This window comes from Pseudorasbora parva, chromosome 8 (assembly GCF_024679245.1).
Source record: "Pseudorasbora parva isolate DD20220531a chromosome 8, ASM2467924v1, whole genome shotgun sequence".
Lineage (NCBI taxonomy): Eukaryota > Metazoa > Chordata > Actinopteri > Cypriniformes > Gobionidae > Pseudorasbora > Pseudorasbora parva.
Window position 1 is genome coordinate 18,965,936 of NC_090179.1, and position 72,089 is coordinate 19,038,024.

A 72,089-nucleotide genomic window follows, 5' to 3' on the forward strand; every position below is an offset into this window, starting at 1 on the left:
TAAATATTAATACCCACAATTCCCTGTTGGGTTAATTTAATTTATTTTTATCTGTAAGGTAATTGTTACACAGTGCTGGGAAAGACAATCAAACTTCCTCATGAACATCAATATAAAATATGTGAAATCATTGACATAACCACTGAGAAACACGTGAGGCCATTGTTTCATTTCATCACACTTCTGAGAAAGGGAATGAAAATATGTCTGCTTGGAAATAGTAAAATTGCTTTTAAAGCATTCATTATTATCTTCTCTCTGTGAACCGTGAAAAAAAAAAAACTACACAAAAAACAAAAGCAAGATAATCCGGCTCATCTTGTTCCAAAACATTTTCTTATCCTGCGCTTGATTTGTGGCTAATGTAATCTCCCTTTTATAAAGTTTATGAGTTACCAGAAGTGCCAGGCAAGGTTTTTTTTTTTTTACTTTGTATTTATGTAAAAGTTTATAGTACATGTTAATAATCTGTATAATCAATGTACATGCATAGTCTAATTGTGTATTAACCCTTTCGCACGTACGTTCTTAAAAATAAGACTGGCAGCCTGGCGTGAGTTTTTTTATTGCGACCGTTATTATGCAATGACATGCGTTCTAATTTCCATGGTAACACACATCAACCTTGACACGTGAGTTTTTGCAGTGACGCAGTCACAATGGCGCTTGTGGTGGATGACCGCGTGCAGGTGAGCGCTCTATGAATGTTTTGCTTTATTTTTTTAATTCAAAACCTTTCACATTATTTGTTAGCGTGTACACACTATGGTTGACATGTTTATGTTGCTATTTTTTCCCCACTGCTTTGAATTTCGCTTGCACACGGCATTTTGCATCTCCCTCACAACATCCGCATGTCAAATGGTGAGTATATTTTAGTTTTTTTCCTCCTATTTTGGAGCACATATAATTATTTACAAACATGCAATAAATATGAATAAAGATATTTAAAAAATTCTCTTGTAAAACGAACAGTACTCAAAAATGTGGACGTTCAAATGTCATGTTTGTCGTTTTGCACCTTGCAAATATGCTCCGTGCATTCGGTAAAGTTATTAGGGTTCAGTTGACTTGATACGTAACATGAATATATTATTTGTTTTAGTGTTTATATTGTTACTGAGTTTCATATTTCACTAGCAAAGCAGAGAAAAGCTATATGGTCACGCCTCACTGACTATTAGCTTGCATATAGTTTAAGTTACATGATGTCAAATGCATACATGATGACCTTTTCTCTGCTTTGCTAGTTAGAATGTGTTGTATTAGTTTAGCATACTTCAAACGTATGTCATTTCTTAAAAAGAAATTGCAAAATGTACACATTTCATTCATGTTTTATTAAATCTCCTCAATTTAAGCTAAATGTTTTTTTGTTTAGACTATTATACATATATACACTTTCTAATAAAATTACAAAACAAATTATAAATATAATTGCAATGAACAACAATCAAAATAGTATTATAAACAAAACAATAAATATACTGTTCTCCAGCAGCCCTCTCATCAGGTTCGTCTTGAATTGAAGGGAGGTGATTTCCTTTCCTACTCACAGTAGAACAAATCGATAGGGCGTAAGGAAGAGGATAGAATAGAATAGTATGTGACAGTGTGATCTGTTTATTATTGTACATTTGTTTATAGAGGGTATGCATGTGACCTCACCGTCAGCTGGAACACTTTATATCAAACACCTTATATCTTATACCTTAATCGCAATATTGCCTCTCTGACCAAAGTGCATGTGCGTGGACATATACGGATGCTGTGCGTTGTTCACACAACTTCATGAATGAACTCTGTGACATTATTCTGAAGTTTTCTCTTCTCCAAATCACTAAACACTGTCAACACAACCCGCTGTGCAGTCTCTGCTCCTTATCTTCATCCAGATGGAGAGAACGTGACGACAACGTAGGCCAACCCGGCATTGCGATGTTCATCAGGGTGCTGAATAATATCTTGTACAGCCATAAAGATGTATTTTGAATTGCTAGCAGATTTAAACAATGGCCAGTAACATGCATAATGTATGCCTATATGAGTGTGGTATAACTTATTAGCAAATAATAAAAACTATTAGAAGAGAGATTTAAAAAAAACTGTTATAATTGAATTAATGCTTTATTTGGTTATAATTGAATTAAAATATTTTAGTTATAATTAAATTAATTTATGGACTGACACAATCTGTTCAGTAAACCACTGTTTAAAAAAAAAACGATTTTATATTTAGTTTTCTCTCCCCTGCTGTACCGAACCGTGACTTCAGAACCGAGGTGCATACCAAACCGTCAGTTTTGTTTACCATTACACCCTTAGTATATTGTATTTATTTAAAGCATTCACAGGCAAATTTGATTTATGTATTTTACTGTTGTCAAAATCAGGCATATAAAAATGCCAGGAAATGTTCTTGTCAATATCCATGGATCACTGGATCTTTGGTAAGTTTTAAGCACCACTATATCAAGTCTAAGCTTTAGTTTAAACTGAAACTTGTTTACTCGTTGTTTACACCGGTTCCCCTATTAAATCCAGTCACGCAGCAGCTCTTTTGCCACTCACTCAGGAAAGTGACATCCATGCATACCCTTTATAACACTTTTGTTTACATTAATTGAAAATGTGATCAATTTTTTTGTCTTGTTTATATTCTTTGATTTATAGAAATATCTTACCAGTAATTTGCCGGTAGACAATGTGGCTGTTCAGTAAAACTGTGTCAAGTAGGTGAAAGAAGATATTTTTGTACCACTTGGTAGACTTATTGGTGCATTCAAGAAAACCAGTCATCATGTCCGCTTTGTCAACTGCTCCCATCTTTTTGTTGTACTCCAGCACACAGACTGGCTTCATCTTGGCTTGCCCAGTGATGTGATCCAGCTTCCCTGTGGCTGCCATACCAGTTGGGTGGACAATGGTAAGGACATGGACATCTCTCTTATCATGCTATTTGACTGCCAACTGTGATCCATTTTCCTTGAATTCCACATTACCCTTTGTCATTCTACAGGTGAATGTTGGCATCCCTTTGCGGTTTGCACACACAGTCCCACAAGCTCCAGTGCCAAGAGACAAGAGGTTCTGGAAAAGTGTGGGACTACTGTACCAGTTATCCACATAAAGGACATGACCCTTTCTGAGGTAAGGTCCTAGTAGTGTCATTACAACAGACCCAGAAATCCCAAGTCCTTGGTGGTGTTTTATGGCACTGGTAGATCTGGAGTAAATGATCATGTCCTGCACATAATCAGTGAGCACATCACACAAAACAAAAAACTTGACCCCAAATCTGTGCCATTTAGATGGAATGAACTGACGAAATGCCAGCCTGCCTTTCCACTTCATCAGAGATTCATCAAAACACAGATCCCGGTATGGCACAAAAATGCGATGAAAGGAGGAGGTGAGAGCAGTAAAAATATTTCTGATTTTTTTCAGAGGGTCATTTAAAACTGCTGTTGCATTGTTTGAACAGTGAAGACGGCAGAGAAGCAGAAGGAATCGGTCCTGTGAAAACAAAGACCCGAAAAATGGTGTCAAGAGCATGGGGTCTGTGCTCCAGTAATCCTGAGCTTCAAGGTTCGGGGGAAGGTCTTCATCACTGTCACTCTCTGCCTCACTGTCAAAATTCTCCTCATCAGAATAAAAAAAAACTCCTCTATTTCCTCACTTGTCAGTTGTCTTCTTTTGAAAAAATTGTCTGCCATTTTCTCTGAAGTAGTTAAAAACTGGTAAATTGTATTAAAATTGTGTCTGCAGAGGGTACCAACTCGAGCGTGAGGTAACAGTGACATAATTTGTCAGCGGGAAAAAATGCTTGCAATGCATGTTTTACATTTACATTTATGCATTTGGCAGACGCTTTTATCCAAAGCGACTTACATTGCATTTTAAGGTACACATTTTACATTTTTTCAGTTTTTGCTTTCCCTGGGAATCGAACCCATGACCTTGGCGTTGCTAGCACTGTGCTCTACTGTTTGAGCTACAGGAAAGGTTTTATTTTATTATTTTTCATTAAAATATTTTCAAACTTGTTAACTAAATTTAAATGGATACAAGTTAACTCCTTATGGTTTATGTACTTATTAAAAATATATATGTTAGAATAGATGTTCTGTAATTTATCACTAGCTGTGGGTGTGGCGCCGTCATGTGTTTACAACAGTACCAGGGAGGCAGTCAGCTGGATTTGCGACACAAGATCACCCACTTCTCCTGATTATGCAACATTACATGAGGGAACAGCCCTAGACTGATCATACACATGAAATGGTAGTAAATGATTGTGTTAGTTGATATGTAATGTTATAGCGGGCTAACGTTATGGGCATTTGTGCCGCGATTATGTGTTTACAACAGTGCCAGGGGGGCACAAGATCACCCACTTCTCCTGATATATGTGACATTACATAAGGGAACAGCCTAGACTGATCGTTCACGTCAAAGGGTAGAAAACGTCTCAGGTTACGTATGTAACCCTAGTTCCCTGAGGGAACGAGACGCTGCGTCGAAACGCTGTGAGAACGCCTCTGCGTTAATGCGTCGTGAAGCGCCTGTAGAACCATTCCATTCTCGACAGGCTGTCTGCTTCCTGATTCAGGGCCCCCGGGATATATACTGCCCTGATTGACAGCAATTTCCCTTGGGCCCACAGGAGGATCCGATGTGCCAATTTGTCCAACGGACGAGACCTCAGACCCCCCTGGTGATTTATATAGGCAACCATGGACGTGTTGTCTGTTCTGACTAGTACGTGGTGGCCCCTGAGGTCGGGCAGGAACTGTTTCAATGCAAGAAACACTGCGAGCATCTCTAGCCGATTTATGTGCCAGTGCCGCTGATGTTCCTGCCATAGACCCTGGGATGAGCGACCACTCATGGTCGCCCCCCAGCCCGTGAGAGAGGCATCTGTCGTTAGCGTTACGCGACGAACATGAGCCCCCAACACGGGACCCTGAGATAAAAACCCCGGGTTTTTCCACATGACCAGAGCACGTAGGCATCGCCGCGTGACTTTGATCGTGCGGAGCGGATTTCCCCTCGGGGAGAACCCTTTTGTTTTGAGCCACCACTGCAGTGGCCTCATGTACAGTAGGCCAAAAGGTATCACGTTGGACGCTGCTGCCATGAGACCTAACAGTTTCTGGAACTGTTTCACAGTGACGGCTCGGCCTAGCTTCTGTTCTTTGGCGGCTGCCAGGATCGATGCTATGCGTGTTGGCGATAATTGCGCCCGCATAATTACCGAGTCCCAGTTCACACCCAGAAAAGTGGTTCTCTGAGCCGGAGAAAGCACACTCTTCTTGGCGTTCAGCCTCAACCCCAGCTTCGACATGTGGGCGAGAACAGCATCTCGATGCTGAACCGCCATCTGTTCTGTATTCGCTAGAATCAGCCAGTCGTCGATATAGTTCAGTATGCGGATGCCCTGTAGACGCAGCGGCGCCAGAGCTGCATCCACACACTTGGTGAACGTGCGGGGTGACAGTGCTAGACCGAAGGGAAGTACACGATATTGGTATGCCTCTCCCCCGAAGGCAAACCTCAGGAACTTCCTGTGATGTGGAAGGATGGAGACATGAAAATACGCATCTTTGAGGTCTATGGTGACAAACCAATCCTCCGATTTGACCTGCGCTACAATCTGTCTGAGTGTAAGCATCTTGAATTTGAGCTTGGCCACCGAGCGATTCAATAGCCGCAGATCTAATATCGGGCGTAAGCCCCCATCCTTCTTCGGCACGATGAAGTAACGGCTGTAAAAGCCTGACTCCCTGCTGGGAGGGGGAACCCTCTCTATAGCCCCTTTTTGCAGGAGTGTCTCTACTTCCTGTGCCATTACCAGAGCCTGCTCCGGGCCCACCTCTGTAGGTAGGACACCGCAGAAAGGAGGTGGCCGACTTCTGAATTGAATGGCGTACCCCCTTTCTACTATCTGCAGGACCCAACGAGATATATTTGATAGACGTTTCCACTCGTCTAGAAAATCTACTAAGGGAACCAGCCTCTCGAGGCTGGCCTCTGGTGTATTTTGAGCAACAAGCACAGTGCCCTGAAGCGGCGGACCGGCAGGGAACAACTGACTTGACTGCTCGGGGGCCCCCCGAAGGGGGTGCGGACCACCCTCGGGTGGCCCGCGGAGACCGACTGCGCCCCGGCATTGCGGCGGGGTTGGCAGCGCGACCCCCCGAGGGTGCCGCAGGGAAACGGGTACCGTAGGCAGGGGTAAGCACCGTTTCCCTACGGGGGGAACCACCCTCAGCGTCCTGACGCTTCTGGCGTCAGGAACGCTTTGACGAGGCCTTCTTGGCGATCAGGACTGTCCTCAGATCAGTCCTGCCCTTAGAAGACCTCGCCTGAGAGCGCCGCCCCTCGTCCCCACGCTGAGGGGGAGTTCGGGTGGCGACGCTCTGCTTCTGCTGCGCCCTGTGAGCGGAGCTCGTACTCGGCTTGGGCTGCCTGGTATCAGCGGCAGCCCCAGGGACCTGGACCCGGAGAGGGAGAAACTGCTTTAGCGCCGCAGCTTGTTTCTTTGACTCCTGGAACCTCTCGGTGACAGTGTGTACTGCGTCACCGAAGAGGCCGCCAGGAGACAGCGGCGCGTCGAGCAGGAAGCTTTTCTCCCTCTCCTTGATTTCAGTGGGGTTGAGCCACAGATGCCTCTCCGTAGCCACCAAGGCTGCCATAGAGCGGCCAACACATCTGGCCGTCTCCTTGGTGGCCCGGAGAGCAAGATCAGCTGATGTTCTAAGCTCATTGATTACATCACCCCCCACTTCATCACGTCCATCTAGGTCCCTAAGCAGGTCAGCCTGATAAGCCTGCATTATTGCCATTGTATGCAGGCATGCAGCTGCCTGACCTGCCGCCGAGTACGCCTTGCCCACCAGTGCCGACGTTGTTTTTAATGGTCTGGTGGGCAAAGTCGGGGCCTTCAGGGACGATGCCGAGGAAGGCGAGAGATGGCTCGCGAGCGTCTCTTCTACCTTTGGCATCGCCCCATAACCGTAGTGCTTCAGCCCCATGATGTTGCTATAGACCGAAGTCTGAGGGCTGAACACACGGTATGATGCCGGTCTCTTCCATGACTTTGCCACCTCGGTGTGCAAATCATGGAAGAATGGCAGGCCCTGCCGCTGAGGTTCTGAAGCGCGAGCGGGCAGGAATCTTTCATCTAATTTACTAGATCTTTTTCTTCCTGCCTCAGATATTTCTATGGGCCAGTCAATATTTAGTCTGGCCACAGCTCGCGTTAGAACCTCAACGAGCTCCTCACTCGCAGGGGACTGAAGTGGCGAATCTTCAGTCGCGATGCTCTCAACGTCCACCTCCTCGGAGCTGGATAGTTGGAGCACCGGCGACTCTCTCGGGGGGGAAGAAACCGCCATGCGTGCTTCCATGCCCCGAGAAGAGCCGCTGGATGGAGCAGGTGAGGACAGAGATAAGGCAGCGCCCGTCTCTAACCCCTCTGCAACATCCAATTGTGATCCCCACGACTGCAGCCTTCGCTCCGCCTCGGCGGAAGCGGGACCAGAGCCGCGGGGAACACGAGCCGAGGCACCCTCCTCGAAGAGTGCCCGGCGGGAGCGCAGCGTTCTCAGTGGCATACGCTCACAGTGCTCGCAAGCAGCCCCCTCGAGGGCTGCCTGGGCATGCTGCGCTCCCAAGCAGGCTACACAAAGAGAGTGTGTATCCCCGCTCGTGATGTAGCGTGGGCAGGGATGAACACACCTCTTAAAGCTGCTTTCACTCGCCATTTTATTCTATCTATTTTATTTTCTCTTTGTTTGTTAATATATACTGCAATATTTAACAAAAGGGTGGAAAATCTCTGGATATAGACAGACAAAACACCAAATAGACAGACAGGTTCACGCAGATCGCTTGCTGAAGGCTCAGAAGCTAGTTCCTGTTTGTTTTCACGGACGTTTTATAGCTTCCGGTCGATGACGTCATCACGCCGACGATCGATCTTTTTTCCGATGGAATGGTTCTACAGGCGCTTCACGACGCATTAACGCAGAGGCGTTCTCACAGCGTTTCGACGCAGCTCGAGTTCCCCGAAAGGGAATGATTGTTATTTGATCGGTAATGTTATCACGGGCCATTTATAACACTGATATCTTGCTGTTATATATATTAGCATGCAGTTACAAACTATATTTAGTGTTTGCTGATATTTTTGTGGTTGTGTAATATAATTTGAAGTGTATGAAACCTAAAATAAACATTAAAAGACACCGAGCTAAGTCAGTCTTTCATTCACTCAGTCTTTGGCTCAGCGCCAGTCAGCACGCTAAAACAGATTTTAAATTTTGAATTCGGCAGTTGATCACTGAGCGTTCTAATCGCACCGGTATGATCGTACGCACCAGGGACCAGCACAGAATGATCATACAGGTTTGATCGTACGTGTCAAAGGGTTAAATATTGTTTTCTATATGTGGATGATTTTGTATTCCTAATGCCTAATTTGACTTTATTAATTATTTATATGCTCTCAAGTTCAAATATTATTTTAAACTAAGATGTGCATCTCATTGCCTTCTCAGGGAACATTTTGGTAACTATTGTAAACTCTGTTCCCTGATGGAAGGAATGATATAGTGTTGATGTAGTGACGATGGTCGCACATAGAAAAATGAAAATTGGTGAGGGAAATTTGAATGGATTCCATATACCAGCCACCATAGTCACATGTGTACCGGGAGCCAGAACGCCTGACATCAAAGCAAATTTAAAAGTGCTGGCTAAAGCTAATCGTAAATTCTCTAAGATTATTATTCACGTTGGCGCTAATGATGTTCGACTTCGCCAGTCGGAGATCACCAAAAATAACATTAAAGAGGTGTGTAAACTCGCAAGTACGATGTCAAAGGCACTATTTTTCTCTGGTCCCCTCCCTGTTAAAAGGAGTGATGAAATAGTTAGCATATTATCATCACTCAATGGCTGGTTGTCTAAGTGGTGTCTGCAAAATAGCATAGGGTTCATAGACAATTGGAAAAGTTTTTGGGGCAGACCTGACCTGTTGAAGAAAGACTGCATGCATCCCTCCTGGGTTGGTGCTGCTCTTCTCTCTACTAATTTTGCACATAGTCTTAGAGCTAAACCTTGACTCACTGGGTCCCAAATCAGGAGGCAAACTGGCTAAACCAACCATCTGCTAGCTGTCTCACGTCACCAGAGTCAGCTAAATCCCAGCACATAGAGACTCTTTCACCTAGATATTATCACATAGAGACTGTAGCTCTGTCCCAATTCGCCTACTTATACTACGTCCTAAAAGTATGTACTCTCTTTGTGAAGAAAAAGTATATACTTTTGAGTGTGTAGCAGAAAAGTATGCAAGCTTCAGGACATACTACTTCGCCATCTTTAATGGACTCTGGCGCTTAGTTACGGGCATCCCGTCACCGTTTAACTGCCCTGTCAATCATCGTCAGATTCGTCAGAGTTCAAATCCTCCACATTCAGTTTAATCTCCTACCGTATCGGAGAGAAATGTAGCCGCTCGTTGATCTGCCATGTGTGGGTCTTTGTGGGTCAGAGACTCTCCTCATGTGTTTGCAGTTTAAATATAATGATGCATTTAAAAGTTAATGGCCAAACGTGTCATTAAAAAAGTTCACAATGCTGCTGCAGGTGAAATATAATGTGGACAACACTGAATAAATATATTTTTGTCAGGTTAAATATTGATTGTTGTTCACTCAAACCCCTTTATCTAAACTTCTCTACTTAACCGTCAAACTCGCACATCCGTCATGTTTGTAGATTTTTAACACTTTTTATCTGTATTAGCGGCATCCAATAGCCACATAGGGGCTAGATAGCGGGCTCGTGACTCGTTAGCACTTCGTCGTCTTGTTATTAAAGAAAGACGATTTGGTTTGCCTTCTTGGGTTTTATTTTCACATCTAAGACATATAGACTAGTACGATACGGTCAACAGAAAGTTGGCTCCCACTACTCGCCCCTTCCAACCAATAACAAACAATATGACAAAAGGAAGTAATAAAGGAAAACGGAAGTGATCACCTGTGCCCCCCGTGACTGTGAGTAACCAATTAGAAATAACAAGAATTAACGCACTTACATTCCGGCCCCATGATTATTACATTAAAAAAAAAGATAATAATCATCATCAATTAACAACCACAATAAATACATACATAAATTGTACAACATAAGTCATTTACAAATATAATTATACATGTAGGTGTATGTATGCATTTGTCCATAGAAAAGGAGTCTCTGTATTTCTTCTTAGCCCAATCCTTAAATTATGTCAGTCAAAAAAGGGGTCTCAAAAAAAGTCTGTCTATAAGTCAGTCATGTACCTGTCAGTATGTCCGTACGTCATTGCGCGCTCAAAATCAATTACAGTCTTCTTCAGATTCAAGAAGTAGACAAATCTTGGTGACTGGTCTGTCTAAGCAATTATACTTTGTTTTAATCCTTACTTGGCGAATCAATCCCCTTTTATCTGGTGTAGTATGAATAATTTTACCCATAATCCATGAGTTTCGAGGGGCAGCATCATTAACAACAAGTACAACATCTCCTACTTGAAAATTTCTTCTCTTTACAAGCCATTTCTGCCGTTCCTGTAGCTGAGGTAGGTATTCCTTTAGCCATCTCCTCCAAAACAGGTCGGCCATGTACTGTACTTGTCGCCATCTACGACGAACATATATGTCCTCCTTCCGAAATAAACCAGGAGGTAAAGAGGGTTGGGTTTTAAGAAGTAACAGGTGGTTGGGGGTTAGAGCCTCCAGATCGTTGGGATCCATGGATGATCTGGTTATAGGACGGCCGTTGATAATTGACTCCACTTCACACAAAAGCGTATGAAGACCCTCTTCATCTATACTCTGCCCTCTTAAGATAGAATTCATAGTCTTCTTCACTGATCGAATCATCCTCTCCCAGATGCCTCCATGATGCGATCCTGTAGGAGGATTGAACATCCATTTGATACTCTTCTGGATTAGAACGTCATTAATCTTATCATGGTTCCAGTTTTGTATGGCTTCTCTCAATTCTCGTTCAGCTCCAACGAAATTGGTTCCATTATCTGAACGCAACTCCAATACTTGACCACGTCGTGCTATGAACCTTCGCAAAGCGTGAATAAAAGAATCTGTGTCTAATGATGCAGCCACTTCAATATGTATGGCTCTTATAGCCAAACAAGTAAAGATGACTCCATATCGCTTCACATTACTTCTCCCACGTCTGATCTCAAATGGACCGAAACAATCAACTCCAACTCGAGTAAACGGTGGTTCATCTGGTGAGACTCTACTTGAAGGTAAATTTGCCATCTGCTGGCAACCTGTTGCTCCTTGAAGTCTTTTACAGATTACACATCTGGACAGAACTCTCCGTATGGCTGAACTTGCGCCTGGGATCCAATACCGTTGACGTAACCTGGCCAACATGTAATTTCGTCCACTGTGTCCAACCTCATTGTGAATATGTCTTAAAAGTAACTCAGAAATATGCAGATCCTTTGACAGTATTATTGGATGCTTTGATTCTTCGGGCATGACTGCATTATCCAGACGTCCATACATTCTTATTACACCCGCCTCAAGTACTGGATTGAGACAATACAGAGGACTGCTCCGCTTCACTTCTTCACCTCTCTGTAACGATATCAATTCCTCTGGAAACTTCATCCTTTGAGAAAAGCAGACAATCTCCATTTCACTTTTGTTTAACTCCTCTACCGATAGATAGCCTTCACACATACTAGATCGTAGTTTAAGCATGGTTTCATCGATGATAACCTTCAGGGGTTGATCAGTTTCAGTACAATCTAAAGTTTCGTTCAGTTGTTTTCTCTTCTTACTTAGAGCTAGGAGGATTCTCTTCAGCCTAAGAATCCAGGCCACACCCTTCCTCAGATGTGTCCATGATGAGTAATGATTGATAAGCCGTGCAACAGCATCCTCTTTCTCTTCGGTTTGAACCAATAGTGTGTTAACCCCAACTTCACGCTTGATTTCTGGATCTTGCACCAAACTCCTTTCCAAGTCAATTGGGTTGTTTGGCCACTCTTCCTGTGATCTAATAAGAAAGGGAGGGCCAAATAGCCACATCTGCTCCTTAAGTAAGAGATCCACCTTTAGCCCCCTTGAGGCAAAGTCAGCCGGATTGTTGGCAGAATCTATATATCTCCACTGAGCTGTGCAGGATGCTCTCAGGATCTCAGACACTCTGTTGGCAACAAAACACTTAAATCTAGAAGATTCATTTTGAATATATTTCAACACAGCAGTGCTGTCAGACCAAAACACTGACTCTTGCAGCTTCATCCTTAGATCCCTTTTCCATAGCCTATCCATTCGGCTGGCGAGAGTGGCAGCTGTAAGCTCCATACGGGGAATGGTAGTAGATTTCACTGGTACTACTCGAGCCTTACCCATCAAAAAGGCAGAATGTACAATGCTCTGAGTGTTATGTAGAAGCAGGTAGGACACAACACCATAGCCTTCTTCACTGGCGTCAGAGAAGTGATGTAACTGAGCCAACGTGACTTCTCCAAACCCTATAGGTTTCAAACATTTTTTTGTCTCAAATTTCTCCAAACCATGAAGCTCTTCAAGCCAATTTCTCCATCTTTGTGCATATTTAATGGGTATAACACTATCCCATCCAATCCTTTCCCTGCAAAGATCTTGAAGAATCTTCTTTGCAGAAAGGACTACTGGAGACAAAAATCCAAGAGGATCATACACTGCACTAATCACAGAAAGTATTCCTCTTCTAGTAAAAGGTCTGTCCTTAATTACCACTTTGAATCTGAAGGTGTCAGATTCAGCACACCAATGTACACCCAGTACTCTCTCCATCGGAAGTACATCATGGTTCAAATCAAGATCCTTCACTTCTTTCACCCGTTCTTCTTCTGGTACAGCATTCAACACACCACGACTGTTGCTCATCCATTTGGTCAGATGAAATCCACCTTTAGCACACATTGCATGGAGTTCTTTATATAGTTGGATCGCATCAGATTCTGTGGGGACTGAAGCGAGACAATCATCAACATAGAAGTGATTTCGAATTACCTCTGCTGTCCTGCGATTAAACCCATCTCCATGGTCCTCTGCACATCTCCTGAGTGCATAGTTAGAACAACTTGGGGATGAGGAAGCTCCGAACAGATGTACAACCATTCGAAATTCCTCCAACTCCTTACTCAAGTCACCCTTTGACCACCACAAAAACCTCAAAAGATCTGAGTCTTCTATAGGAACCTTTACCTGATAGAACATGGATTCAACATCAGCCATTAAGGCGACAGACTCTGTTCTGAATCCTGTAAGAACACTTATTAGAGTGCTTGTCAGATCTGGTCCCTGAAGTAGTTGTCCATTCAATGATACTCCTTGAAAGGAGGCACTGCAGTCAAAAACCACCCTAATTTTCTTCTTTTTTGAATGGTAAACCCCGTGATGAGGTATATACCAAACACGGCCATCATGCCTTTCAAGTTTCTCCACGGGTACTTTTTCCGCATATCCTTTGGAAATTACCTCTTCCATGAAAGCAGTATAATCTGCCTGAAATGTTGGATCTTTCCTGAATTTCCTTTGGAGGTTCAAAGCTCGCTGTTCTGCAACGATTTTGTTGTTTGGAAAGACCACATCCTTATTCTTGAGCGGTAAACCAATGCTGTAATGACCATCTATTAGTTTTATAGACTGAGACACAAGATCCATGAACTGATTATCTTCTTTAGACATCCCTACCATTTCATCCAGAGCATTTTCAGGGAAATCAGTCCTAAACTGTTGTTTCCAAAGCTCATCCAATTTTGAGACAGAGATCCTGTTTACAGTGACATTAGGTTGATCATTACAGGAAGTTCCATTCTCTTCCATACATTTAAGCGGTCCATTTACCGTCCATCCAAGTATGGTTCTTATCGCATATGGTCCATTCCTTTGGCTGCGAACAACCTGCCATGGCTCCATTGCCTCTGGCACATTTGCTCCGATCAAGAGTTCGACTCCTGCTTCAATTGAAGGTAAGGGAATGTGACTCAAATAAGGCCATCGAACCAGATCACTCTGCACAGGAATATTAGAATTGGATACTGGCATGCTTTTCTGAGTATATACTTCAGAAAGTGAACAATAGTGTGTCTGATCCAATCCTGCAACTTCTAGATCCTTAAGAAAATAACTGGAAACCAATTTATCCTGATTCATTGTTTTAAGCAAAATATTCACTCTTTTACCGGAAAGATTAAGTTTATTCATGAGACTTTCCGTACAGAAGGTTGCTGAGCTGTCAGGATCTAAAAAGGCATAAGTTTCCACAATTTTGTTTCCATTGTTAGATTTGACACATACTGGAAGAATGGACAAGGCACAAGCATCTTCACCGGCCCCAGTAAGACTACTGGACTGAACAGAGATCAGAGCACTACCTACTGCTTGCTTTGGTTCCTCTGATTTATCTCGCTGGAGGACATGAAGGATGCTGGGGTGTTTAAAGCCACACACCTTACATGTAATCCACTTCTTACAATCTCTGCTAATGTGGCCTATACCCAAACAGCCAAAACAGATTCCTTTCTTCTTCAGAAAGTCCATTTTCTCTTTATGGTTTTTTTTGGTAAGCACAGGACAGGAATTCAAGAAATGTTCTTCACCACAATAAAGACAAGACGAACTTTTGTTTGTTTTCCTAGGGTCTTCCAATCCTGCTACAGAGACCGTGGTAGCGAAACTACTTCCCTTAGGCTTAGAACGAATCAAGTTTCGACCTCCACCAGAAGGAGCCTCAACAATGTTCCCAAACACAGGATCAGTAACAATCTTGACTTGCTTTTCTATAAAATTCACGATGTCTTTAAATGTTGCTTGTTCATTACGGCTTTCCTGTAAATCACACGCCACAGCTCTCCATTTGTCTCTGAGCTTAAACGGCAACTTTGAAAGAATAATTTGCATGTTAGTAACCAAGTTTAACTCTTTCATGTAACGAACGTCGTCCATGGCATTACAGCAAGCTCTGAGAAAAAGATGATAATCTTGTAAGGCTTTAGTATCCTCAGGTCTTATGGACTTCCAAGAGAGCACTTTATCCATATATGCTGCAGATATTTTAACTTCGTTTCCAAAGTGTTCCTTAAGTAAGGCTTTAGCCTTCATATAGCCCTGTCTAGAAACCATATGTTGACAACTTCTTACAAGTTCTCTTGGTTGACCTCGGGTAAACTGCTCGAGAAAGTAGAAACAGTCACCGTAATCATTTACCCTTCTTTCAACAATTTCCTCAAATGATCGTATGAAGCTTTGGTATTGCAAAGGATCTCCATCAAAGGATACCATATCTCTGTGAGGGAGTAATGAAATGTTTCGTTGCTGAACCAACATGGCAGTGATGTCATTTTGTTTCTCCATAAGACGCAATATACTTTGTTGCTCTCCATCAACTGCTAAGAGTCCTGAAACAGGTACATCACTACTATGGTTAGAATGTAGCTGCCCATTCATTGATGTAGTTGACTGTACCGGTGCTATAGATCTTTGTTGTAGCACAGGGTAAGGAGAAGAATTGCTTTGCAGCACAAGAGGAGGCTGAGAGCTGCTTTGTGACACGTAAGGAGGTTGAGAGCTGCTTTGTGGCATGTAAGGAGGCTGAGAGCTGCTTTGTGGCATGTAAGGAGGCTGAGAGCTGCTTTGTGGCATGTAGGGAGGCTGAGAGCCGCTTTGTGGCATGTTGGGAGGCTGAGGGCTGCTTTGCGACACGTAGGGAGGCTGAGAGCCGCTTTGTGGCATGTTGGGAGGCTGAGGGCTGCTTTGCGACACGTAGGGAGGCTGAGAGCCACTTTGTAACATGTTGGGAGGCTGAGGGCTGCTTTGCGACACGTAGGGAGGCTGAGAGCCGCTTTGTGGCATGTTGGGAGGCTGAGGGCTGCTTTGCGGCACGTAAGGATGCTGAGAGCTGCTTTCCTTATTTCTTGCACCTGTTGTCGAATTATTAACAGGCAAAGACTGTGATTCAACATATGTTTCGACTTGAACTGATGCAACTGCCATCGAAATTGAAGAAATAATTTCATCATTTTCCTTTCTTTCTTTTCTTACTTCCGAATTAATACTTTGTCTTGATGTAACAGACCTGTACACATTAGCTCTAGCCATAGACACAGCAATTTTAGTTTGAAGATCAATTCTTTCCTTCTTCTTCCTTAAACGCTCTTCTTCTTCTTCCACAGCATGCTTCTGCTGCAGCATTTGCTGACTGGCTAATAAAGCAGCTACTTCAGCTTCTGCTTGAAGACGAGCAGATGAAGTAGATGATCTACTAGATCGTGAACCAGAGGAGGAGCTCCTTTTATGTGATTTTTTGCTGTATACATTTGAGATGCTATCAGTTGGTTTAATCTCATCCATGAAATGCTCACAGGTCAATGCATCACATTCCTCACCTTGCTCACATTGATTCAGAGTGTTTGAATTTGCATTCACATCAGAGGTTGCAACAGGCATTGGATCATTTAAAGCAGCCTGCACATCTATTGCCTTATGAGATGACAGAGCACATTCGTCACTCCGTTCTAAAATTACTGCTGTAGTAAGTGACGTTGTCTTACATTTAAGGTCACACAGCCATTGCTCCACATCTTCAATGAACCCCTTGTTGAACTGTACAATTGAGCCATACCATTCATTTTGCTTAATTTGTTCTTCAGCAGGAAATAAAGGAATCACATTCTCATGCAACAAATTGACATCATCTCTCAAAAGCTTCAGTGTTTCCAAGAGAGAACAAACCTTAGATGAATTCTCATCGTATTTTATAAGCTCTTTCATTGAAGCGATCACATTTTTTATTTTGTTCACTTTAGATTTACGGTCCCTTTGTAACGATTCAATCTTTAACTCCCAAGCCTTTGCTGTGAGTTTACGCTCCCTTTTGCTCTCCATAACCACGTCACCCTGTTCATCATCCATTTTCCTTCCTCAAAGAACTCAGCGGCGCTGGCTCCCAAAGCAATCCATATAATCGCACACGAGAATTATGCAAATCCCAACGCTGCATGCAACACGCATGACATAAACTACACGTTTCCAATCCACCGTAGTTTATCCAAACAAACCGATCCGCTCCACATCAAGCACAACCAGACATAACGTCTTCAATCGACCGGCAGCAAACAGCAAGCGGCATAATAATAAACTGATTCACATACCGGTTCAAATGCTGTGCATCTCGTGTCCGTTTCCACTTGCGGTCTACAACTGCTTTTCGGTCCAGCGCGTGAATGGAATCTCTTTGAACCGAAGCGCCGTTTTCTGTTGACTAATATTAGCGGCATCCAATAGCCACATAGGGGCTAGATAGCGGGCTCGTGACTCGTTAGCACTTCGTCGTCTTGTTATTAAAGAAAGACGATTTGGTTTGCCTTCTTGGGTTTTATTTTCACATCTAAGACATATAGACTAGTACGATACGGTCAACAGAAAGTTGGCTCCCACTACTCGCCCCTTCCAACCAATAACAAACAATATGACAAAAGGAAGTAATAAAGGAAAACGGAAGCGATCACCTGTGCCCCCCGTGACTGTGAGTAACCAATTATAAATAACAAGAATTAACGCACTTACAATCTGCGTTTGTAGTTCTAATCGAATCCTCGTCCAACTCGCAATGGGTTGTGGGGAATATCAGCAGTGAGAGTGGCCATCGATCCATACTACGAATTCGGACCGGAAATATTAAACCATCAGGGAATCTTTGGAATACTCTTTTCAACATACTATGATTTGGGACATACTAATTCTATTTTCGAATACTATTTAGGAAGGATAGTATGCGAATTGGGACGCAGGGTGTGTATGTTCCCTGAATTAGTAAATAAAACCATTCAACAGTAAAAATTTAATTGATGTCCAACAAACAAACAACTGATACAATACAGATGAACAATTGATAAAGCTCAGGTTGCTGAATATTCGATCAGTTTCGCCCAAAAGCGCTTATTGTTAATGATATGATTATAGTTCATAACCTAGATGTGCTGTGTTTGACAGAAACCTGGCTAAAACCTGACGACTACATTACTTTAAATAAGTGCACCCCCCAAGATTATTGTTATAAACACGAGCCACATCTGTAAGGTAAAGGGGGAGTTGTTGCTGTAATTTATAATAATATCTTTAGTATTACTCAGAAGACTAGTTTCAAATATAATTCCTTTGAAGTTTTGCTGCTTTATGTAACGTTGTTGTGTGTAAATGATAAATCCCGTTTGACATTTGTGTTGGCTACTGTATACAGGCCACCAGGGCACAATACAGACTTTATCAAAGAATTTCCTGGTATCCTATCAGAGTTAGTACTGGCTGCAGATAAAGTACTAACTGTTGGTGATTTTAATATCCATGTTGACAATGAAAAAGACGCATTAGTATTGGCATTTAGAGACATTCTAAACTCTATTGGAGTTAGACAACACGTATCAGGACCCACTCATCGCCATAATCATACTTTAGATCTAATAATGCCACATGGAATTAATGTTGATACTGTTGAAATTCTGCTGCAAGCGATGACATCTCAGATCATTACCTAATATCATGTATACTTAATTTACCTAAGACTGCAAAGCCATCTCCTCGCTTCAAATTTGGCAGGACTATAACCGCTGCGACTAAAGATTGCTTTGTCATAATCTTCCTCATCAGTAGTTTAATCTCCTCAGCATTTCAGATAGCCATCAGGAACTTGATGTTGCAACAGAAACTATTGACTCTCTATTTACTAGCACTTTAGGCATAGTTGCTCCCCGGCGCTTAAAGAAGATTAAAGCAAATAATCCAACGCCGTGGTACAACGAGCACACTCGGGCCCTTAAAACAGCAGCCAGAAAAATGGAGCACAGCTGGAAGAAAACAATACTGGATGTTTTTCGCAATTTGTGGAAAGAGAGCATGATTGCATATAGACAGGCCATAAAAACTGCCAGATCTGCTTATTTCTCAACTCTTTTAGAAGAAAACAAACACAACCCTAGGTATTTATTCGATACAGTGGCTAAATTATCAAAAAATAAAGCTTCAGCTTCTGACGTTTGTAAACAGCACAGCAGTAATGACTTTATGAACTTCTTTACTAATTGGCCTGGATCTTGTGCTATGCCCCTGTAGATACTGTCAAAATATAAATTAGTACTGAAAACATTTTGACATGTATTTATAAAATTATGGGTGCATCTCAATCAGCTAATTAGTTTGGAAGGAAAGGCACTGATCAGGGAATTAGTCATGTAACAACAATGACTATGAGTTTAATATCTCGGGGAACAATTAACTCAAAAGGGATTTAATATTCAATATTCATGAATGTATGAATATAATTTGCCAGTTGTTCATTACGTTTTAAGATTTTCCGATAGGGAAAATGTTTAATTAAATACAAGTAACCCTTTACGGACTTGCTTGAAATTATCCTACTAAGTTTGTCCACCAAATTAGTTATAGACTTTTCAAATCAATTCTCAATAAGGGATTACTGCTTTACGAGCGCATAAGAAACATTAACTTTACTGATCAGGACAAGTTCAATATTTCAAATGGTCATACAGTTTACTTTACTAAAATAGTAGAATGAGCAGTTAGGTAACGTTAGATCGTAAGTTTCATTGACTTTGTGTATGTGGGAGAACAACAGACTCAACTCATTAAATGTCTTTTGGAGGTTTAATAAACACAGACTAAAAATAACACTACGATTCACAGAGAAAGTACACACTAAATATGCATCAAGAGAGTAGAAATATAGATATTAATGAAAGAATATATAAAAGAGAATAATGAATAGACTAAAATTAGGGAGAGATAAAAGAGAGAGAGAGAGAGAGAGAGAGAGAGAGAGAGAGAGAGAGAGAGAGAGAGAGAGAGAGAGAGAGATGGGACAAAGAATTAGGGGTAAGAAGCAGCTTTCCTTCAGTTCATCAAATACAACCTTCACGGAGTTAACTTGTCCCAACGGGAAAAGAACACACCCTCTTTACAGCAGTTTGAATTTGGAAAAATAAGAATACTTGCTTTCGTTTTGGTTTCGTTTTGGCTTCTCGCGTGTGCAGGGCCGGCGCTAGCCATTTGGGTGCCCTAAGCAGAAATGCTTGGCGGTGCCCCCTCCCCTCCCCATCCAACCACCCACCAAAGAAATAACTACCATTTAGAATTTCTTATTTAGGTTCTCTTTACTTCCAAAATAACTGCTGCAAATGAATAATTGGAACTGAACAATGTAAACACAGAAAGTTAAAAGTGCAAAAAATGTTTAGTGCAAATAGTATGAATTTTATGATGTATGAATTTTAAAGTGCACATTTTAAACTGCTAATCACCATGCATAACTGCACAGTAGAAATTACTCAACAGAGGGACTACATCTCTATAAAGAGACCATTCTGCTATTCTATAGAACTATATTAAACACTACCATCAGTTTTCAGAGGCCCTACAGAGGCACACGTCTACATTTCTGCAAAATCAGCTTCAGGTCATCATATGACCGTTTCTGAGCCACGTCCCCATTGATAACCACAAGACAAAATATTCAGGGATTCTACTGAAAACCAGAGGGAGACTGGCACAGAGATTCACCTTTATCTCGACTAATTTGGTCTAGGCCTATGTTTTGAAGTACTTAAATTGTCTGGTTGAAATTGGTTGCAATCACTATGGCACATCCAGTTAGAATGCAATAAGGACTCTTATGTTTCTTCTGTAACATTTATTCTCCACCATAAGTCGGGGCAAGTTTGTGGTTCTGAAAATATACATACAAATTGGTAAATAACAATATACAAAAGGATAACAATAGCAGTACACATCAATAATGTGTAATTATGATAAATGGACAAATAACAGTACAAAGTACTAAACTGTTACACATGCAATGAAATCCGAATTTACTAGCCTATATATTGTCATGTAGGCTAGGCTTATTTATCATCATGTAAGAATCCTGTTCTGAGCGGGGCTCGAACTCGCGGCCGTAACGTCATTAGCGCCATTCCGGCAGCCTTTATGTAAACAACATAACGGTGCATTTACGGCATACACATTTAGCTCGCGAATGTACAACAAAGCATATAGCACTCATGGTAAATATATGTAAACATGTCTTGTAATTAATTATAGTACAGAGGAATACTCGTTCTCCATCAGAATTGTCTATGCACGATTGCGATAAGGATCTATGCTACTAATACTTTCAGTTCGCGGTAAACTATTTTTCACTCAACAGGAACAACACATAAATATATATGAGAAATAACCATAAACATCAGAACTTTAGTTCCCTTTCGGGGAACTCGAGCTGCGTCGAAACGCTGTGAGAACGCCTCTGCGTTAATGCGTCGTGAAGCGCCTGTAGAACCATTCCATCGGAAAAAAGATCGATCGTCGGCGTGATGACGTCATCGACCGGAAGCTATAAAGCGTCCATGAAAACAAACAGGAACTAGCTTCTGAGCCTTCAGCAAGCGATCTGTGTGAACCTGTCTGTCTATTTGGTGTTTTTGTCTGTCTATATCCAGAGATTTTCCACCCTTTTTGTTAAATATCATTAGTTTAACAAAAATAAAGAGAAAATAAAATAGATAGAGATGGCGAGTGAGAGCTGTAATTTCAGGAAGTGTGTTCCTCCCTGCCCACGCTACATCACGGGCGGGGACACGCACCTTCTCTGTGTTGCATGCTTGGGAGCGCAGCATGCCCAGGCAGCCCTCGAGGGGGCTGCTTGCGAGCATTGTGAGCGATTACCACTAAGAACGCTGCGCTCCCGCCAGGCACTCTTCGAGGAGGGTGCCTCGGCTCGTGTTCCCCGCGGCTCTGGTCCCGCTGCCGCCGAGGCGGAGCGAAGGCTGCAGTCGTGGGGATCACAATTGGATGTTGCAGAGGGGTTAGAGACGGGCGCTGCCTTATCTCTGCCCTCACCTGCTCCATCCAGCGGCTCTTCTCGGGGCATGGAAGCAGGCATGGCGGTTTCTTCCCCCCCGAGAGAGTCGCCGGTGCTTCATCTGTCCAGCTCTGAGGAGGTGGACGTTGAAAGCATCGAGACTGAAGACTCGCCACTTCAGTCCCCTGCTAGTGAGGAGCTAGTTGAGGTTCTGACGCGAGCAGTGGCCAGATTAAACATCGACTGGCCCACTGAGAGAACTGAGGCAGGAAGAAAGCGTCACAGTAAATTAGACGAACGATTCCTGCCGTCTCGCGCTTCAGAGCCTCAGCGGCGGGGCCTGCCGTTCTTCCATGACTTGCACACCGAGGTGGCAAGATCATGGAGGAGACCGGCATCATATAGAGTGTTCAGCCCGCAGACCTCGGTCTACAGCAACATCGCCGGGCTGAAACAATATGGTTATGGGGCGATGCCAAAGGTTGAAGAGACGCTTGCGAGCCATCTCTCGCCTTCCTCGGCATCGTCCCTTAAGGCCCCGACTTTACCCACCAGACCTCTAAAGACAACGTCGGCGCTGGTGGGTAAAGCGTACTCGGCAGCGGGTCAGGCGGCTGCATGCCTGCACACGATGGCTATCGTGCAGGCATATCAGGCTGACCTGCTGAGGGATCTGGACGGTAGTGATGTTGTGGGGGGAGATATTGTAGCTGAATTGAGATCGTCAGCTGATTTAGCTCTCCGGGCCACCAAGGAGACGGCCAGATGTGTTGGCTGCTCCATGGCAGCGTTGGTGGCCACGGAGAGGCATCTATGGTTGAACCCCACAGACATCAAGGAGAGGGAGAAAGCTTTCCTGCTTGATGCGCCGCTTTCTCCTGGAGGCCCCTTCGGTGACGCGGTCCATACTGTCACCGAGAGGTTCCAGGAGTCGAAAAAGCAAGCTGCGGCGCTCAAGCAGTTCCTCCCTCTCCGGGTCCAGGTCCCTGGGGCTGCTGCTGATACCATCAAGCAGCCCAAACCGAGTACGAGCTCCTCACATAGGGCTCAACAAAAACAGAGCGTCGCTGCCCGAGCTCCCCCTCAGCGCGGGGACGAGGGGCGGCGCTCTCAGACGAGGCCTTCGAGGGGCAGGGCTGATCTGCGGACAGTCCTGATCGCCAAGAAGGCCTCGTCGAAGCGTTCCTGACGCCAGAAGCGTCAGGACGCTGAGGGTGGTTCCCCCCGTAGGGAAACGGTGTTTACCCTTGCCAACGGTACCCGTTTCCCTACGGCACCCTCGGGGGGCCGCGCTGCCAACCCCGCCGCAATGCCGGGGCGCAGTCGGTCTCCGCGGGCCACCCGAGGGTGGTCCGCACCCCCTTCGGGGGGCCCCCGAGCAGTCAAGTCAGTCGTTCCCTGCCGGTCCGCCGCTTCAGGGCACTGTGCTTGTTACTCAAAATACACCAGAGGCCAGCCTCGAGAGGCTGGTTCCCTTAGTAGATTTTCTAGACGAGTGGAAACGTCTATCAAATATATCTCGTTGGGTCCTGCAGATAATAGAAAAGGGGTACGCCATTCAATTCAGAAGTCGGCCTCCTCCTTTCAGCGGTGTCCTACCTACAGAGGTGGGCCCGGAGCAGGCTCTGGTAATGGCACAGGAAGTAGAGACACTCCTGCAAAAAGGGGCTATAGAGAGGGTTCCCCCTCCCAGCAGGGAGTCTGGGTTGTACAGCCGTTACTTCATCGTGCCGAAGAAGGATGGGGGCTTACGCCCGATATTAGATCTGCGTCTACTAAATCGCTCGGTGGCCGAGCTCAAGTTCAAGATGCTCACACTCAGACAGATTGTGTCGCAGATCAAACTGGAGGGTTGGTTTGTCACCATAGACCTCAAAGATGCGTATTTTCATGTCTCCATCCTTCCACATCGCAGGAAGTTCCTCAGGTTTGCCTTCGGGGGAGAGGCATACCAATATCGAGTACTTCCTTTCGGTCTAGCACTGTCATCCCGCACATTCACCAAGTGTGTGGATGCAGCTCTGGCGCCGTTGCGTCTGCAGGGCATCCGCATACTGAATTATATCGACGACTGGCTGATTCTAGCGAATAAAGAGCAGATTGCGGTTCAGCATCGAGATGCTGTTCTCGCGCATATGTCGAAGTTGGGGTTGAGGGTGAACGCCAAGAAGAGTGTGCTTTCTCCGGCTCAGAGAACCACTTTTCTAGGTGTGAACTGGGATTCGGTAATAATGCGGGCGCAATTATCGCCAACACGCATAGCATCGCAGTGTTTCTTGCATTGAAACAGTTCCTGCCCGACCTCAGGGGCCACCATGTGCTAGTCAGGTCAGACAACACATCGGTGGTCGCCTATATAAATCATCAGGGGGGTCTGAGGTCCCGTCCGTTGGCACATCGGATCCTCCTGTGGGCCCAAGGGAAATTGCTGTCAATCAGGGCAGTATATATCCCGGGGGTCCTGAATCAGGAAGCAGACAGCCTGTCGAGGCAGGGGCCGAGGCCCGGGGAATGGAGACTCCACCCAGAGGTGGTGGAGCTCCTGTGGAAGGTTTATGGGAGAGCAGAAATAGACCTATTTGCTTCGGTGGAGAATTCTCTTTGTCCGCAGTGGTTTTCTCTGACCCATCCAGCCCCGCTGGGGTTGGATGCCATGGTACAGGAGTGGCCGAGGCTACCCCTGTATGCCTTCCCCCGGATTGTCTTGCTTCCAGGAGTTCTGGAGAGGGTACGCCGGGACGGGGCCCAGGTACTTCTAGTGGCTCCGTACTGGCCGACCAGAGTGTGGTTTTCGGACCTAATATCTCTCCTGGAAGGCTCTCCGATGGAGATTCCGACCAGGAGGGATCTACTCTCTCAGGCGGGCGGGGGATTCCTGCACCCACGCCCGGAGATGTGGAAACTATGGGCCTGGCCTCTGAGGGGGCTAGGCTCATAGAGGAAGGTCTCTCGGCCGAGGTCGTAGAGACCATCCTTCACTCCAGAGCTCCATCCACGAGGAAGCTGTACGCTCTGAAATGGAAACTTTTCTCAGCATGGTGCAGAGAACGCCAGTGGGACCCAGTTAACTGCCCGGTTGGTACAGTGCTGGAGTTTCTGCAGGCAAGGTTCTCGGCAGGGTTGACCCCTCCACAATAAAGGTGTACGTGGCGGCCTTGGGTGCCTTCCACGTCCCTTTGGGTGGAGTGTCTTTGGGAAGACACCCTCTGATTACACGCTTCCTCCGTGGCACTTTGAGGTTGAGGCCGGCTATGCACTCGAGGGTCCCCGCATGGGACTTGGCCATTGTCTTGAGGGGCTTGTCTGGGCCACCGTTCGAACCTTTAGAGGAGGTTTCGGACAAGTTCCTCACCCTAAAAACCATCTTTCTTTTGGCCATTTCATCTCTCAAAAGAATAGGAGATATTCAGTCCCTGTCTGTAGGGCCCTCATGTTTGGAGTTTGCGCCTGGGATGGTGAAAGCCTTTCTGCATCCCAGGCCGGGTTATGTCCCCAAGGTTCCTACGAGCCCACGGGGCCCCATTACTCTCCAAGCCTTCTGTCCTCCTCCATTTAAGACGTCAGACCAGGAAAGATTAAATCTGCTGTGCCCTGTGAGGGCATTGGATACATATGTCCACAGAGCTGCCCTGTGGAGAAAATCTGATCAGTTATTTGTCTGTTTCGGACCCCCTAAGAAGGGGGCCCCAGTATCCAAGCAGAGGATGAGCAAGTGGGTGGTCGAGGCCATCTCACTTGCTTACGAGGCGGCCGGGCAGCCGTCTCCACTGGCTGTCCGGGCGCATTCCACCAGGGGTATGGCTGCTTCGAAAGCACTTTTGTCGGGGGCTTCCCTCCATGATATCTGTAACGCGGCCGGTTGGTCGTCTCCGTTAACTTTTGTCAGGTTCTACGAACTAGACCTGGCATCTACTGTTGGGGCGCAGGTACTCTCGTAACCGTGTGCGCTTCGGCTTCACACATACGAGACACTTGGTCCTATGGCGATGTGGGTATAAGCGTTCTCACAGCGTTTCGACGCAGCTCGAGTTCCCCGAAAGGGAACGTCTCGGTTAAGTATGTAACCCTAGTTCCCTGAGGGAACGAGACGCTGCGTCGCTTTGCCATACTCCCGGCGTGTCCGTGATCACTTACTTCAGGCTTTATCAGAAGTTAGTTCCTGTTTGTTTTCACGGACGCTTTATAGCTTCCGGTCGATGACGTCATCACGCCGACGATCGATCTTTTTTCCGATGGAATGGTTCTACAGGCGCTTCACGACGCATTAACGCAGAGGCGTTCTCACAGCGTTTCGACGCAGCGTCTCGTTCCCTCAGGGAACTAGGGTTAAATACGTAACCGAGACGTTTTATTTTTAATGTTTATAATGATTAATCTCCAATCCGTCTATACAATGCTATCCAACCATTTAATTTACAAGATTTAACTCATTTAAAATGATCAAACCAGAATTTTTTGTAATAATCAGACTCTGGGCTGGAAATATTTCTTCAGTTTGATGATTGTATTGGTGAAGTAAGTGCATGAAAGCATTACAAAAAAATGTCTTTACTCATAATTCATGTTTTTGGAATGCAAACTTTGTCTAATTCTAATGCTGCGTAATGTGATATATATATATATATATATATATATATATATATATATATATATATATATATATATATATATATATTTCTGTATTTAATTCTTGCATTTTTTTATATATAAAAGGATGGCCAGATTCTGAAGTATTGTGCATACACTTACAGAAAGGCTTGTACAAGCCCCTTTAAATAATGTATATACTGGAATAGCATGACATTTTTATTATTATTATTATAATTATTATTATTATTATTATTATTATTATTATAGTAACAACATTTTCATATAATTAATTACACTCTGCACCACTCACTCTTCATTTTATTTTGCTCATCTCATTTATTGAAACATTTTCATTATTTGAACAGGAAAACAGTCACAGACAGACAGTTTATTCAGTTTGATTAACAATCAAAAATCCAGACGTAACCAAGAACCAAACCCAAGAATCAAAATAAACAAAAAAGAAGAACTATTCAGTAATATTGAACAGCAACAAAAATTATTCAGACTGTTGCTCTAGTTAGAAGCAATAGTCTTGTCGATCCAGGAGCGCTGTGGGGAGATACGAGCGTAGACTACTGGGAAACGAGTGTCACAATTGCTGATGCCCCAGGACACAGACCCCACCAGAGTCCAGACCCCTGACCTCTCACACACCAGAGGACCACCAGAATCACCCTGTGGGAAACACACAGACACACATTTGAGATTGAAACAGCCGCAACATTCTAATGTGTTTGTCTTGATCTGTCTTCACATACCATGCAAGATGAGGATCCAGAGGCTCCAGCACAGATCATGTTATCAGTGATTGAGTTCTGACCCCAGACCAGTCTGCACACAGAAGTACTAATGATGGGCAGACCTGTCTGCTGCAGGATTAGAGGACTCACTAAAAAAAGACAAGAAAACATCAGACAGGATGTTTGAGTCAAATGTGTGTGTGTGGGGTGGGGGTGGGGGACCCAAGTATTATACAAGAGTAATTTTTAAACTTGGTCTTTGTCTAACGGGTCTCTCTCTATCTTACTTGTGGTGGAAGTTGCGCCCCATCCAGTGGTGAAGCAGCGGGTTCCAGGCAGGATGTTGATGGTTGAAGGAGCCAGACACACAGGAGAGATACGGGGAGTGAAGACAACTGGAGATGAAAGTTTCAGCAACGCAATGTCATTGTTGGCAGTCCTGCTGCTAAAGAGTGGATGGGTGAAGACCTGCACATGTAAAAAGGACAGAAAAAGATGGTCAATTGAGATGTATGCATTTTTTTATACACAATATTGTTTAGATTATAGTTAAGATGTTTGCTTTCCCATGTTGAATTGTGTATGTGTTTACATTTTTTACCAAAATTGAGCAATTCAACAAAAAAAATATATTGAGTTTAGGCAACTCAACTGGTCTATTTTTTAAAGTTCATTAAACATCATTACCTTGGAAACCAGTTTGACCTGGATGGGTTCAACATTGGAGCCACGATCATGTTCTCCAAGAACAACACGGTGATAGCCGACTCTAAAAAGAGAATGGTAAAGACAGACCTAACTGTAAAAAAAGACCAACAGCATCAAATAAGCTCTGTAGTTTGTGACATTTGTCAGACTGAGGACTCTTACACAACACTGCAGTAAGCAGCAGTGAGAACCCAGTTCTGGTTGATCAGGGATCCACCGCAGAAGTGGAATCCGTTGGGAAGCTGTTTCAGAGGTAAAAGCATTGAAAACATTATTTTACTTATTGAACAAATCAGGCAAATGCATGTTAAAAGCCCGCCAATACACAGTTACCTGGAGAGAGACCTGCCAGGGCCAAGAACCAGAGATGGCATTCTGTCCGTTCACAATCTTGCTGCCAATCGTCTGTGGCCTAATCGCAGGCACTCCACAACCTGTTGATAAAGAACTGAAGTTCATGACACAAAAATGAAGCTCTTTATGTAGGTTTTGCATTTTTGTGAATAAATATTCACCCATCACTTTTCTTGCTACCTTCTAAAGGAGACACTTACCCAGAGCAGAGGCCACCAGGGCAAAGCAGGTGATGGTGAAGATCATGATGTAGATGAGTTTATAATGTCTCAGTGTTGTACCTGTCGGTGCTCTCTATTGCTTTTATATCATGAAAAGCAGCTGCTAAATGTGGGACGTGATCGAGGTCCACCCAACAGGTCCAGTGAGCTCACAGTCAGTCGGGGAATGTTGAGATCTGTTGTTGCTTTAGAGACATTCTGTATCTCCATTGTTCGGAGAGCCTTACATGCAAAGATGATGAATTCTTTGGCTATATGAAAGGGTTTATGACTTCTACTTCCTGGACAGGCATCATGATTTTATCTCTGTTTATTTTGTTAAATGTTTTGAGTGGGAAGGTTTTGTTGTTTCTGCTGGTAAATGTTATCATGCAAAGTGCATTCTTTAATGAAGATATTCCTAAAAGTGAAAACCTGTAATGTTAAATAATCCCATATAATCTGCAAAAGTTCGATAGGTTTTGATGAGTTTTAGAAGATTTCAAATGTTTAAAAATCAAGTAACACTTTATTTGTATTGTCCAAAGTGGACTTTCTTAATAGCGAAGGAACTTTGCAACTTCATCTCAAATAAAAGTCATTAGAGTATTAGACTGTCTGTGTACAATCCTTTCATCATTTACTAATTTTAGATGATATTTAAAAAAAAGCTGATCATTAAAGTTAAATCAAAGGTAGCCTTTGACGTCCATGGTAAGGAAAAAAATACTATGGAAGTTGATTGTTACTGTCAACTGGTTACCAACATTCTTTAAAACATTTTCATACCCTAACAGAAGAAAGAAACTCCTGAAGTTTGAAAATATCACTTTAATTTTTGCTAACACGTTATTTTGATGGTCCCGAGACATTAGACTATAAAATATAAAATGTGGGACGTTTCTGGAGAGGCGAACAGGTCGACCTGCGCCTCTCTGAACTGTCTCCAGATCAGCTGGACCAGCTAGGGGTGGAGTTGCCACTCTCTCAGAAGTGCAGTTTGTGAGAGCTTGTCGGCCACACGGTTGAGCAGACCGAAGACATGAATGGCCCAAAGTGACCAGGTGAGCAGCATTCCCATAAACTTGGTAGGCCTTACTTCTTAGATCAGAAGAATACCTAAAGGCCTGTGAGGGGAGACCAGGGTTCCCCCTGTAGGTGGAGTAAGGGCACAGTTGCATAGCAATGTCATCTGTGAGAGGGGTAGATCTAGGCAGAGGCACAGGGACCCTGCCCCTTATGAGATCTCGAGTCTTGATTGCAACTCCAAGATGGTCAACCTTCCACAATGTGTGAATGCCTCATCCACAAACAATGCCTGGATGTGTCAAACACCCAGACATGCTATATTATGCTCATGACAGTGACTCGGTAACTGGTAACTTCCACATCCAGAAATGAACAGATAGAATGCCATCTTGAAAAAGAAGCAAGCTAGGTAGCTTCAGCCCTGGCTTGGAAGAGCACTTACCACTTACACTTAGGAAGTTGGTTCCTTTGAAGTCAACGGTCAATTAATTTTCTCAACTTCGATGGAGACCTTCCTTTCCTCCCATTTTCAGCAACATTAGCTCTCAAACTACTTTCAAACTTCCCGCGGATCAGAGACACGATCACTTGAGAGAACTGAGAGAGAGAGAGCGCTCCAGCTCAACACTCTGAGAGGACTCACATGCATTATACTCAACTCAAAGCAACCCATGTAAATATAAATTTGCTTTTTATTAAGATTTGTACCCCTGTTTTATGTGATCCCCTTACACCCCCTTACTTTAGTGCATATGATTGGATATTTGTTCAAATCAGCGCATAGACTCACAGGCACAATTAGAAAGAGCTGAAATAAACTGAGAGGAATATTTCAAACAGAGAGAAATGGAAATAATTAATTAAATGCAAAACCAAAAAAAAAAAAAAAAAAACGCAATTCACCAGCCCGTATTGAACCGTGTGTAGCGCGTATTGAACCGTGTGTGCCGTACTGAACGGTTCAATATTATATTGAGTATTGTGACATCCCTAGTATCCACATATGATTGTTATTGTTGCCGCTCACAGAAAATAGTCACTTTTATGGTCAGATCTAGCTACAAGCTCTCATAAGTATTTTTAAATACTTTAATTAATATTCTAATACTTCGAAAAGTTTATTCTTCGTGGCCAGAAAGATAACCTTCCTGGAGATTTGATAATAAAGAATGAAACTTGAGAGTTAATAAGAGATTGTACTGTTCGTTTGTTAAATGAACGGATCATATGAATTTCTTTAATTCTTTAAAAGTTATTCTGTAAAGATTGAATACGCACACACACACACACACACACACACACACACACATATATATATATATATATTGCTTAAATAGTTACATATATTTCCCTTTGGGTGATTTAGAGATTAATATTATGATCATGACCAGTTACGATTATTTATAAATAATTAAATATTAATACCCACAATTCCCTGTTGGGTTAATTTAATTTATTTTTATCTGTAAGGTAATTGTTACACAGTGCTGGGAAAGACAATCAAACTTCCTCATGAACATCAATATAAAATATGTGAAATCATTGACATAACCACTGAGAAACACGTGAGGCCATTGTTTCATTTCATCACACTTCTGAGAAAGGGAATGAAAATATGTCTGCTTGGAAATAGTAAAATTGCTTTTAAAGCATTCATTATTATCTTCTCTCTGTGAACCGTGAAAAAAAAAAAACTACACAAAAAACAAAAGCAAGATAATCCGGCTCATCTTGTTCCAAAACATTTTCTTATCCTGCGCTTGATTTGTGGCTAATGTAATCTCCCTTTTATAAAGTTTATGAGTTACCAGAAGTGCCAGGCAAGGTTTTTTTTTTTTTTACTTTGTATTTATGTAAAAGTTTATAGTACATGTTAATAATCTGTATAATCAATGTACATGCATAGTCTAATTGTGTATTAACCCTTTCGCACGTACGTTCTTAAAAATAAGACTGGCAGCCTGGCGTGAGTTTTTTTATTGCGACCGTTATTATGCAATGACATGCGTTCTAATTTCCATGGTAACACACATCAACCTTGACACGTGAGTTTTTGCAGTGACGCAGTCACAATGGCGCTTGTGGTGGATGACCGCGTGCAGGTGAGCGCTCTATGAATGTTTTGCTTTATTTTTTTAATTCAAAACCTTTCACATTATTTGTTAGCGTGTACACACTATGGTTGACATGTTTATGTTGCTATTTTTTCCCCACTGCTTTGAATTTCGCTTGCACACGGCATTTTGCATCTCCCTCACAACATCCGCGTGTCAAATGGTGAGTATATTTTAGTTTTTTTCCTCCTATTTTTGAGCACATATAATTATTTACAAACATGCAATAAATATGAATAAAGATATTTAAAAAATTCTCTTGTAAAACGAACAGTACTCAAAAATGTGGACGTTCAAATGTCATGTTTGTCGTTTTGCACCTTGCAAATATGCTCCGTGCATTCGGTAAAGTTATTAGGGTTCAGTTGACTTGATACGTAACATGAATATATTATTTGTTTTAGTGTTTATATTGTTACTGAGTTTCATATTTCACTAGCAAAGCAGAGAAAAGCTATATGGTCACGCCTCACTGACTATTAGCTTGCATATAGTTTAAGTTACATGATGTCAAATGCATACATGATGACCTTTTCTCTGCTTTGCTAGTTAGAATGTGTTGTATTAGTTTAGCATTCTTCAAACGTATGTCATTTCTTAAAAAGAAATTGCAAAATGTACACATTTCATTCATGTTTTATTAAATCTCCTCAATTTAAGCTAAATGTTTTTTTGTTTAGACTATTATACATATATACACTTTCTAATAAAATTACAAAACAAATTATAAATATAATTGCAATGAACAACAATCAAAATAGTATTATAAACAAAACAATAAATATACTGTTCTCCAGCAGCCCTCTCATCAGGTTCGTCTTGAATTGCAGGGAGGTGATTTCCTTTCCTACTCACAGTAGAACAAATCGATAGGGCGTAAGGAAGAGGATAGAATAGAATAGTATGTGACAGTGTGATCTGTTTATTATTGTACATTTGTTTATAGAGGGTATGCATGTGACCTCACAGTCAGCTGGAACACTTTATATCAAACACCTTATATCTTATACCTTAATCGCAATATTGCCTCTCTGACCAAAGTGCATGTGCGTGGACATATACGGATGCTGTGCGTTGTTCACACAACTTCATGAATGAACTCTGTGACATTATTCTGAAGTTTTCTCTTCTCCAAATCACTAAACACTGTCAACACAACCCGCTGTGCAGTCTCTGCTCCTTATCTTCATCCAGATGGAGAGAACGTGACGACAACGTAGGCCAACCCGGCATTGCGATGTTCATCAGGGTGCTGAATAATATCTTGTACAGCCATAAAGATGTATTTTGAATTGCTAGCAGATTTAAACAATGGCCAGTAACATGCATAATGTATGCCTATATGAGTGTGGTATAACTTATTAGCAAATAATAAAAACTATTAGAAGAGAGATTTAAAAAAAACCTGTTATAATTGAATTAATGCTTTATTTGGTTATAATTGAATTAAAATATTTTAGTTATAATTAAATTAATTTATGGACTGACACAATCTGTTCAGTAAACCACTGTTTAAAAAAAAAAACGATTTTATATTTAGTTTTCTCTCCCCTGCTGTACCGAACCGTGACTTCAGAACCGAGGTGCATACCAAACCGTCAGTTTTGTTTACCATTACACCCTTAGTATATTGTATTTATTTAAAGCATTCACAGGCAAATTTGATTTATGTATTTTACTGTTGTCAAAATCAGGCATATAAAAATGCCAGGAAATGTTCTTGTCAATATCCATGGATCACTGGATCTTTGGTAAGTTTTAAGCACCACTATATCAAGTCTAAGCTTTAGTTTAAACTGAAACTTGTTTACTCGTTGTTTACACCGGTTCCCCTATTAAATCCAGTCACGCAGCAGCTCTTTTGCCACTCACTCAGGAAAGTGACATCCATGCATACCCTTTATAACACTTTTGTTTACATTAATTGAAAATGTGATCAATTTTTTTGTCTTGTTTATATTCTTTGATTTATAGAAATATCTTACCAGTAATTTGCCGGTAGACAATGTGGCTGTTCAGTAAAACTGTGTCAAGTAGGTGAAAGAAGATATTTTTGTACCACTTGGTAGACTTATTGGTGCATTCAAGAAAACCAGTCATCATGTCCGCTTTGTCAACTGCTCCCATCTTTTTGTTGTACTCCAGCACACAGACTGGCTTCATCTTGGCTTGCCCAGTGATGTGATCCAGCTTCCCTGTGGCTGCCATACCAGTTGGGTGGACAATGGTAAGGACATGGACATCTCTCTTATCATGCTATTTGACTGCCAACTGTGATCCATTTTCCTTGAATTCCACATTACCCTTTGTCATTCTACAGGTGAATGTTGGCATCCCTTTGCGGTTTGCACACACAGTCCCACAAGCTCCAGTGCCAAGAGACAAGAGGTTCTGGAAAAGTGTGGGACTACTGTACCAGTTATCCACATAAAGGACATGACCCTTTCTGAGGTAAGGTCCTAGTAGTGTCATTACAACAGACCCAGAAATCCCAAGTCCTTGGTGGTGTTTTATGGCACTGGTAGATCTGGAGTAAATGATCATGTCCTGCACATAATCAGTGAGCACATCACACAAAACAAAAAACTTGACCCCAAATCTGTGCCATTTAGATGGAATGAACTGACGAAATGCCAGCCTGCCTTTCCACTTCATCAGAGATTCATCAAAACACAGATCCCGGTATGGCACAAAAATGCGATGAAAGGAGGAGGTGAGAGCAGTAAAAATATTTCTGATTTTTTTCAGAGGGTCATTTAAAACTGCTGTTGCATTGTTTGAACAGTGAAGACGGCAGAGAAGCAGAAGGAATCGGTCCTGTGAAAACAAAGACCCGAAAAATGGTGTCAAGAGCATGGGGTCTGTGCTCCAGTAATCCTGAGCTTCAAGGTTCGGGGGAAGGTCTTCATCACTGTCACTCTCTGCCTCACTGTCAAAATTCTCCTCATCAGAATAAAAAAAAACTCCTCTATTTCCTCACTTGTCAGTTGTCTTCTTTTGAAAAAATTGTCTGCCATTTTCTCTGAAGTAGTTAAAAACTGGTAAATTGTATTAAAATTGTGTCTGCAGAGGGTACCAACTCGAGCGTGAGGTAACAGTGACATAATTTGTCAGCGGGAAAAAATGCTTGCAATGCATGTTTTACATTTACATTTATGCATTTGGCAGACGCTTTTATCCAAAGCGACTTACATTGCATTTTAAGGTACACATTTTACATTTTTTCAGTTTTTGCTTTCCCTGGGAATCGAACCCATGACCTTGGCGTTGCTAGCACTGTGCTCTACTGTTTGAGCTACAGGAAAGGTTTTATTTTATTATTTTTCATTAAAATATTTTCAAACTTGTTAACTAAATTTAAATGGATGCAAGTTAACTCCTTATGGTTTATGTACTTATTAAAAATATATATGTTAGAATAGATGTTCTGTAATTTATCACTAGCTGTGGGTGTGGCGCCGTCATGTGTTTACAACAGTACCAGGGAGGCAGTCAGCTGGATTTGCGACACAAGATCACCCACTTCTCCTGATTATGCAACATTACATGAGGGAACAGCCCTAGACTGATCATACACATGAAATGGTAGTAAATGATTGTGTTAGTTGATATGTAATGTTATAGCGGGCTAACGTTATGGGCATTTGTGCCGCGATTATGTGTTTACAACAGTGCCAGGGGGGCACAAGATCACCCACTTCTCCTGATATATGTGACATTACGTAAGGGAACAGCCTAGACTGATCGTTCACGTCAAAGGGTAGAAAACGTCTCAGGTTACGTATGTAACCCTAGTTCCCTGAGGGAACGAGACGCTGCGTCGAAACGCTGTGAGAACGCCTCTGCGTTAATGCGTCGTGAAGCGCCTGTAGAACCATTCCATCGGAAAAAAGATCGATCGTCGGCGTGATGACGTCATCGACCGGAAGCTATAAATTGTCCGTGAAAACAAACAGGAACTAACTTCTGATAAAGCCTGAAGTAAGTGATCACGGACACGCCGGGAGTATGGCAGAGCGACGCAGCGTCTCGTTCCCTCAGGGAACTAGGGTTACATACGTAACCTGAGACGTTCCCTTTCGGGGAACTCGAGCTGCGTCGAAACGCTGTGAGAACGCTTATACCCACATCGCCATAGGACCAAGTGTCTCGTATGTGTGAAGCCGAAGCGCACACGGTTACGAGAGAACCTGTGCCCCTACTGTAGATGCCAGGTCTAGTTCGTAGAACCTGACGAAGGTAGAAGGAGACGACCATCCGGCCGCGTTGCAAATATCGTGGAGGGAAGCCCCCAACAAGAGTGCTTTAGAAGCAGCCATACCCCTGGTTGAGTGCGCCCGGACAGCCAGTGGAGATGGCTTCCCGGTAGCTTCATAAGCAAGTGAGATGGCCTCGGCCACCCACTTGCTCATCCTCTGCTTGGATACTGGGGCCCCCTTCTTAGGGGGTCCAAAACAGACAAACAATTGTTCAGATTTCCTCCACAGGGCAGCTCTGTGGACATAAGTATCCAGTGCCCTCACAGGACACAGCAGATTTAACCTTTCTTGGTCTGACGTCATAAACGGAGGAGGACAGAAGGCTTGTAGAGTGATGGGGCCCCGTGGGCTCGTAGGAACCTTGGGGACATAACCCGGCCTGGGATGCAGAAATGCTTTCACCATCCCTGGCGCAAACTCTAAACATGAGGGCCCTACTGACAGGGACTGAATATCTCCTATTCTTTTAAGAGATGAAATGGCCAAGAGGAAAATGGTTTTTAAGGTGAGGAACTTATCCGAAACCTCCTCCAGAGGTTCGAACGGTGGTCCGGACAAGCCCCTCAAAACAATGGCCAAGTCCCATGCTGGGACCCTCGAGTGCATAACTGGCCTCAACCTTAATGTGCCACGAAGGAAGCGTGTAATTAGAGGGTGTCTTCCCAAAGACACTCCACTGAAAGGGACGTGGAAGGCACCCAAGGCCGCCACGTACACCTTTAGTGTGGAGGGGGTCAACCCTGCCGAGAACCTTGCCTGCAGGAACTTCAGCACTGTACCAACCGGGCAGTTAACTGGGTCCCACTGGCGTTCTCTGCACCATGCTGAGAAAAGTCTCCATTTCAAAGCGTACAGCTTCCTTGTGGACGGAGCTCTGGAGTGTAGGATGGTCTCTACGACCTCGGCCGAGAGACCTTCCTCTATGAGCCTAGCCCCCTCAGAGGCCAGGCCCACAGTTTCCACATCTCTGGGCGTGGGTGCAGGAATCTCCCGCCCGCCTGAGAGAGTAGATCCCTCCTGGTCGGAATCTCCATCGGAGAGCCTTCCAGGAGAGATATCAGGTCCGAAAACCATACTCGGGTCGGCCAGTTCGGAGCCACTAGAAGTACCTGGGCCCCGTCCCGGCGTACCCTCTCCAGAACTCCTGGAAGCAAGACAATCGGGGGGAAGGCGTACAGAGGCAGCCTCGGCCACTCCTGTACCATGGCATCCAGCCCCAGCGGGGCCGGATGGGTCAGAGAAAACCACTGCGGGCAGTGAGAATTCTCCGCCGAAGCAAACAGGTCTATCTCTGCTTTCCCATAAACCTTCCAAAGGAGCTCCACCACCTCTGGGTGGAGTCTCCATTCCCCGGGCCTCGGCCCCTGTCTCGACAGGCTGTCTGCTTCCTGATTCAGGGCCCCCGGGATATATACTGCCCTGATTGACAGCAATTTCCCTTGGGCCCACAGGAGGATCCGATGTGCCAATTTGTCCAACGGACGAGACCTCAGACCCCCCTGGTGATTTATATAGGCAACCATGGACGTGTTGTCTGTTCTGACTAGTACGTGGTGGCCCCTGAGGTCGGGCAGGAACTGTTTCAATGCAAGAAACACTGCGAGCATCTCTAGCCGATTTATGTGCCAGTGCCGCTGATGTTCCTGCCATAGACCCTGGGATGAGCGACCACTCATGGTCGCCCCCCAGCCCGTGAGAGAGGCATCTGTCGTTAGCGTTACGCGACGAACATGAGCCCCCAACACGGGACCCTGAGATAAAAACCCCGGGTTTTTCCACATGACCAGAGCACGTAGGCATCGCCGCGTGACTTTGATCGTGCGGAGCGGATTTCCCCTCGGGGAGAACCCTTTTGTTTTGAGCCACCACTGCAGTGGCCTCATGTACAGTAGGCCAAAAGGTATCACGTTGGACGCTGCTGCCATGAGACCTAACAGTTTCTGGAACTGTTTCACAGTGACGGCTCGGCCTAGCTTCTGTTCTTTGGCGGCTGCCAGGATCGATGCTATGCGTGTTGGCGATAATTGCGCCCGCATAATTACCGAGTCCCAGTTCACACCCAGAAAAGTGGTTCTCTGAGCCGGAGAAAGCACACTCTTCTTGGCGTTCAGCCTCAACCCCAGCTTCGACATGTGGGCGAGAACAGCATCTCGATGCTGAACCGCCATCTGTTCTGTATTCTCTAGAATCAGCCAGTCGTCGATATAGTTCAGTATGCGGATGCCCTGTAGACGCAGCGGCGCCAGAGCTGCATCCACACACTTGGTGAACGTGCGGGGTGACAGTGCTAGACCGAAGGGAAGTACACGATATTGGTATGCCTCTCCCCCGAAGGCAAACCTCAGGAACTTCCTGTGATGTGGAAGGATGGAGACATGAAAATACGCATCTTTGAGGTCTATGGTGACAAACCAATCCTCCGATTTGACCTGCGCTACAATCTGTCTGAGTGTAAGCATCTTGAATTTGAGCTTGGCCACCGAGCGATTCAATAGCCGCAGATCTAATATCGGGCGTAAGCCCCCATCCTTCTTCGGCACGATGAAGTAACGGCTGTAAAAGCCTGACTCCCTGCTGGGAGGGGGAACCCTCTCTATAGCCCCTTTTTGCAGGAGTGTCTCTACTTCCTGTGCCATTACCAGAGCCTGCTCCGGGCCCACCTCTGTAGGTAGGACACCGCAGAAAGGAGGTGGCCGACTTCTGAATTGAATGGCGTACCCCCTTTCTACTATCTGCAGGACCCAACGAGATATATTTGATAGACGTTTCCACTCGTCTAGAAAATCTACTAAGGGAACCAGCCTCTCGAGGCTGGCCTCTGGTGTATTTTGAGCAACAAGCACAGTGCCCTGAAGCGGCGGACCGGCAGGGAACAACTGACTTGACTGCTCGGGGGCCCCCCGAAGGGGGTGCGGACCACCCTCGGGTGGCCCGCGGAGACCGACTGCGCCCCGGCATTGCGGCGGGGTTGGCAGCGCGACCCCCCGAGGGTGCCGCAGGGAAACGGGTACCGTAGGCAGGGGTAAGCACCGTTTCCCTACGGGGGGAACCACCCTCAGCGTCCTGACGCTTCTGGCGTCAGGAACGCTTTGACGAGGCCTTCTTGGCGATCAGGACTGTCCTCAGATCAGTCCTGCCCCTAGAAGACCTCGCCTGAGAGCGCCGCCCCTCGTCCCCACGCTGAGGGGGAGTTCGGGTGGCGACGCTCTGCTTCTGCTGCGCCCTGTGAGCGGAGCTCGTACTCGGCTTGGGCTGCCTGGTATCAGCGGCAGCCCCAGGGACCTGGACCCGGAGAGGGAGAAACTGCTTTAGCGCCGCAGCTTGTTTCTTTGACTCCTGGAACCTCTCGGTGACAGTGTGTACTGCGTCACCGAAGAGGCCGCCAGGAGACAGCGGCGCGTCGAGCAGGAAGCTTTTCTCCCTCTCCTTGATTTCAGTGGGGTTGAGCCACAGATGCCTCTCCGTAGCCACCAAGGCTGCCATAGAGTGGCCAACACATCTGGCCGTCTCCTTGGTGGCCCGGAGAGCAAGATCAGCTGATGTTCTAAGCTCATTGATTACATCACCCCCCACTTCATCACGTCCATCTAGGTCCCTAAGCAGGTCAGCCTGATAAGCCTGCATTATTGCTATTGTATGCAGGCATGCAGCTGCCTGACCTGCCGCCGAGTACGCCTTGCCCACCAGTGCCGACGTTGTTTTTAATGGTCTGGTGGGCAAAGTCGGGGCCTTCAGGGACGATGCCGAGGAAGGCGAGAGATGGCTCGCGAGCGTCTCTTCTACCTTTGGCATCGCCCCATAACCGTAGTGCTTCAGCCCCATGATGTTGCTATAGACCGAAGTCTGAGGGCTGAACACACGGTATGATGCCGGTCTCTTCCATGACTTTGCCACCTCGGTGTGCAAATCATGGAAGAATGGCAGGCCCCGCCGCTGAGGTTCTGAAGCGCGAGCGGGCAGGAATCTTTCATCTAATTTACTAGATCTTTTTCTTCCTGCCTCAGATCTTTCTATGGGACAGTCAATATTTAGTCTGGCCACAGCTCGCGTTAGAACCTCAACGAGCTCCTCACTCGCAGGGGACTGAAGTGGCGAATCTTCAGTCGCGATGCTCTCAACGTCCACCTCCTCGGAGCTGGATAGTTGGAGCACCGGCGACTCTCTCGGGGGGGAAGAAACCGCCATGCGTGCTTCCATGCCCCGAGAAGAGCCGCTGGATGGAGCAGGTGAGGACAGAGATAAGGCAGCGCCCGTCTCTAACCCCTCTGCAACATCCAATTGTGATCCCCACGACTGCAGCCTTCGCTCCGCCTCGGCGGAAGCGGGACCAGAGCCGCGGGGAACACGAGCCGAGGCACCCTCCTCGAAGAGTGCCCGGCGGGAGCGCAGCGTTCTCAGTGGCATACGCTCACAGTGCTCGCAAGCAGCCCCCTCGAGGGCTGCCTGGGCATGCTGCGCTCCCAAGCAGGCTACACAAAGAGAGTGTGTATCCCCGCTCGTGATGTAGCGTGGGCAGGGATGAACACACCTCTTAAAGCTGCTTTCACTCGCCATTTTATTCTATCTATTTTATTTTCTCTTTGTTTGTTAATATATACTGCAATATTTAACAAAAGGGTGGAAAATCTCTGGATATAGACAGACAAAAACACCAAATAGACAGACAGGTTCACACAGATCGCTTGCTGAAGGCTCAGAAGCTAGTTCTTGTTTGTTTTCACGGACGTTTTATAGCTTCCGGTCGATGACGTCATCACGCCGACGATCGATCTTTTTTCCGATGGAATGGTTCTACAGGCGCTTCACGACGCATTAACGCAGAGGCGTTCTCACAGCGTTTCGACGCAGCTCGAGTTCCCCGAAAGGGAATGATTGTTATTTGATCGGTAATGTTATCACGGGCCATTTATAACACTGATATCTTGCTGTTATATATATTAGCATGCAGTTACAAACTATATTTAGTGTTTGCTGATATTTTTGTGGTTGTGTAATATAATTTGAAGTGTATGAAACCTAAAATAAACATTAAAAGACACCGAGCTAAGTCAGTCTTTCATTCACTCAGTCTTTGGCTCAGCGCCAGTCAGCACGCTAAAACAGATTTTAAATTTTGAATTCGGCAGTTGATCACTGAGCGTTCTAATCGCACCGGTATGATCGTACGCACCAGGGACCAGCACAGAATGATCATACGGGTTTGATCGTACGTGTCAAAGGGTTAAATATTGTTTTCTATATGTGGATGATTTTGTATTCCTAATGCCTAATTTGACTTTATTAATTATTTATATGCTCTCAAGTTCAAATATTATTTTAAACTAAGATGTGCATCTCATTGCCTTCTCTAGGTAGTCCCGACAGCTCAGAGCGCTGCCGAAAGTGTCCGGACCGTCAACGGGGAGCGGGGTCGCGGACGCGGGGTCGCGGTCGCTGCGCGCCGGTCAGCGGAAATTTTTGGGGGGGCGGCCGACGCGCTCCGCCGGCCCTCCCTGACCGGCCGAAGCGGCCAGGCCAGGTCCGGCGCCCCTGACCCCGCCGGGGGTCGGACGGGAGCGCCCCCTAGTTTGAGGGCCCCAGATGCAATACCGCCTTCGCCCAGGGTGTGGCTGAACACACCGTCCCAGTCCCGTATTACTCCCAGGGGGCTTCTACGCCATTCGTATAATTCGGGTTCGGACGTTTCTCGATTACCCCTTTGTTCCGGACCTTGCTGACCGCTCCTAGGCCACGCCCCCGTCCCACGGACCCGTTATTCGCCCGATTACCCGCTATTCCGGGCCAGTGATCAGGTGACTCCCTGACCGCTCCTAAGCCACGCCCCCTCCCACGGAACCACTATTTGACCGATTACCCACTACATTGGTCGAATGATCAGGTGACCCTCCCTGACCGCTCCTAAGCCACGCCCCCATCCCACGGAACCACTATTTGACCGATTACCCGCTATATTGGTCAAATGATCAGGTGACCCCCCCTGACCGCTCCCAGGCCACGCCCCCATCCCACGGGACCGTTATTTGACCGATTACCCGCTATTTTTACGCGTCGCTCCCGTTCGGAGACGAAAGGTCGTGGGGACCCGGGACTCGGGATTCCGGCTCTCGGGGGGGCCCCGTCACGGGCCCCCGAAGTGCAAATCTCTACGGCGGTGTGATTTCTTTTTACAATAAGAGGGGGGGGCGGCGGCACCTTTCCAGCAAGACCCCAGCTCCCCCTATAGGAACCCAAAGTTTCGAGCTTCTAGCGCCCCCACAGGCCGAGACACGGGGCCCAACAGAAAAGGGTGCACTTCAGAAGGAAGAGTCCCAGAGGATTGTGACTCTGAGGTCCGAGAGGGCCCCTAAAGTCCCCGCACCACCCCTAAGGACGAGCCGCTGGGACCTTTCCTTACCGAGATAGAGGCCCTTTTGTCCAAAAGTCCCTTATGTATAACCTGGATTATCTCGGAAGGCAAGCCGAGTTTGAGCTCCAAACTCCGGGCACTGGAAGGACTCTGGGGGCACCCTCTATACCCACCGTCCCCAGCTTCTGGGAGCCTCCGGTTTCCGAGATACGGTCACTTCCGGTCCAGCTTTGAAGGGCCGTTTCTCAGAAACCAAACCGAGTTGGAGCTCCATATTTCTGGTGCTAGGAGAAGGCCTAGGGGCCCTTCCAACCCCACCGTCCCTAGCTCCTGGGACCTTCGGTTTCCGAGATACGGTCACTTCCGGTCTAGCTTTGAGGGGCCGTTTCTCGGAAACCAAACCGAGTTGGAGCTCCAAATTTCTGGTGCTGGGAGAAGACCTAGGGGCCCTTCCAACCCCACCATCCCCAGCTCCCGGGACCACTGTGTTCACGAGAAATAAGGTCAAGAATCCACATTTTTAACCGTCCGTTACTCCCAAACCCCGGGGCCCAGGAACTCACATTAATTAATATGGGCCAAAGTAAAAGCTAATGAAACATAAAATGCTATCCCTGAATCCAAGCTTTCACAGCAAGTTTTCTGGTGAGACCAGGTAAAAATACTGCCCAGGTGATGCGCTCTTACCCTGGTCTCACCCAAAAAAAACCAGGCCCATTTGCCTCATAGGTTTATTTGATCCCTGTTTTCTCAGGCTGAAAACACCTCTGCTGTACAGGGCACACTCAAACAAACACCCTCATCTAACTTTTAGGTGATTTGAGTGCTTCATTTGCATAGAAAAGGCAGTCCCGTGGACCGGTTATTTGGGGCCACAGCATAAATTTGAAAATGGACGTTTTCATGTTCGGGGCTCCCGTTCAGCTATGGAAGGCTCCAGGGCCCCCAAACCAACGCTCCTCTCTACGTCACAGCACCCCCTATCGGAATCCAAAATTCCAAGAAGAATGGAGAAACTTGAAAATTTCCCTCCAAAAAACACAAAGGGGTATGCCTTATAGATTTTTTGGGGTGGAAAATCAAGTTTCTCTGATCTTCTCGGAACTCTGGATTCAGATAGAGGCCACTGAGACGTAGATAGGAACGCAAGCCAGGTGGCCCTAGGGCCTTCTGGGGCCGAACGGGAGTTGAAAACAAAAAGACGTACAGATTCCCAATTACGTAATGGCCGTCAAATAACTGACTCCAGGTCATAGTGTTCATAGGTGATATTTAGCATTTAATATACATTTTTATGGATGAAAACACCTCTACTGATCAGGGCACACTCAAACAAACACACTCATCTAACTTTCAGGTTATTTGAGTGCTTCATTTGCATAGAAAAGGCAGTCCCGTGGACCGGTTATTTGGGGCCACAGCATAAATTTGAAAATGGACGTTTTTATGTTCGGGGCTCCCGTTCAGCTATGGGAGGCTCCAGGGCCCCCAAACCAACGCTCCTCTCTACGTCACAGCACCCCCTATCGGGAACGCAAGCCTGGTGGACCTAGGGCCTTCTGGGGCCGAACGGGAGTCAAAAACACAAAGATGTACAGATTCCCAATGACGTAATGGCCTTCAAATAACTGACTCCAGGTCTCAGTGTTTATGGGTGATATTTCACATTTAATATACATTTTATGGATGAAAACACCTCTACTGTACAGGGCACACTCAAACAAACACCCTCATCTAACTTTTAGGTGATTTGAGTGCAGCCTCCGGGGCGCCCCCTGGCGGAACGCAAATTTTAACTTCCGAGGGCTCTTGCTCCCGAACCGAGAGACCCAGGAACTCGAGGGTGGGCTCGTTCTTTAGAGGACGCCGAGACCTTTCCAACGACACCTCACACGAGGCCCGGGGCCCATGCGTTCAGGAGAAATAAGGCCGAGAATCCATCATTTTTAACCGCCCGCTACTCCCGAACCGCGGGGCCCAGGAACTCGGGGGAGGGCTCGTTTGTTAGAGGCCCTCGAGTCCTTTCCAACGAGACCTCACACGAGGCCCTGGACCCCTGAGATCGGGAGAAATAAGGCCGAGAATCTACAACTTTAACTTCCCGTGACTCCCGAACCGCGGGGCCCAGGTTCCCGGGGGAGGGTGCGTTCGTTAGAGGGCCTCGAGACCTTTCCAACGAGACCTCACACGAGGCCCGGGGCCCCTGCGTTCGGGAGAAATAAGGCCGAGAATCGACCATTTTTAACCGCCCGTTACTCCCGAACCACGGTGCCCAGGAACTCGGGGGAGGGCTCTTTCGTTAGAGGTCATCGAGGCCTTTCCAACGATACCTCACACGAGGCCCGGGGCCCCTGCGTTCGGGAGAAATAAGGCCGACAATCTAAAACTTTAACCGCCCGTGACTCCCGAACCGTGGGGCCCAGGGCCTCGGGGGAGGGTGCGTTCATTAGAGGCCCTTGAGGCCTTGCCTACACCAGAGATTCAGAGTGTTTTCCCAGAGCATTTCTGAGACTCGAGCCGTAGGCGAAACACAAAAAAGCATGAGCAGGGGCCCCGTATTCTTTTTTGTGCACACTTTTTCACACAAAAAAACACCTCGACCGCACTCGGCGCACTAAGCCGGACGCGTTTCCGTTCCAAAAATGTCCCGAAATTCCTTAATTTGCATAGAAAAGTCGCCGTCCGTTGGACCGCTATTTGACTGCCCCAACATAAATGTGAAAAGGACGTTTTTGCGTTTTCCGCTCCCGTTCGTACCGAAAGGCCCCGAGTCACTAATGCCGTCGAATGCTGGTACGTGGGGTGCTCGGGTACCACGTGTCAAAGTTTCAAATTCCTCGGGTTTTGGGAAGTGCCTTTTAAAAAATCAGCAAAAATATTCACAGAATATTCAAAAAACGTGTGCTCGTTCCCTTTTTTGACCTTTTGACCCCTGAAAGAGGCCGAAGGCCCACCAAACTTTTCCGTCTGACTCGGGGGACCGCGGCGAGAAGAAAAACGTAACCGCCCCCCCGATCGGACCTTCCGAAGCGCCGTCCGCGAAACCGCTATGGCAAACGTATTGGCAAAATAGCCGAGTTGGATTTTGCTACAGGGGTCCCGCGGGCCCAAGATTTCGCACGGTGGCTCCTGGGGGCCCCCCGAGCGACATACTAACAGCGCCTGGCTCTAGAGCGGAGGGGGACTAAATTGACCCTTTAACTCCATTTTCTTACAAGGTCCTCTCATTCTCTTGTGACTTCAGAGGCTTTTGAGAGATTTTTAGTTGCAAAGGGCCAACTTTTTCCCAGGAGGACCTAGCTTTTCACGCTTCGGGGCCGTGAGTCGGGGGCCCCGGCAGAGTCGGAATCCTGAAACTCGGGGCGGCGCGACCTTTCGTCGCCGAACGGGAGCCGTCCGTATGCTGATTTAAGCGAGTAGTGCTCTTTTGGGATAGGGTTAGGGTTAGGCCTGAAGGCCCACGAGGTCCTGGCGTTTCACGATTCGGGGACGTGAGCCGGGGGCCCCCGCAGAGTCGCGTTCCGCCATCTCGAGGCGGCGCGACCTTTCGCCTCCGAACGGGAGCCGCTCGAAGCCGGATTTACGCGCGGCCTCTTTTTTTGACCTTTCGACCCCGGGAAGAGGCCGCGGGCCAGTCCGACTATCCCGTCCGACTCGGGGGAACGTGCCGAGAAGGAAAATGGCGCCCCCTGGCCGGTCGGCCCTACCCAAGCCGTTTTATCGGCGCGCGTCCGGGAGGGCCGTTAATTAACTGAGACGAAGAACGCGCGTCGCTTTTTTGACCTTTTGACCCACGAAAGAGGCCACGTGTCCGCCGGACGTTTCCGTCTGACTCGGGGGATCGCGGCGAGAGGGGAAATGGCGCCCCCTGGCCGGTCGGCCCCTCCGAAGCCGTTTCGTCGCCGATATTCACGACCTCCATTAAGTAACAGAGGGGACGGATTTCGCCGCAAAGTCCCCAGGGCCCCCGTATTTTGCGCGGGGGCTCACGGGGCCCCCCCGAGGGACCTGCCGAAACGGCCGGGCCCTGGCGCCGAGGCGAGTCGTTCCGGTCCGGCTCTGCCTCAAAGCTCTGCCTCGAGGCTCTGTCAATGGCACACAAACAGAGGCCTGTGAATGATTTCGAGCGGGGGAGGGGCGGTTCCACGCGAAGGCCCTAGAGCTTCGCCCTTCGGGGACCTGCGCCGGGGGCCCCTGGGGAGTCTTGACGAGAAATCTCGAGACGCCCCGCCCCTCCCTCCCCGAACGGGGGCCGTCCCGAGCCGCATTTACGGCCGTACCGGGCCAGAGGGATCGCGGCCTCTTTTTTGACCTTTCGACCCCCGGAAGCGTCCGGGGGCCCGACGGACGTTTCCGTCTGACTCGGGGGATCGCGGCGAGAGGGGAAATGGCGCCCCCTGGCCGGTCGGCCCCTCCGAAGCCGTTTCGTCGCCGATATTCACGACCTCCATTAAGTAACAGAGGGGACGGATTTCGCCGCAAAGTCCCCGGGGCCCCCTGATTTTGCACGCCGACTCTCGGGGCCCCCCCGAGCGACACCCCGAAACGGCCTGGCCCTGGCGCCGAGGCGAGTCGTTCCGAGCCACTCTGCCGAGGCTCTGCCTCAAGGCTCTTTCAATGGCACGCAAATAGAGGCCCCTGAATGATTTCGAGCGGGGGAGGGGCGGTCCCACGGGAAGGCCCTAGAGCTTCGCGCTTCGGGGGCGTGCTCCGGGGGCCCCCGGGGAGTCTCCACGTGAAATCTCGAGACGCCACGCCCCTCCGTCCCCGAACGGGGGCCGTCCCGAGCCGCATTTACGGCCATACCGGCCCAGAGGGATCGCGGCCTCTTTTTTGACCTCTCGACCCCCCAAAGCGTCCGGGGGTCCGACGGCCATCCCCGCCCGACTCGGGGGGCCGCGGCGAGCGGGAAAGAGCCACCCCCCGGTCCGTGGGCCCTCTCGAAGCGGCGTCCGCGAACCCGCTCCGGCAGGCCCTCTTGCAAAAATGGCATAGAGGGATTTTGCTACGGGGGTCCCGCGGGCCCCAGATTTGGCACCCTGGCACACGGGGGGCCCCCGAACGGCACACCTGGAGGGCGTGGCCCTGGGGCGCAGGGAAAAAATTGGCGACGTCGCAGGGCTCCGCGCCTCGGGGGCCCGAGTCGGGGGCCCCCGGGGGTCCGGGGACCCGAATCTCGGGGAGCCGCGACCTTCCGCGTGCGAACGGGAGCGAATCGAAAATTTAGCGGGGTATCGGACGAATAACCGGTCCGTGGGATGGGGGCGTGGCCACACCCGCCCACCCGAGGATTGGTCCAATGGAAAGGCACGGAAATTGAAAATAGTAGGTAATCGGGCAAATAGTCGGTTGGCGGGACCCTGACCTCACCCTCGCTGACCGCTCCGTCAAACCGATAGTCGATCGGACGAATAACGGGCCGGCGGGCAGCGGTCAACCGCGCCCCATCTCTTAACAGGGGATCGGACGTTTAGCGGTCTCGAGGGAGCGACTTACCCCTTTTACCTGTTTGAAGATGAGGAGCGGACGTTTAGTTGGTCCACGGACGGAGGGGGGGTCACCAGTTAGCCCTTGGTCGCCCCCTATCTGCGTCCATACGGGCACTATCCGGGGGAATCAAAGGAGCGGTCAGCGGGAGCTGGGGAAGTACGAAAGGTCATTCGGCGTGGTAATTAACAGAGCAAAGTGATCCGAATGTGCCCTACGGTCCATCCGGGTGATTATTCGCCCTTTGGACAATTAAACGCATGGGGTTTTTTCCGCGAACCCACTATATGTACTTCCTCAGGGAACATTTTGGTAACTATTGTAAACTCTGTTCCCTGATGGAAGGAATGATATAGTGTTGATGTAGTGACGATGGTCGCACATAGAAAAATGAAAATTGGTGAGGGAAATTTGAATGGATTCCATATACCAGCCACCATAGTCACATGTGTACCGGGAGCCAGAACGCCTGACATCAAAGCAAATTTAAAAGTGCTGGCTAAAGCTAATCGTAAATTCTCTAAGATTATTATTCACGTTGGCGCTAATGATGTTCGACTTCGCCAGTCGGAGATCACCAAAAATAACATTAAAGAGGTGTGTAAACTCGCAAGTACGATGTCAAAGGCACTATTTTTCTCTGGTCCCCTCCCTGTTAAAAGGAGTGATGAAATAGTTAGCAGATTATCATCACTCAATGGCTGGTTGTCTAAGTGGTGTCTGCAAAATAACATAGGGTTCATAGACAATTGGAAAAGTTTTTGGGGCAGACCTGACCTGTTGAAGAAAGACTGCATGCATCCCTCCTGGGTTGGTGCTGCTCTTCTCTCTACTAATTTTGCACATAGTCTTAGAGCTAAACCTTGACTCACTGGGTCCCAAATCAGGAGGCTAACTGGCTAAACCAACCATCTGCTAGCTGTCTCACGTCACCAGAGTCAGCTAAATCCCAGCACATAGAGACTCTTTCACCTAGATATTATCACATAGAGACTGTAGCTCTGTCCCAATTCGCCTACTTATACTACGTCCTAAAAGTATGTACTCTCTTTGTGAAGAAAAAGTATATACTTTTGAGTGTGTAGCAGAAAAGTATGCAAGCTTCAGGACATACTACTTCGCCATCTTTAATGGACTCTGGCGCTTAGTTACGGGCATCCCGTCACCGTTTAACTGCCCTGTCAATCATCGTCAGATTCGTCAGAGTTCAAATCCTCCACATTCAGTTTAATCTCCTACCGTATCGGAGAGAAATGTAGCCGCTCGTTGATCTGCCATGTGTGGGTCTTTGTGGGTCAGAGACTCTCCTCATGTGTTTGCAGTTTAAATATAATGATGCATTTAAAAGTTAATGGCCAAACGTGTCATTAAAAAAGTTCACAATGCTGCTGCAGGTGAAATATAATGTGGACAACACTGAATAAATATATTTTTGTCAGGTTAAATATTGATTGTTGTTCACTCAAACCCCTTTATCTAAACTTCTCTACTTAACCGTCAAACTCGCACATCCGTCATGTTTGTAGATTTTTAACACTTTTTATCTGTATTAGCGGCATCCAATAGCCACATAGGGGCTAGATAGCGGGCTCGTGACTCGTTAGCACTTCGTCGTCTTGTTATTAAAGAAAGACGATTTGGTTTGCCTTCTTGGGTTTTATTTTCACATCTAAGACATATAGACTAGTACGATACGGTCAACAGAAAGTTGGCTCCCACTACTCGCCCCTTCCAACCAATAACAAACAATATGACAAAAGGAAGTAATAAAGGAAAACGGAAGTGATCACCTGTGCCCCCCGTGACTGTGAGTAACCAATTAGAAATAACAAGAATTAACGCACTTACATTCCGGCCCCATGATTATTACATTAAAAAAAAAGATAATAATCATCATCAATTAACAACCACAATAAATACATACATAAATTGTACAACATAAGTCATTTACAAATATAATTATACATGTAGGTGTATGTATGCATTTGTCCATAGAAAAGGAGTCTCTGTATTTCTTCTTAGCCCAATCCTTAAATTATGTCAGTCAAAAAAGGGGTCTCAAAAAAAGTCTGTCTATAAGTCAGTCATGTACCTGTCAGTATGTCCGTACGTCATTGCGCGCTCAAAATCAATTACAGTCTTCTTCAGATTCAAGAAGTAGACAAATCTTGGTGACTGGTCTGTCTAAGCAATTATACTTTGTTTTAATCCTTACTTGGCGAATCAATCCCCTTTTATCTGGTGTAGTATGAATAATTTTACCCATAATCCATGAGTTTCGAGGGGCAGCATCATTAACAACAAGTACAACATCTCCTACTTGAAAATTTCTTCTCTTTACAAGCCATTTCTGCCGTTCCTGTAGCTGAGGTAGGTATTCCTTTAGCCATCTCCTCCAAAACAGGTCGGCCATGTACTGTACTTGTCGCCATCTACGACGAACATATATGTCCTCCTTCCGAAATAAACCAGGAGGTAAAGAGGGTTGGGTTTTAAGAAGTAACAGGTGGTTGGGGGTTAGAGCCTCCAGATCGTTGGGATCCATGGATGATCTGGTTATAGGACGGCCGTTGATAATTGACTCCACTTCACACAAAAGCGTATGAAGACCCTCTTCATCTATACTCTGCCCTCTTAAGATAGAATTCATAGTCTTCTTCACTGATCGAATCATCCTCTCCCAGATGCCTCCATGATGCAATCCTGTAGGAGGATTGAACATCCATTTGATACTCTTCTGGATTAGAACGTCATTAATCTTATCATGGTTCCAGTTTTGTATGGCTTCTCTCAATTCTCGTTCAGCTCCAACGAAATTGGTTCCATTATCTGAACGCAACTCCAATACTTGACCACGTCGTGCTATGAACCTTCGCAAAGCGTGAATAAAAGAATCTGTGTCTAATGATGCAGCCACTTCAATATGTATGGCTCTTATAGCCAAACAAGTAAAGATGACTCCATATCGCTTCACATTACTTCTCCCACGTCTGATCTCAAATGGACCGAAACAATCAACTCCAACTCGAGTAAACGGTGGTTCATCTGGTGAGACTCTACTTGAAGGTAAATTTGCCATCTGCTGGCAACCTGTTGCTCCTTGAAGTCTTTTACAGATTACACATCTGGACAGAACTCTCCGTATGGCTGAACTTGCGCCTGGGATCCAATACCGTTGACGTAACCTGGCCAACATGTAATTTCGTCCACTGTGTCCAACCTCATTGTGAATATGTCTTAAAAGTAACTCAGAAATATGCAGATCCTTTGACAGTATTATTGGATGCTTTGATTCTTCGGGCATGACTGCATTATCCAGACGTCCATACATTCTTATTACACCCGCCTCAAGTACTGGATTGAGACAATACAGAGGACTGCTCCGCTTCACTTCTTCACCTCTCTGTAACGATATCAATTCCTCTGGAAACTTCATCCTTTGAGAAAAGCAGACAATCTCCATTTCACTTTTGTTTAACTCCTCTACCGATAGATAGCCTTCACACATACTAGATCGTAGTTTAAGCATGGTTTCATCGATGATAACCTTCAGGGGTTGATCAGTTTCAGTACAATCTAAAGTTTCGTTCAGTTGTTTTCTCTTCTTACTTAGAGCTAGGAGGATTCTCTTCAGCCTAAGAATCCAGGCCACACCCTTCCTCAGATGTGTCCATGATGAGTAATGATTGATAAGCCGTGCAACAGCATCCTCTTTCTCTTCGGTTTGAACCAATAGTGTGTTAACCCCAACTTCACGCTTGATTTCTGGATCTTGCACCAAACTCCTTTCCAAGTCAATTGGGTTGTTTGGCCACTCTTCCTGTGATCTAATAAGAAAGGGAGGGCCAAATAGCCACATCTGCTCCTTAAGTAAGAGATCCACCTTTAGCCCCCTTGAGGCAAAGTCAGCCGGATTGTTGGCAGAATCTATATATCTCCACTGAGCTGTGCAGGATGCTCTCAGGATCTCAGACACTCTGTTGGCAACAAAACACTTAAATCTAGAAGATTCATTTTGAATATATTTCAACACAGCAGTGCTGTCAGACCAAAACACTGACTCTTGCAGCTTCATCCTTAGATCCCTTTTCCATAGCCTATCCATTCGGCTGGCGAGAGTGGCAGCTGTAAGCTCCATACGGGGAATGGTAGTAGATTTCACTGGTGCTACTCGAGCCTTACCCATCAAAAAGGCAGAATGTACAATGCTCTGAGTGTTATGTAGAAGCAGGTAGGACACAACACCATAGCCTTCTTCACTGGCGTCAGAGAAGTGATGTAACTGAGCCAACGTGACTTCTCCAAACCCTATAGGTTTCAAACATTTTTTTGTCTCAAATTTCTCCAAACCATGAAGCTCTTCAAGCCAATTTCTCCATCTTTGTGCATATTTAATGGGTATAACACTATCCCATCCAATCCTTTCCCTGCAAAGATCTTGAAGAATCTTCTTTGCAGAAAGGACTACTGGAGACAAAAATCCAAGAGGATCATACACTGCACTAATCACAGAAAGTATTCCTCTTCTAGTAAAAGGTCTGTCCTTAATTACCACTTTGAATCTGAAGGTGTCAGATTCAGCACACCAATGTACACCCAGTACTCTCTCCATCGGAAGTACATCATGGTTCAAATCAAGATCCTTCACTTCTTTCACCCGTTCTTCTTCTGGTACAGCATTCAACACACCACGACTGTTGCTCATCCATTTGGTCAGATGAAATCCACCTTTAGCACACATTGCATGGAGTTCTTTATATAGTTGGATCGCATCAGATTCTGTGGGGACTGAAGCGAGACAATCATCAACATAGAAGTGATTTCGAATTACCTCTGCTGTCCTGCGATTAAACCCATCTCCATGGTCCTCTGCACATCTCCTGAGTGCATAGTTAGAACAACTTGGGGATGAGGAAGCTCCGAACAGATGTACAACCATTCGAAATTCCTCCAACTCCTTACTCAAGTCACCCTTTGACCACCACAAAAACCTCAAAAGATCTGAGTCTTCTATAGGAACCTTTACCTGATAGAACATGGATTCAACATCAGCCATTAAGGCGACAGACTCTGTTCTGAATCCTGTAAGAACACTTATTAGAGTGCTTGTCAGATCTGGTCCCTGAAGTAGTTGTCCATTCAATGATACTCCTTGAAAGGAGGCACTGCAGTCAAAAACCACCCTAATTTTCTTCTTTTTTGAATGGTAAACCCCGTGATGAGGTATATACCAAACACGGCCATCATGCCTTTCAAGTTTCTCCACGGGTACTTTTTCCGCATATCCTTTGGAAATTACCTCTTCCATGAAAGCAGTATAATCTGCCTGAAATGTTGGATCTTTCCTGAATTTCCTTTGGAGGTTCAAAGCTCGCTGTTCTGCAACGATTTTGTTGTTTGGAAAGACCACATCCTTATTCTTGAGCGGTAAACCAATGCTGTAATGACCATCTATTAGTTTTATAGACTGAGACACAAGATCCATGAACTGATTATCTTCTTTAGACATCCCTACCATTTCATCCAGAGCATTTTCAGGGAAATCAGTCCTAAACTGTTGTTTCCAAAGCTCATCCAATTTTGAGACAGAGATCCTGTTTACAGTGACATTAGGTTGATCATTACAGGAAGTTCCATTCTCTTCCATACATTTAAGCGGTCCATTTACCGTCCATCCAAGTATGGTTCTTATCGCATATGGTCCATTCCTTTGGCTGCGAACAACCTGCCATGGCTCCATTTCCTCTGGCACATTTGCTCCGATCAAGAGTTCGACTCCTGCTTCAATTGAAGGTAAGGGAATGTGACTCAAATAAGGCCATCGAACCAGATCACTCTGCACAGGAATATTAGAATTGGATACTGGCATGCTTTTCTGAGTATATACTTCAGAAAGTGAACAATAGTGTGTCTGATCCAATCCTGCAACTTCTAGATCCTTAAGAAAATAACTGGAAACCAATTTATCCTGATTCATTGTTTTAAGCAAAATATTCACTCTTTTACCGGAAAGATTAAGTTTATTCATGAGACTTTCCGTACAGAAGGTTGCTGAGCTGCCAGGATCTAAAAAGGCATAAGTTTCCACAATTTTGTTTCCATTGTTAGATTTGACACATACTGGAAGAATGGACAAGGCACAAGCATCTTCACCGGCCCCAGTAAGACTACTGGACTGAACAGAGATCAGAGCACTACCTACTGCTTGCTTTGGTTCCTCTGATTTATCTCGCTGGAGGACATGAAGGATGCTGGGGTGTTTAAAGCCACACACCTTACATGTAATCCGCTTCTTACAATCTCTGCTAATGTGGCCTATACCCAAACAGCCAAAACAGATTCCTTTCTTCTTCAGAAAGTCCATTTTCTCTTTATGGTTTTTTTTGGTAAGCACAGGACAGGAATTCAAGAAATGTTCTTCACCACAATAAAGACAAGACGAACTTTTGTTTGTTTTCCTAGGGTCTTCCAATCCTGCTACAGAGACCGTGGTAGCGAAACTACTTCCCTTAGGCTTAGAACGAATCAAGTTTCGACCTCCACCAGAAGGAGCCTCAACAATGTTCCCAAACACAGGATCAGTAACAATCTTGACTTGCTTTTCTATAAAATTCACGATGTCTTTAAATGTTGCTTGTTCATTACGGCTTTCCTGTAAATCACACGCCACAGCTCTCCATTTGTCTCTGAGCTTAAACGGCAACTTTGAAAGAATAATTTGCATGTTAGTAACCAAGTTTAACTCTTTCATGTAATGAACGTCGTCCATGGCATTACAGCAAGCTCTGAGAAAAAGATGATAATCTTGTAAGGCTTTAGTATCCTCAGGTCTTATGGACTTCCAAGAGAGCACTTTATCCATATATGCTGCAGATATTTTAACTTCGTTTCCAAAGTGTTCCTTAAGTAAGGCTTTAGCCTTCATATAGCCCTGTCTAGAAACCATATGTTGACAACTTCTTACAAGTTCTCTTGGTTGACCTCGGGTAAACTGCTCGAGAAAGTAGAAACAGTCACCGTAATCATTTACCCTTCTTTCAACAATTTCCTCAAATGATCGTATGAAGCTTTGGTATTGCAAAGGATCTCCATCAAAGGATACCATATCTCTGTGAGGGAGTAATGAAATGTTTCGTTGCTGAACCAACATGGCAGTGATGTCATTTTGTTTCTCCATAAGACGCAATATACTTTGTTGCTCTCCATCAACTGCTAAGAGTCCTGAAACAGGTACATCACTACTATGGTTAGAATGTAGCTGCCCATTCATTGATGTAGTTGACTGTACCGGTGCTATAGATCTTTGTTGTAGCACAGGGTAAGGAGAAGAATTGCTTTGCAGCACAAGAGGAGGCTGAGAGCTGCTTTGTGACACGTAAGGAGGTTGAGAGCTGCTTTGTGGCATGTAAGGAGGCTGAGAGCTGCTTTGTGGCATGTAAGGAGGCTGAGAGCTGCTTTGTGGCATGTAGGGAGGCTGAGAGCCGCTTTGTGGCATGTTGGGAGGCTGAGGGCTGCTTTGCGACACGTAGGGAGGCTGAGAGCCGCTTTGTGGCATGTTGGGAGGCTGAGGGCTGCTTTGCGACACGTAGGGAGGCTGAGAGCCACTTTGTAACATGTTGGGAGGCTGAGGGCTGCTTTGCGACACGTAGGGAGGCTGAGAGCCGCTTTGTGGCATGTTGGGAGGCTGAGGGCTGCTTTGCGGCACGTAAGGATGCTGAGAGCTGCTTTCCTTATTTCTTGCACCTGTTGTCGAATTATTAACAGGCAAAGACTGTGATTCAACATATGTTTCGACTTGAACTGATGCAACTGCCATCGAAATTGAAGAAATAATTTCATCATTTTCCTTTCTTTCTTTTCTTACTTCCGAATTAATACTTTGTCTTGATGTAACAGACCTGTACACATTAGCTCTAGCCATAGACACAGCAATTTTAGTTTGAAGATCAATTCTTTCCTTCTTCTTCCTTAAACGCTCTTCTTCTTCTTCCACAGCATGCTTCTGCTGCAGCATTTGCTGACTGGCTAATAAAGCAGCTACTTCAGCTTCTGCTTGAAGACGAGCAGATGAAGTAGATGATCTACTAGATCGTGAACCAGAGGAGGAGCTCCTTTTATGTGATTTTTTGCTGTATACATTTGAGATGCTATCAGTTGGTTTAATCTCATCCATGAAATGCTCACAGGTCAATGCATCACATTCCTCACCTTGCTCACATTGATTCAGAGTGTTTGAATTTGCATTCACATCAGAGGTTGCAACAGGCATTGGATCATTTAAAGCAGCCTGCACATCTATTGCCTTATGAGATGACAGAGCACATTCGTCACTCCGTTCTAAAATTACTGCTGTAGTAAGTGACGTTGTCTTACATTTAAGGTCACACAGCCATTGCTCCACATCTTCAATGAACCCCTTGTTGAACTGTACAATTGAGCCATACCATTCATTTTGCTTAATTTGTTCTTCAGCAGGAAATAAAGGAATCACATTCTCATGCAACAAATTGACATCATCTCTCAAAAGCTTCAGTGTTTCCAAGAGAGAACAAACCTTAGATGAATTCTCATCGTATTTCATAAGCTCTTTCATTGAAGCGATCACATTTTTTATTTTGTTCACTTTAGATTTACGGTCCCTTTGTAACGATTCAATCTTTAACTCCCAAGCCTTTGCTGTGAGTTTACGCTCCCTTTTGCTCTCCATAACCACGTCACCCTGTTCATCATCCATTTTCCTTCCTCAAAGAACTCAGCGGCGCTGGCTCCCAAAGCAATCCATATAATCGCACACGAGAATTATGCAAATCCCAACGCTGCATGCAACACGCATGACATAAACTACACGTTTCCAATCCACCGTAGTTTATCCAAACAAACCGATCCGCTCCACATCAAGCACAACCAGACATAACGTCTTCAATCGACCGGCAGCAAACAGCAAGCGGCATAATAATAAACTGATTCACATACCGGTTCAAATGCTGTGCATCTCATGTCCGTTTCCACTTGCGGTCTACAACTGCTTTTCGGTCCAGCGCGTGAATGGAATCTCTTTGAACCGAAGCGCCGTTTTCTGTTGACTAATATTAGCGGCATCCAATAGCCACATAGGGGCTAGATAGCGGGCTCGTGACTCGTTAGCACTTCGTCGTCTTGTTATTAAAGAAAGACGATTTGGTTTGCCTTCTTGGGTTTTATTTTCACATCTAAGACATATAGACTAGTACGATACGGTCAACAGAAAGTTGGCTCCCACTACTCGCCCCTTCCAACCAATAACAAACAATATGACAAAAGGAAGTAATAAAGGAAAACAGAAGTGATCACCTGTGCCCCCCGTGACTGTGAGTAACCAATTAGAAATAACAAGAATTAACGCACTTACAATCTGCGTTTGTAGTTCTAATCGAATCCTCGTCCAACTCGCAATGGGTTGTGGGGAATATCAGCAGTGAGAGTGGCCATCGATCCATACTACGAATTCGGACCGGAAATAGTAAACCATCAGGGAATCTTTGGAATACTCTTTTCAACATACTATGATTTGGGACATACTAATTCTATTTTCGAATACTATTTAGGAAGGATAGTATGCGAATTGGGACGCAGGGTGTGTCTGTTCCCTGAATTAGTAAATAAAACCATTCAACAGTAAAAATTTAATTGATGTCCAACAAACAAACAACTGATACAATACAGATGAACAATTGATAAAGCTCAGGTTGCTGAATATTCGATCAGTTTCGCCCAAAAGCGCTTATTGTTAATGATATGATTATAGTTCATAACCTAGATGTGCTGTGTTTGACAGAAACCTGGCTAAAACCTGACGACTACATTACTTTAAATAAGTGCACCCCCCAAGATTATTGTTATAAACACGAGCCACATCTGTAAGGTAAAGGGGGAGTTGTTGCTGTAATTTATAATAATATCTTTAGTATTACTCAGAAGACTAGTTTCAAATATAATTCCTTTGAAGTTTTGCTGCTTTATGTAACGTTGTTGTGTGTAAATGATAAATCCCGTTTGACATTTGTGTTGGCTACTGTATACAGGCCACCAGGGCACAATACAGACTTTATCAAAGAATTTCCTGGTATCCTATCAGAGTTAGTACTGGCTGCAGATAAAGTACTAACTGTTGGTGATTTTAATATCCATGTTGACAATGAAAAAGACGCATTAGTATTGGCATTTAGAGACATTCTAAACTCTATTGGAGTTAGACAACACGTATCAGGACCCACTCATCGCCATAATCATACTTTAGATCTAATAATGCCACATGGAATTAATGTTGATACTGTTGAAATTCTGCTGCAAGCGATGACATCTCAGATCATTACCTAATATCATGTATACTTAATTTACCTAAGACTGCAAAGCCATCTCCTCGCTTCAAATTTGGCAGGACTATAACCGCTGCGACTAAAGATTGCTTTGTCATAATCTTCCTCATCAGTAGTTTAATCTCCTCAGCATTTCAGATAGCCATCAGGAACTTGATGTTGCAACAGAAACTATTGACTTTCTATTTACTAGCACTTTAGGCATAGTTGCTCCCCGGCGCTTAAAGAAGATTAAAGCAAATAATCCAACGCCGTGGTACAACGAGCACACTCGGGCCCTTAAAACAGCAGCCAGAAAAATGGAGCACAGCTGGAAGAAAACAATACTGGATGTTTTTCGCAATTTGTGGAAAGAGAGCATGATTGCATATAGACAGGCCATAAAAACTGCCAGATCTGCTTATTTCTCAACTCTTTTAGAAGAAAACAAACACAACCCTAGGTATTTATTCGATACAGTGGCTAAATTATCAAAAAATAAAGCTTCAGCTTCTGACGTTTGTAAACAGCACAGCAGTAATGACTTTATGAACTTCTTTACTAATTGGCCTGGATCTTGTGCTATGCCCCTGTAGATACTGTCAAAATATAAATTAGTACTGAAAACATTTTGACATGTATTTATAAAATTATGGGTGCATCTCAATCAGCTAATTAGTTTGGAAGGAAAGGCACTGATCAGGGAATTAGTCATGTAACAACAATGACTATGAGTTTAATATCTCGGGGAACAATTAACTCAAAAGGGATTTAATATTCAATATTCATGAATGTATGAATATAATTTGCCAGTTGTTCATTACGTTTTAAGATTTTCCGATAGGGAAAATGTTTAATTAAATACAAGTAACCCTTTACGGACTTGCTTGAAATTATCCTACTAAGTTTGTCCACCAAATTAGTTATAGACTTTTCAAATCAATTCTCAATAAGGGATTACTGCTTTACGAGCGCATAAGAAACATTAACTTTACTGATCAGGACAAGTTCAATATTTCAAATGGTCATACAGTTTACTTTACTAAAATAGTAGAATGAGCAGTTAGGTAACGTTAGATCGTAAGTTTCATTGACTTTGTGTATGTGGGAGAACAACAGACTCAACTCATTAAATGTCTTTTGGAGGTTTAATAAACACAGACTAAAAATAACACTACGATTCACAGAGAAAGTACACACTAAATATGCATCAAGAGAGTAGAAATATAGATATTAATGAAAGAATATATAAAAGAGAATAATGAATAGACTAAAATTAGGGAGAGATAAAAGAGAGAGAGAGAGAGAGAGAGAGAGAGAGAGAGAGAGAGAGAGAGAGAGAGAGAGAGAGAGAGATGGGACAAAGAATTAGGGGTAAGAAGCAGCTTTCCTTCAGTTCATCAAATACAACCTTCACGGAGTTAACTTGTCCCAACGGGAAAAGAACACACCCTCTTTACAGCAGTTTGAATTTGGAAAAATAAGAATACTTGCTTTCGTTTTGGTTTCGTTTTGGCTTCTCGCGTGTGCAGGGCCGGCGCTAGCCATTTGGGTGCCCTAAGCAGAAATGCTTGGCGGTGCCCCCTCCCCTCCCCAACCAACCACCCACCAAAGAAATAACTACCATTTAGAATTTCTTATTTAGGTTCTCTTTACTTCCAAAATAACTGCTGCAAATGAATAATTGGAACTGAACAATGTAAACACAGAAAGTTAAAAGTGCAAAAAATGTTTAGTGCAAATAGTATGAATTTTATGATGTATGAATTTTAAAGTGCACATTTTAAACTGCTAATCACCATGCATAACTGCACAGTAGAAATTACTCAACAGAGGGACTACATCTCTATAAAGAGACCATTCTGCTATTCTATAGAACTATATTAAACACTACCATCAGTTTTCAGAGGCCCTACAGAGGCACACGTCTACATTTCTGCAAAATCAGCTTCAGGTCATCATATGACCGTTTCTGAGCCACGTCCCCATTGATAACCACAAGACAAAATATTCAGGGATTCTACTGAAAACCAGAGGGAGACTGGCACAGAGATTCACCTTTATCTCGACTAATTTGGTCTAGGCCTATGTTTTGAAGTACTTAAATTGTCTGGTTGAAATTGGTTGCAATCACTATGGCACATCCAGTTAGAATGCAATAAGGACTCTTATGTTTCTTCTGTAACATTTATTCTCCACCATAAGTCGGGGCAAGTTTGTGGTTCTGAAAATATACATACAAATTGGTAAATAACAATATACAAAAGGATAACAATAGCAGTACACATGAATAATGTGTAATTATGATAAATGGACAAATAACAGTACAAAGTACTAAACTGTTACACATGCAATGAAATCCGAATTTACTAGCCTATATATTGTCATGTAGGCTAGGCTTATTTATCATCATGTAAGAATCCTGTTCTGAGCGGGGCTCGAACTCGCGGCCGTAACGTCATTAGCGCCATTCCGGCAGCCTTTATGTAAACAACATAACGGTGCATTTACGGCATACACATTTAGCTCGCGAATGTACAACAAAGCATATAGCACTCATGGTAAATATATGTAAACATGTCTTGTAATTAATTATAGTACAGAGGAATACTCGTTCTCCATCAGAATTGTCTATGCACGATTGCGATAAGGATCTATGCTACTAATACTTTCAGTTCGCGGTAAACTATTTTTCACTCAACAGGAACAACACATAAATATATATGAGAAATAACCATAAACATCAGAACTTTAGTTCCCTTTCGGGGAACTCGAGCTGCGTCGAAACGCTGTGAGAACGCCTCTGCGTTAATGCGTCGTGAAGCGCCTGTAGAACCATTCCATCGGAAAAAAGATCGATCGTCGGCGTGATGACGTCATCGACCGGAAGCTATAAAGCGTCCATGAAAACAAACAGGAACTAGCTTCTGAGCCTTCAGCAAGCGATCTGTGTGAACCTGTCTGTCTATTTGGTGTTTTTGTCTGTCTATATCCAGAGATTTTCCACCCTTTTTGTTAAATATCATTAGTTTAACAAAAATAAAGAGAAAATAAAATAGATAGAGATGGCGAGTGAGAGCTGTAATTTCAGGAAGTGTGTTCCTCCCTGCCCACGCTACATCACGGGCGGGGACACACACCTTCTCTGTGTTGCATGCTTGGGAGCGCAGCATGCCCAGGCAGCCCTCGAGGGGGCTGCTTGCGAGCATTGTGAGCGATTACCACTAAGAACGCTGCGCTCCCGCCGGGCACTCTTCGAGGAGGGTGCCTCGGCTCGTGTTCCCCGCGGCTCTGGTCCCGCTGCCGCCGAGGCGGAGCGAAGGCTGCAGTCGTGGGGATCACAATTGGATGTTGCAGAGGGGTTAGAGACGGGCGCTGCCTTATCTCTGCCCTCACCTGCTCCATCCAGCGGCTCTTCTCGGGGCATGGAAGCAGGCATGGCGGTTTCTTCCCCCCCGAGAGAGTCGCCGGTGCTTCATCTGTCCAGCTCTGAGGAGGTGGACGTTGAAAGCATCGAGACTGAAGACTCGCCACTTCAGTCCCCTGCTAGTGAGGAGCTAGTTGAGGTTCTGACGCGAGCAGTGGCCAGATTAAACATCGACTGGCCCACTGAGAGAACTGAGGCAGGAAGAAAGCGTCACAGTAAATTAGACGAACGATTCCTGCCGTCTCGCGCTTCAGAGCCTCAGCGGCGGGGCCTGCCGTTCTTCCATGACTTGCACACCGAGGTGGCAAGATCATGGAGGAGACCGGCATCATATAGAGTGTTCAGCCCGCAGACCTCGGTCTACAGCAACATCGCCGGGCTGAAACAATATGGTTATGGGGCGATGCCAAAGGTTGAAGAGACGCTTGCGAGCCATCTCTCGCCTTCCTCGGCATCGTCCCTTAAGGCCCCGACTTTACCCACCAGACCTCTAAAGACAACGTCGGCGCTGGTGGGTAAAGCGTACTCGGCAGCGGGTCAGGCGGCTGCATGCCTGCACACGATGGCTATCGTGCAGGCATATCAGGCTGACCTGCTGAGGGATCTGGACGGTAGTGATGTTGTGGGGGGAGATATTGTAGCTGAATTGAGATCGTCAGCTGATTTAGCTCTCCGGGCCACCAAGGAGACGGCCAGATGTGTTGGCTGCTCCATGGCAGCGTTGGTGGCCACGGAGAGGCATCTATGGTTGAACCCCACAGACATCAAGGAGAGGGAGAAAGCTTTCCTGCTTGATGCGCCGCTTTCTCCTGGAGGCCCCTTCGGTGACGCGGTCCATACTGTCACCGAGAGGTTCCAGGAGTCGAAAAAGCAAGCTGCGGCGCTCAAGCAGTTCCTCCCTCTCCGGGTCCAGGTCCCTGGGGCTGCTGCTGATACCATCAAGCAGCCCAAACCGAGTACGAGCTCCTCACATAGGGCTCAACAAAAACAGAGCGTCGCTGCCCGAGCTCCCCCTCAGCGCGGGGACGAGGGGCGGCGCTCTCAGACGAGGCCTTCGAGGGGCAGGGCTGATCTGCGGACAGTCCTGATCGCCAAGAAGGCCTCGTCGAAGCGTTCCTGACGCCAGAAGCGTCAGGACGCTGAGGGTGGTTCCCCCCGTAGGGAAACGGTGTTTACCCTTGCCAACGGTACCCGTTTCCCTACGGCACCCTCGGGGGGCCGCGCTGCCAACCCCGCCGCAATGCCGGGGCGCAGTCGGTCTCCGCGGGCCACCCGAGGGTGGTCCGCACCCCCTTCGGGGGGCCCCCGAGCAGTCAAGTCAGTCGTTCCCTGCCGGTCCGCCGCTTCAGGGCACTGTGCTTGTTACTCAAAATACACCAGAGGCCAGCCTCGAGAGGCTGGTTCCCTTAGTAGATTTTCTAGACGAGTGGAAACGTCTATCAAATATATCTCATTTGGTCCTGCAGATAATAGAAAAGGGGTACGCCATTCAATTCAGAAGTCGGCCTCCTCCTTTCAGCGGTGTCCTACCTACAGAGGTGGGCCCGGAGCAGGCTCTGGTAATGGCACAGGAAGTAGAGACACTCCTGCAAAAAGGGGCTATAGAGAGGGTTCCCCCTCCCAGCAGGGAGTCTGGGTTTTACAGCCGTTACTTCATCGTGCCGAAGAAGGATGGGGGCTTACGCCCGATATTAGATCTGTGGCTATTGAATCGCTCGGTGGCCAAGCTCAAATTCAAGATGCTTACACTCAGACAGATTGTATCGCAGATCAAGTCGGAGGATTGGTTTGTCACCATAGACCTCAAAGATGCGTATTTTCATGTCTCCATCCTTCCACATCACAGGAAGTTCCTGAGGTTTGCCTTCGGGGGAGAGGCATACCAATATCGAGTACTTCCCTTCGGTCTAGCACTGTCACCCCGCACGTTCACCAAGTGTGTGGATGCAGCTCTGGCGCCGCTGCGTCTGCAGGGCATCCGCATTCTGAACTATATCGACGACTGGCTGATTCTAGCGAATACAGAGCAGATGGCGGTTCAGCATCGAGATGCTGTTCTCGCCCATATGTCGAAGCTGGGGTTGAGGCTGAACGCCAAGAAGAGTGTGCTTTCTCCGGCTCAGAGAACCACTTTTCTAGGTGTGAACTGGGATTCGGTAATTATGCGGGCGCAATTATCGCCAACACGCATAGCATCGATCCTGGCAGCCGTCAAAGAACAGAAGCTAGGCCTGGCCGTCACTGTGAAACAGTTCCAGAAACTGTTAGGTCTCATGGCAGCAGCGTCCAACGTGATACCTTTTGGCCTACTGTACATGAGGCCACTGCAGTGGTGGCTCAAAACAAAAGGGTTCTCCCCGAGGGGAAATCCGCTCTGCACGATCAAAGTCACGCGGCGATGCCTACGTGCTCTGGTCATGTGGAAAAACCCGGGGTTTTTATCTCAGGGTCCCGTGTTGGGGCTCATGTTCGTCGCGTAACGCTAACGACAGATGCCTCTCTCACGGGCTGGGGGGCGACCATGAGTGGTCGCTCATCCCAGGGTCTATGGCAGGAACATCAGCGGCACTGGCACATAAATCGGCTAGAGATGCTCGCAGTGTTTCTTGCATTGAAACAGTTCCTGCCCGACCTCAGGGGCCACCACGTGCTAGTCAGGACAGACAACACGTCGGTGGTCGCCTATATAAATCACCAGGGGGGTCTGAGGTCTCATCCGTTGGACAAATTGGCGCATCGGATCCTCCTGTGGGCCCAAGGGAAATTGCTGTCAATCAGGGCAGTATATATCCCGGGGGCCCTGAATCAGGAAGCAGACAGCCTGTCGAGGCAGGGGCCGAGGCCCGGGGAATGGAGACTCCACCCAGAGGTGGTGGAGCTCCTGTGGAAGGTTTATGGGAGAGCGGAAATAGACCTATTTGCTTCAGCGGAGAATTCCCACTGCCCGCAGTGGTTTTCTCTGACCCATCCGGCCCCGCCATGGTACAGGAGTGGCCGAGGCTACCTCTGTACGCCTTCCCCCCGATTGTCTTGCTTCCAGGAGTTCTGGAGAGGGTACGCCGGGACGGGGCCCAGGTACTTCTAGTGGCTCCGTACTGGCCGACCCGAGTATGGTTTTCGGACCTGATATCTCTCCTGGAAGGCTCTCCGATGGAGATTCCGACCAGGAGGGATCTACTCTCTCAGGCGGGCGGGAGATTCCTGCACCCACGCCCGGAGATGTGGAAACTGTGGGCCTGGCCTCTGAGGGGGCTAGGCTCATAGAGGAAGGTCTCTCGGCCGAGGTCGTAGAGACCATCCTGCACTCCAGAGCTCCGTCCACGAGGAAGCTGTACGCTTTGAAATGGAGACTTTTCTCAGCATGGTGCAGAGAACGCCAGTGGGACCCAGTTAACTGCCCGGTTGGTACAGTGCTGGAGTTCCTGCAGGCAAGGTTCTCGGCAGGGTTGACCCCCTCCACAATAAAGGTGTACGTGGCGGCCTTGGGTGCCTTCCACGTCCCTTTCGGTGGAGTGTCTTTGGGAAGACACCCTCTAATTACACGCTTCCTCCGTGGCACTTTAAGGTTGAGGCCGGCTATGCACTCGAGGGTCCCAGCATGGGACTTGGCCATTGTTCTGAGGGGCTTGTCCGGACCACCGTTCGAACCTCTGGAGGAGGTTTCGGACAAGTTCCTCACCCTAAAAACCATCTTTCTTTTGGCCGTATCGTCTCTCAAAAGAATAGGAGATATTCAGTCCCTGTCGGTAGGGCCCTCATGTTTAGAGTTTGCGCCGGGGATGGTGAAAGCATTTCTGCATCCTTGGCCGGGTTATGTCCCCAAGGTTCCTACGAGCCCACGGGGCCCCATCACTCTCCAAGCCTTCTGTCCTCCTCCATTTAAGACGTCAGACCAGGAAAGGTTAAATCTGCTGTGTCCTGTGAGGGCACTGGATACATACGTCCACAGAGCTGCCCTGTGGAGGAAATCTGACCAATTATTTGTCTGTTTCGGATCCCCTAAGAGGGGGGCTCCAGTATCCAAGCAGAGGATGAGCAAGTGGGTGGTCGAGGCTATCTCACTTGCTTATGAAGCGGCCGGGCAGCCGTCTCCACTGGCTGTCCGGGCGCATTCAACCAGGGGTATGGCTGCTTCAAAAGCACTCTTGTCGGGGGCTTCCCTCCACGATATTTGTAACGTGGCCGGATGGTCGTCTCCTTTAACCTTCGTCAGGTTCTATGAACTAGACCTGGCATCTACTGTTGGGGCGCAGGTTCTCTCGTAACCGTGTGCGCTTCGGCTACACACATACGAGACACTTGGTCTTATGGCGATGTGGGTATAAGCGTTCTCACAGCGTTTCGACGCAGCTCGAGTTCCCCGAAAGGGAACGTCTCAGGTTACGTATGTAACCCTAGTTCCCTGAGGGAACGAGACGCTGCGTCGCTTTGCCATACTCCCGGCGTGTCCGTGATCACTTACTTCAGGCTTTATCAGAAGTTAGTTCCTGTTTGTTTTCACGGACGCTTTATAGCTTCCGGTCGATGACGTCATCACGCCGACGATCAATCTTTTTTCCGATGGAATGGTTCTACAGGCGCTTCAGGACGCATTAACGCAGAGGCGTTCTCACAGCGTTTCGAAGCAGCATCTCGTTCCCTCAGGGAACTAGGGTTACATACGTAACCTGAGACGTTTACTTTACTTACTTTTAACTACACGCACAAACTCGATAATAATCTCTGTGGAGAAACTCGTAGCTCCGCACTCGAAGCTTCCAGATGAAGCACTTACTCATTTCCTCTTTGAGAGGAGTGGTCTACAGGTGGCGCCAAAATTCTATTTGTAATTTAAGCTGCCAGTCAGAAACTCACCAATAATCATACTTATGTACACATGACAGTCCTTCATAACAGCCTATATTACTTTTGTATTGCTTTTGTATATTAACATGCTTTTAGAAATATTTTCTTTGTTATTTATACTAGTAGCCTATTGTGATGATTTTTTCACGACATTTTTTGGTGCCCCCCCAAGTACTTGGTGCCCTATGCGCAGTGCGTGATGTGCGTGTGCGGAGCGCCGGCCCTGTGCGTGTGTGCGTGTGTTCCTGCGTGTCCGGTGGTTCTTTCCGAGGTCGGGAGGGAAGCAGCTTTTTCTCTAGCGGTGCTTCGTGTTCTCCTCCTGAAGAAGGCCCGTGGGGCTAGTAAGTTGATGAAGCGAGGAGCAAAAGGTTGTTGAAGACCGGATTGTAGAAGAGAAGATTTCGGAAGAGAGGAGATTTTCAGAAAAGGAGTTTTTCAGAAGAGGACGATTGTGGTCTCCACTGGTCTTTTAAGACAATTAATCCACGCCCCCTTCTGGGTAATTTATCCAATCCAGAGGGTGAATTCTGAGCGGGAAAAGTTCTCTTTGTCTTGGTTTACGACCTGTTTTGCATGTTTCTGAGGTGTCGTAAAGGGGTGTTGATTTTGTATGGTTTTACTCCCAAGTCGGCTAAACATATTAATGATACATTTCACAATCCCATTTTGTGCATCGTTGAGTAAGTCAAAGAAATAGGAATATTTAGATATCAAACACCTTATGGCTGGGAGATATTAAAACAGAGATACAATTTTACACAGAAATACAAGCATTTAAAATGAACTTACATTGTTTCTACGCCATGACTGAGTAGGCATGAGTCAAGGAGCATGCATATACACACCAAGCTACCTCGTATACAGTCTAGAATAGTCTTAATTAAAGCTTCATGAGGAATGTGTGTGTGTGTTTGTGAGTCCGTGTGTATTGACAGGAATTTTGGCGCCTTTCTGTCTGGGAGAATGAAAGGGGGGGGGGCAGGGTTCAAGTCATGTGACCCGATCACTGCCTGTTTTATTTGGACTGGGTCGTAAAACTGTCGGAGGTGTCACTTTCCCCAGACTCTGTGGCGTGGCTCTTAATTTACATGCGGCTAAAAGCTATCCCCCCCTTTTTACAATCAACATTGGGTTCATCTTTGATCCTCATTGTAAGAGACCACAGACGCTACAGTCTTAAAACTTTCCCCCCTTTTTTAATCAAAACAAGGTGGAGATAATCATCCTAGCACTCGCTGTGGTGCAGTGATCACTCATCAGATTCAGCCAGGCAGAGAAAAAGCAAAATAAGAAACTTTTTCTTTTTTACATATTGTAGGCAATATAGTGTTGCTAAATTTGGGACATTTAATAAAACAATTTTTAACTTAAAAACATAAAAACAACATTTTGTCTTAAATATAATACTTTGATTTATACTAAAATAGATGGAGACAGAGATATTTAAGAAAATTAAGAAAAGGAAAAGGGAAGTGAGGGTACCATTTGAGATAAAGCCTTTAATTATTTAGGTAAAAAAAATAGGTTTGTCTGTGTTTCTACATTTTATTTTGGGTGCATATTGGCCTGGATGGGTGTAGGATTTCCCGGCCTGAAATTGTGTCGCAGTCCGGCCCTGTAGTTAGTGCTGTAAATGAATTGTTAGCACATTCCTTTAACTAAACTTACATGAAAGCTTGTGTTGACTTAGTGACAGCACAAGGCAACTGTATTACGTTCATAGTTACTCGTTATTGTTTTTTCCTTCAGTAAGTAAATTAAAATAATCTTAATGTTTTAGCTGTCACATGCTCACAGTCAGCCTGTTTAAAGTTACCACACAATACATGTTATGCGTACGTCTCTTCATTTGACATAGTTTTTATAATGTTGATTGAGACATATGACATAGTCAAGTATAACAGAGGCCATCGTAATAATTCACTTTTAAAATACTGCGTGTTAGATTGTGTCATGTACTGTGTACTGTACTCTTTATGAAATGTAAATTGGAAATGTAACAAAAATAACTTGGGTCCTAACACAGAGCCTTGAGGAACTCCACAACTAATTTTTATTAAGTTGTGGAAGACCAAATAACACCGCGTTAGAAGACCAAATAACACTATCCAATCCATGCCGTGAGGAGCTTAAAGGGTCATGAAACCCCCCTGCTGCAGCGGTGTTTTTTCACACCTTCGATTTGAAAAAGCTTGTTAAAAGGGGAGTGGTCGACTGTGAAAAGGTGGGATGGTATTGTGTGGAAAGAGGGAATGTTTGCATAAATTGGGGAGTGTCTGTCAGTAGGTGCTGAGCGGTTCTGAGACATGTTCTTGGTTCCCGTTGGCATTGTTTACCACAGAGAGATTAAATGAGGGATGAGTACAGCGAATGAGAGAGCTATGAGTGGCGTGCAGCAGAGATCGCAAATCATTCAGCTCTTCAAAGTTCAAACCAGCATAATTCAGTGAGAAATGAAAATAAATGTTATTCTGCATGACAAAATATTTTGCAAACGTGATAAAACTATATTTGTCCAAATATGCACGCTGTTTGGCAAGATGAACAACGCGCCGACGTGATAAGAGAACGTGAACCACCCAACATGCGATGTGACAGAGATGTGTAATTCTAGATCGGAGTAAAAGCGAAGGTGTTTGAGGCTAGTCTCGACCGCGCATCTGAAGCACAGAGCGACGCGCGCTGGGTTGCCGTGACGATCCGCGCTGTCTATCACTCGGCAGCTAAATCTATATTTGTACAAATATGCAGCACACTGTTTCACTAAGAGCCCGAACACATGCGGTTTAGTGCATGGCTGTGACGACAAATAAAACGGAGAGGACGTGGCTTTTGTTCATTAGCCTACAGATTACAGATTGATTATTTTGCACTCCTGACATAGATAGTCAACGCTTGCAGGTTCGGCGTGCGATTCCTCTGGTGAATTTTACTTTACCGAGCCTTTGTAGCAAAGGCTTCCACAGACGGCGCCGGTTACAGCTCGCTCGGCGCCCTTTACGTTACTTCGTATCAGCACAACGCCTAGCTTTCCTCCGTGACTTTTCCGCACGCTGCTTCCAAAACTTCCCCACCATATCTCTACAATAATGATGTAAGACGAGCCTGACAGAAGTGACTGTCTCATGCATATTAACTAAATTATCTTGTATGCATACTACAGCGCAGGGATTGGACTGAATGAGCTTCATGTCATGAATATATATCGAGAATCGCTCGGAGCGGTCGACGTCAGCATGTGCCCAGCAGCCCATACTTGGGCCGAAAAGGCCGAGCCGACGTCAGCATTTGTGACGTTGCTCCGACTAAACTTTTCAAACCGGAAGACAGAAATCGCTCTGAAAAATGCAAAAATAACTATTTTCACATATGCATACCATTAATGAGTACCCTTAGTGTTTTCAATTATGTGCAGCCTATACATATCTGTTTACATCTCAAAAAAAGTGTTTTGGGGTTTCATGACCCTTTAAGTTATGGATAACCTTCCTCAAACATTGGAATGGATTATCTTTCTTCTATAATACTTTAGTGTCCCTCCCAACCAATATCCAACTCTTCACCGACACAGCCTCCTCTATTGGCATCAGGGGTCTTATCAAGGCCGTTGGTTCGCATCCACCTAGCCACCTCAGCGTCTGGACATGACCAATTTCTCAGCCGCTTCAGCACTCTTTGAACTTTATGCTCTTGTCGCAGCAGCCTTTCTATGGGGTAAACAATGGTCCACAAATAACATAATTGTTTACTGCGACAATGAAGCAACTGTGCATTGCATTAATAAAACCCGCTCTCATTCAACCGCTATGATGCCACTATTAAAGCTTTACCCAACTGAATTGGTTTTATACTTCATTTTTAGCTGCTACCACATTATTTTTTCCCTGTGGGATATCATGCAAATTAAACTTAATTAAACATTAAACTTCCATATATACCTGGAAATATGCAAATGTATTTTTGTTGGATGCTATTGCCATGGTAAAATCATAATATCGGAGCTCCATTGATCGCAGATTTTCATAGTCGTGGTGCACGCACTTAACTCAGTGTCAGTGTACCCGGAGTTGATTGAACTAGCTCAATTCAGCTGTTCTGAAACCCAACACTCAGAGTTTCCCATCTTAGGGTCAAGTCAACTCCTGATTGAAACAGGTCCCATACCTGGACTTTATGTTTTGTTTGTTTTACTATGTGTGTGTGTTTGTGTGTGTGTGTGACAGCCGTCCATGAGGAGGCTGCCGATTTTAACTTTCATTGTTTATTTTTGATTAAGTTGAAGTTGTTAAATGTTCGCCGGTTCCCGCCTTCTTCTTCCCATAACTATGAACTACGTCAATTTGGATTTATTACCTTTGTCTGTGTGTGATTTCTTGCAGCAACTATGACAAATACACTCTTCTAGTTCCCTTTCGGGGAACTCGAGCTGCGTCGAAACGCTGTGAGAACGCCTCTGCGTTAATGCGTCGTGAAGCGCCTGTAGAACCATTCCATCGGAAAAAAGATCGATCGTCGGCGTGATGACGTCATCGACCGGAAGCTATAAAGCGTCCGTGAAAACAAACAGGAACTAGCTTCTGAGCCTTCAGCAAGCGATCTGTGTGAACCTGTCTGTCTATTTGGTGTTTTTGTCTGTCATTACAAGAGTTTTTCCACCCTTTGTTAAATAGTTTTCATATATTAACAAAAAAAGTGAAAATAAATAGATAGAAAATGGGGAGTGAATGCAGTAATTTCAGGAAGTGTGTTCATCCCTGCCCACGTTACATCACGGGTGGGGATACACACTCTCTCTGTGTTGCCTGCTTGGGAAAGCAGCATGCCCAGGCAGCCCTCGAGGGGGCTGCTTGCGAGCATTGTGAGAAGTTACCGATGAGAACGCTGCGCTCCCGCCGGGCACTCTTTGAGGAGGGTGCCTCGGCTCGTGTTCCCCGCGGCTCTGGTCCCGCTGCCGCCGAGGCGGAGCGGAGGCTGCAGTCGTGGGGATCACAATTGGATGTTGCAGAGGGGTTAGAGACGGGCGCTGCCTTATCTCTGCCCTCACCTGCACCATCCAGCGGCTCTTCTCGGGGCTTGGAAGCACGCATGACGGTTTCTTCCCCCCCGAGAGAGTTGCCGGTGCTTCAACTGTCCAGCTCTGAGGAGGTGGACGTTGAAAGCATCGAGACTGAAGACTCGCCACTTCAGTCCCCTGCATGCGAGGAGCGCGTTGAGGTTCTGACTCGAGCGGTGGCCAGGCTTAACATCGACTGGCCAACCGAGAGATATGAGGCAGGAAGAAAACGTGCAAGTAAATTAGACGAGAGATTCCTGCCTTCTCACGCTTCAGAGCCTCAGCGGCGGGGCTTGCCGTTCTTTCAAGACTTGCACACTGAGGTGGCAAGATCGTGGAAGAGACCGGCATCATACCGTGTTTTCAGCCCACAGACTTCGGTCTAAAGTAACATCGCTGGGCTGAAACAGTATGGTTATGGGGCGATGCCAAAGGTTGAGGAGACGCTCGCGAGCCATCTCTTGCCTTCCTCGGCATCGTCCCTTAAAGCCCCGTCTTTGCCCACCAGACCTCTAAAAACAACGCCGGCGTTGGTGGGCAAAGCGTACTCGGCAGCGGGTCAGGCGGCTGCATGCCTGCACACTATGGCAATTGTGCAGGCGTACCAGGCTGACCTGCTGAGGGATCTGGACAGTAGCGATGT

The 72,089-nt window shown here is 45.8% G+C and overlaps 1 protein-coding gene and 2 long non-coding RNA genes across 9 annotated transcripts; 2 read left to right on the plus strand and 1 right to left on the minus strand.

Moving 5' to 3' along the window:
* The first annotated feature begins 510 nt into the window (after positions 1 to 510).
* LOC137085082 (uncharacterized) lies at positions 511 to 3,496 on the plus strand. 4 transcript variants are annotated; one of them, XR_010906898.1, is made up of 6 exons: positions 511 to 689; positions 880 to 1,046; positions 2,674 to 2,732; positions 2,845 to 2,926; positions 3,020 to 3,150; positions 3,312 to 3,431. It is a non-coding gene; the product is annotated as an uncharacterized lncRNA (long non-coding RNA). The 4 variants fall into 4 exon arrangements; XR_010906899.1 differs by lacking the exon at positions 880 to 1,046 and having other exon boundaries at positions 2,688 to 2,732; XR_010906900.1 differs by lacking the exons at positions 511 to 689; positions 880 to 1,046 and adding an exon at positions 3,485 to 3,496 and having other exon boundaries at positions 2,406 to 2,732; positions 3,312 to 3,381.
* A 23,496-nt stretch (positions 3,497 to 26,992) lies between these two features.
* LOC137085083 (chymotrypsin B-like) lies at positions 26,993 to 28,628 on the minus strand. The gene is made up of 7 exons (XM_067451643.1): positions 28,553 to 28,628; positions 28,332 to 28,432; positions 28,161 to 28,240; positions 27,978 to 28,059; positions 27,578 to 27,758; positions 27,309 to 27,439; positions 26,993 to 27,225 (listed from the first exon to the last, which is right to left on the minus strand). The coding sequence occupies exons 1-7, from the start codon at positions 28,596 to 28,598 to the stop codon at positions 27,064 to 27,066; spliced, it is 783 nt and encodes a 260-aa protein (XP_067307744.1). The 5' UTR covers positions 28,599 to 28,628; the 3' UTR covers positions 26,993 to 27,063.
* Positions 28,629 to 31,504: 2,876 nt separating this feature from the next.
* On the plus strand, positions 31,505 to 34,492 carry LOC137085084 (uncharacterized). Of its 4 annotated transcripts, XR_010906902.1 has the most exons (6): positions 31,505 to 31,858; positions 33,670 to 33,728; positions 33,841 to 33,922; positions 34,016 to 34,146; positions 34,308 to 34,377; positions 34,481 to 34,492. It is a non-coding gene; the product is annotated as an uncharacterized lncRNA (long non-coding RNA). The 4 variants fall into 4 exon arrangements; XR_010906901.1 differs by lacking the exon at positions 34,481 to 34,492 and having other exon boundaries at positions 34,308 to 34,426; XR_010906904.1 differs by lacking the exon at positions 34,481 to 34,492 and having other exon boundaries at positions 31,505 to 31,683; positions 33,684 to 33,728; positions 34,308 to 34,426.
* The last annotated feature ends 37,597 nt before the right edge of the window (positions 34,493 to 72,089 follow it).

Bases quoted from the DNA above. Each gene is read 5' to 3' on its own strand.
- LOC137085083 (XM_067451643.1), bottom strand. From the start codon at position 28,598: ATGATCTTCACCATCACCTGCTTTGCCCTGGTGGCCTCTGCTCTGG. The intron at 28,433-28,552 runs GTAAGTGTCTCC...CTTTATCAACAG, and splicing joins CCTGGTGGCCTCTGCTCTGG to GTTGTGGAGTGCCTGCGATT. The intron at 27,759-27,977 runs GTAATGATGTTT...TTACATGTGCAG, and splicing joins AGGTCAAACTGGTTTCCAAG to GTCTTCACCCATCCACTCTT.